The sequence below is a fragment of the Emydura macquarii genome, unplaced genomic scaffold (assembly GCF_026122565.2).
Source record: "Emydura macquarii macquarii isolate MOO-44397 ecotype Brisbane River unplaced genomic scaffold, CSIRO-AGI_Emac_v2 contig_1876, whole genome shotgun sequence".
NCBI classification, from domain to species: Eukaryota; Metazoa; Chordata; order Testudines; family Chelidae; genus Emydura; species Emydura macquarii.
Genome location: NW_027132013.1, coordinates 10,757,969 through 10,829,904, shown reverse-complemented (window position 1 = coordinate 10,829,904; position 71,936 = coordinate 10,757,969). Strand labels below are relative to the sequence as shown.

Here is a 71,936-nt window from a genome sequence, read left to right as displayed (position 1 = left end):
AAGCTTAACAGTATTTAGAAAAGGATTAAATATTTTAATGAGTAATAAAAACATTCATACTTACATTATTCTGGACAAATGATTTATAAAGGGGTTTACATTTTCCTGAGTCAGGGTATAAGCTGGTCACTGTTGATGGGAGCTAAGATCAAACTATCCATTATGGACTGTTATAGACAACATGACCATTACAAGGATCCTTGCACCTTCCTCTGAAGCATCTGGTAGTGGTCATGGTCAGAACCAGGATACTAGCCTAGATGACCCACTAGGTTAATGTGGTATGGCAAGTCCTATGTCTCTGGCATTGACACATCAGCACATAGGGTTTCCTTGGAGGTCTCCCATTCATGTATTGACCAGGGCTGACCCTGCTGAGATCACAGCTTGAGGTATTATGGCTCTAGACTCCGTTTACATGACCTTTGTTAAAACAAACTTGAGCTGCCTGGAATGAGTTAGAGAAATTGCAAAAGGAACTCGGACTCCTTCAGCAAGTGGCTTGTTCACTGCACAGGGATGGAAGAATAGCATCTCACAACAAAGAGAAGCAATGCCTTGGAGGCAACCAGAGAAAGGCAAAGGTGGAACTTACCAACGCCGGTTAGATGAGCTCAAGAAAATGATAGCGTTGGTCAAGGAACACGTTGCCCTGCCAAGGAGATATGTAAGGTTGTGGGGTCTTGGTATGACTATTGAGGACACCTGGTGGCCATAGCAGGGAAGTACACAGCCAAACAGGAAGTCGGGGCACCAAGATGGAGGAGCACAGAGTCATAAGGGCACTTGATAATGAAGCTGATGACTGAGGGTGGGATTTGTTTCAATAAACTAGCTTCATTTACAGGGTTTCTTGAGCATTTGTCCCTTTCCTGTTTTGTCTGTTCCCTGGGCTTTGTTCTGCTGCCGTTTCCTTCCCCAGGATGCATGTGGACTGCTAATGGAGAATATTAGGGAGCAACACCAGACTGCTCACTATGCATGTGGCTGCCAGCAGCCTGCATGATGATTGTTATCTCTGTTTGGTGTATGCTTTTGTTATCCTCAGCTACATGGGGCCTCCCCCACATGGAGGTCCTAGGGAGTTCTGAAAGGATGATATTTCCACACCAGAAGCGCCTCTGGCCAGCCACAAAGATACAGAGCTACACATCTGCTAAGGAGCTCCGGATGAAAGCCTGGCTTCTCTGCTCTTTAGCAGAGTGGCATCTGGGGTAGGGGGACATCTCAGCTCTGCTAGAGCAGGGATTCTGCTCTCCTTGGCTTAGGGGTACCAAAGGCAGGGGCCTTGCAGCCCTTAACTTTCACAGGAGAAGCGTTCCTTTTGTGACCTCAAATCCTCAGCTGGTTCAACAGAGCTACACTTACTTAAAGCAGCTAGGATCTGAATACAGTTGATCCACAGATCATTTAGGTGGTCTCTGACTCTAACCAGATATTTCCAAATTCTTTATAACATAAATAAATAAAAACAATTAGGAAATTCCATATAAAAATTACATTAAGCACTTAGGTTAGGAAATGCAAAAGTAAAGGGTGCATACACAACCTTGACTCTACCCCATTTGCTTCTGCATCACAGCAAGTGTCTTTAATTACATGACCACATGCTATTGCTCAAACAATGCCATATACAATCATACCGCTTTCTACAAAATAAAACATGGAAAGCAGCATTTTTTCAGAGAGGCATTCTGGCCTCCACTCACAATCAAGTTCCTTCCCATGTTCTGGTGTCCTTCCTATAGCTGGAAGGTGCTCACGTGCATGGTGGGCATCTCAGTAGTACTACTGCTAGCTCAGCTGAGACTGTAATAGCCGTGGCTATCTGGATCCAAACCTACCATATGACAAGAAAAATAACAGCTAGTCTGGGATCTGCTGGGATGAACGAAGTGGAACTATCATATTGCTAGTGACAAAGAGCACAGAAAAAGAAACACCCAGAAAATCCCTGTTTGAGGGCAGAACGGCAGCTCTTTAAATACTTGCACATTCTCTGCCAGAGTCTGCTGGGCGAGGAGAGATGGAAAATTCCCCTTCAGCAGCCATGCCACTTTAGCAAGCCTGTAATTGGAACACTGTGGCTGAATGCAGTGGGACTTTTTCCCATCTTAGACTAATAATAGTTACTGTTGGCAGTGGCTGCAAACTGGAATAATTCACAGAGTCTGAGCCAAAAGCAGGGTCTAGGGAACAGATTCTTCAAATCACACGTGTCAAACCATGGAGACAGACCAGGGACAGAGAGGGTGGGGTGAAAAAGCGAGTCCTCATAGCCCATCCCCCCCCCTACACCCATGCTCCAACCCCAATGTATTTTTACTGGAGTTCCTGCATGCAGGAAGCTCCAGAGCCCATGCAAGAGTTGAAACTTGAAAGAGAGTCAGCTAGGTCTACTTTGAGATCAACCAAGCTACAGGATGACAATGAGCAGTTCGAGTTTAACCCTTGAAAGGGTTGGCCTATTTAAAAGTGGATCCTAATTGGATTCGTTGAGCCTTAGAAAGAGTCCCTTCCTAGGCCATTCAGCTGTGGGGAAGTCAACACACAGGGAGCAGCCATTTTAGATCACTGAGCTCCATAGAGAATCCATAAGCAGAAAAGAAAACTCCTAAATAAGTTGAATCCAATGACAATTAAAGACTTTGGTAGGATGAGTTGTTTCTGGTGAGTAAATATTATGTTAAATCTTAGCCTAGGGAACTAAATATTAATTAGTGAAAGAGAAACTAAACTTAGGTAGACACCTATGACTACAGTACTCTTTATTGTTCATTTTATATTTTATGTGGCAGTTGCTATGAATGCCAATGTTTTGTAATATGCTTTAGGGGGAGAATTTAGGGAAATGATTTTATAGGAGTTGGAACATTTTGGTTTTTAGACAGGATGTACTATTTTTGAAAAAATATTGAAATAGTAAGGAAAAATGGGATTGGGAAAGAAAATCTATATGAAGAATGTACATGCTGACTGTGCGTTATTCAGCTGGTGCAAGTTGACTGGAAGGTCAGTGTTAAAGGAGATGGAGTAATTTGTATAAATACAATGTTGTATGAAATTATGTTTAGAAATAGATTTACTAGACAGCTGGTCTGGATGGGACAGGCTAGGGTTATTTTTGATACCCAAATGGGGTTGGAGCAGAAGGATAAAGAAAATATTGCTTAAGGATAGATCATCTACCAGCAACAGCCCCAAAGATGGGACTGAGACTAGATGGAAATCAGCAGTATAGCTGCCCCAGACCGACTGATCTACAACAGTGACAGTAGGTAGATAATACTGCCCCAATTTATTATTTTTATTATCGTAGCACCTAGCAACCCTGCTCATGGACTAAGATCCCATTCTACTATATCCGGGGTGGTAGAACTAGTTGGGCCTCCAATGTTTTTGCTTAGCAAAATCTTTTCTAAATAGAACATAGAATGTAACTGAACAAAGAAGCCTGTTGAATGGGCTGAATTCTGCATGGCTGTATTTGTTTTTATGTTTGTGTTCCCATTCACTTGGGAAAAAAAAAAAATCACAGTTTGGGCAACTGAGTGCATGAGCTGCCTCTTTATTAGTGTGAAACATTTATTGTTGTTAACTTGCCCCAGAAGAGATGAGGTGGGCACCCAGGAAAGAAGCTCTATCTTCCGGTGAATCTTAACGTTAGAGAGGGGAGAATAAGGTGGATTATATCTGCACAAAGGCTCAGGACCTAAGGGTGAAGGGAAGTAGCCAAATGCATTATTGCCTATAGACAGCCCATTTATACTAGACTCCTCCTAGTGGTCTAAGATTGTGCAGTGCAGTAGCTACTACAGCTGGCCAGAAAAACAGCTCCCCATCAAAAAATGCATTTCCCTCAGTACTAAACTATAGTGTAAAATCACATTGTTTGTCAAATTTTTATTTAGGAGGGAAAAAGGGAGAAAAAGTTTGACTCTCTCAAATATCTGATTCTTTGTTTCAACATGACATTTCAATTTTTAACAAAGTGTGTGTGTATAAATAAAAATATAAAATTTAAGAAGTCAAAGTCAAACTAATACATTTCAGTTGTGCTGAAATGAAATATTTCACAAATTCTGAAGTGAATATTTGTTCAGAATTTTCTTTTGGAGAATTTTGGGGATTTTGTTCCTAACCAGAATGAAAACAAAGTGCCTCCACAGAATGGAATTTCCATTCTCTGCAGAGCCCTAACAACCTCCTTACTAGGATGGGTCAAAACTGATTTTCTTCACAAAAAAAGCCTAATAAAAAGGGGGGAAAAGTTTCCTTTGAAAATTTTCAGTTTTACAATGAAAGGAAAACTGAAAAATAAATCAGGTTTTGGGGACTCTCCCCCCTTCAAAGGTGTGGGGGGAGAAGAGCCTGTCCCCATTTTTTTGGTTTCCAGTTTTTTGTTGATTGAAATTTTCTGTAAAAATTTGTGTTTCAGTCTAAAAGCTGCACACTAACACCATGATCGAGGCAGCGACTAAGAAAAATGAACATATGAGTGCGGTTGACTGAGGGTAGGAAAGGGCATGGCCCAGGCTATCTAAGGATAGGAGATAGAGAGCTTAGTGATGCAACTGAAGCAAAGCTGTGGCTCACTGCACAGGAAGAGCCATGAGGACAGGTCTGCAATAGCAATCCCTTGGGATGCCAAAATGAGGCTACTGGAGGACATGGTGTGAACAGCACCCACAAGAAGCAGCTGTCTCAAGAGAATACATGGCAGCACAGCAGTAGAAAGTTTTCTGCAGAGATGCAGCCCTCCTCATATCCATGCCAGCAGAGGGAGGTGGACAGAGGAAAATTATGTTTTCATCCACCTCTACTGCAGAAAACTCTCTAATGCTGTACAGCAGGATGGTTCCCTACTCTGGTCCCAGGGAGATATACTGGATGGTCAGCTTAGGCCTTCATCTTTATCTCCCAGGCAGGTTCTAGGAAAGGAAGGGCAGTTGGCCTACACCAGACAAATCAGCGTTGCCTCTGATCTGCTCCTGGCGAGGGACACTCTCCCTAAACCGAAGGCAGTGCTTGCTGACTGAAGCCGGCAGGCAGCATTCAATTTAGTGTGCTGCGTTTCCATAGGTAGGGCAGGGTTGGCCCTGTAGGAATCTTTCCCAGCTCCTTGTGTTTGGGTTGGAGCCGGTGAGTTGGAGGCTCCAGAGGGAGCAGGGATGTTTTTAGTTCAAGCTGAGCTATTAAAAGAGTTCATAAACCCTTTAATAGCAGGTGATGACAAGCAGCACTCGAGGGTGATGGGGGCTGGCAGCAGCTTTAGAGGAAGATTGCCTCCTTGGCAGCGCCTCTCTTTCCTTTCTTCCTCTCAACAAAATGACCCATGTGGAGCCCTTTGGAACATCGGCGCAATGATGTGACAGGGTGGTCGGCCCATAAGGCTGAGGAACTGGGTACAAGAAAGAGATCCCCATGGACATGGATCCCAGCATGTCCCTTTCATATCAAAGTAACTTCCTGAAAGAAAGGGGGCCTTTTCCTTTCCAAGGACTAATGCAATTAGAGACATTAAAGCGAGCAGCCGGCCAAAATATCCCACTGCCAGGATTTTTAGTAGAGATCAGTGACAAGGGCTCTTGCCTCATGTTCAACAGCATTTCAGGGTACTAACTACAATTAAATATGGGATTAAGTGGAGAGGAGAGAATCAGAACAGACGCAAAACTCCCTCCCCTGCCCCCAACTCAAGTCAGAAATTTACAAGAGGTTTGAAAAACAATCACTTTGTAAAAACCTCGTTTCAGCTCCATTTCTGTGCTTCCTGCTTTCAGTCACCCTTATTTAAAAAATACTAGAGTAAAGGCTTCAGGTACTGCAACACCATTGTTCTCTGCTGCAGTTCATTAGACTCAGACTGCTCTATCCATCCAAAATGTTACAGTATCACTCATGTAAAATGTGGGGCCACACTCATCCATAAGTTAACTCCTTAGAAATCAGTAAAGTTATACCCAGGCTGAATTCAGACCATAGTGTTCCAGACCATTACCAGATCATCCTGCAGTATTTTTTTAAATATAAAGTAGTATTTAGGAAAATGATTGTAGAATACAGTAGTACTCTCTTCAAGTAACAGCAGGATCAGAAGCAGCTGCATTGAAACACCCCCAACAACACTGATCATGCTAGATTTCCATGCAAAAGGTCTGATCAGCATGTGGTTAGGATGGACCCTCTTGAACCTGAAGAGCTTCATTTCGGGAATCTCCATAATATAACTCCCCTGTGCATGGCATGGGATTTACATAGTTGCACAGCAGGACTCTTCAGTAGTTTAAACAACAGATGTGAAACGTGTGGGTCCTCGGGAGCAACTGCAGATCTCAGGGTGTTCAGCTTAGCTTTTTGTCCTTCTGGAATAATTCCATATGATTTAGTGCAAGGCAAGAGGGGGGTTTTCAGGCACGACCTTTAAAATTAGACACCCCTGCAGAGAGGAATGTTAAGATCTCAAGAGGGATTTTTTCCCCCTGGTATCTGTGGCAAAGTTCTCCTCATTTGCTGCTGCCCCCTCTTCAAAACCAGCTGCATGCTTACAGCAACACTGAAATTCAAGTCCTGATCTTTAGCCATTACCCATACACTAGGACATCTTGCTTTATGAAGGCAGGATCGGTTTCCTAGTCAGTAAAGCTTTTTTAGGTTCCTTTGGGATAAAAGTTGCTAGAGGATTGGATGATATCATTAAAAAGTATCAAACAACATCAAAAGCCTGACAGCTGAAAGCAAAACAAAGTAAATTGCAGAGTGTCAACTCCCACAGCATCCTCAAAAGGGACAAAGGCCACATTACTTCCCCCCCATAAACTTGTATTTATATATAATAAATACCTCAGGCTTCAAACCCAGGGCTCGATAAATCTGGAATGCCCATGAGCTAGGCTGGGAGAGAATGAACGATAGGTGTGGAGGAGCTATTCCTCGAAATGCGTTGAGGGAAAACTAAACTCCAGTCCAGAATGCCTTTGCCACCCTTAAGCCTTTTGCGTAAGAAAAGGGCTTACGGAGGATTACACCAACAGACAGAGTCAACAGGCAGTTCCCACATTGTCTGATGAACCAGCGAGTAGATGTTCAGACCCAGGAAAACCTGAGGTAGATTCCACCTCAGCTGGCCTCTTCCCTATCAGTCTGCCTAAAGCCTTCCTAATGTGCCCAGCACTGCTGTATCTCGGTGTCCCTACAGAATTGAAGCAACGGAAAAAATAGTTGGATGCAGTTACCACTCATCAGAATTGACAGTCACATCTCTCTTTTCATGTCAAATGAGGCTTTTGCCTAACAGAGGACAATGTGACCCTGCTGCTGCATTGCCTGGGTAAGAGGGGCCTGGAGTTAATTGGCTTCCAATAGAGTGGTGCATGAAATTGCCAAATTTACACTCAGATGGCTGTGCTTGCTGATCTTCCCATCATATTAAACCAGCTAGGCTGTAACTAGCTTCTGTGCTAGTCTAGCTAGGTCCAACCCTTTCACTTAATCCCAGACTGATAGCCAAGGGAAAGCAGTTAGAGATAGTTCAAGAAAATAAGAACTAGCCTGAATGCAAACCCAGATCTCATTATGGATATCCCACGAGAACCAGAACTAAATTCTCCCCAGGACAGTATTCAGTCTCTGCAGAACAAGCTGTTGTCTGAACATTAGAAATAGGGACCCGAACCAGAAACTTTAACTCTGGAGCGAAAGCTTCCTGAATGTTTGGCTACCTTCAAAACCAAAAGAAGAAAACAGGAAGGTTTAAATTAAATTTAAAACTAGATGGTGCCAATGAGGTGAAGAGATTAAGGAAGCAGGTGATGCAGAAGGCAGAAGCTGTAGAGAAGGCTCTCACACCATCAGTGGTGTGACTATGTGATGGGGTAGAAAGGAGGCTAACACTTGGGGAGGGATAAGAAGAGAGACAAGATGGCACAATGCAGGTTTGAACTGGATCCTGAAACAGATGGGGAGTCAGTTTTTTTGAGGATAAGGGTGATGGGGATGAGATATCCTGCATATGCTAGAGTGGTCGTACTAGCGAAGACAAGAAGGGTAGATTTTAACCCTCTGCTGCAATTAGGTTATATCAAGTTCCACCAGAGTTGGTGCACTGGCGACCAACCACATCCTGTGTAAGATCCCTTCTCACATTCTCTCCTCTCTTGGTCCCTGTTCACTTTTTACCACACATTATACAGTTTCTCCTCTGTGTCTACACAAGAAAAAAATCATCTCACCCAAGCAGCCCGCCCCCCTAGAAAAATAGGAACCATGGCCTGTTCCAGCTCATTCCTGTCACCCAGGACCATGAGCTCATTGTCTGAGAACACCGACCTGACAACTTGGTGTCCCTAGAGGGACAAAGATCAAACTCCCCCCGCGCCCCCCTTTCAGACAGCTCACTGAAGAGTGTAGAAGGTACATCAGAGTGACATCAGTGAAACCAGATTTAATTAAATGTACTGCTCCCAACCTTCAGCATGGTGATGGCATGATAGGATGTTACCAGAAATGTGCCTAAGTCAGCAGGGGGAAAGAGCTATTAGTCTCTAGTTTGGACATCCTCTGGGCAGTGGCAATATATGTTGCCCTGTAAACTGCCCCCTGGGTGATGATGCAGAAGCGTAATTCATTCCAGCCCTGGAGGTGCTACTGAGATTCTCCTTAAAATAGACCCCACTGCCCCTCTGTGGTGGTTAGTACTCTTCTGCTCAGAGTTAACCTCAGACCCACCAGCACATTTCCCTCAGCTGCTGGAGATTTTGCTAGTCAGAAGCTATGGAATAGCTTTTGTATAGAGTCTACTTGACCTTTATGTTAAAGTGACTGCAGACACTAAGCAAAGTGCCTTCATTTAATCAACATAGGCATTCAGTAATGATTGCATTTGAAACACCTAAGAGATTTTCAATGTTCATCACCTATGCAGAAATTCAATGGGACCACAGAGACACAGCTTGGTAGAATCTGTATTAAAGATCAAGGTCATGCTCAATTTGGTAATTGGCTCCAGGAGGAGGAGGGACATGAACTGTTTTTTGTTCAGTGCTCTTTACTCTGAAGATTGTGGCATTAGTCCTGATTTTAAGTGGTTCTAGGCTAGCCCAGCCCCGCCCCACCTTCTGCCTCAGCAAAGGCTCTGGAGACATCATTGAACGTTGGGACTGGGGCTGAACACGCAACAATCACCTAAAATAAATTAATCCAATTTATGAGCACACGTCATCTCTGAAATAAATCAGAATTTGAAATCACTGATTCCTTAGGACTTAAAGAACTACTTGTCATATAGAAGTAGAAATCTGTTTTTGCACTCATGTACTGAAAACTACACGCAGGGCTCTGTTGAAAAGCTGAAACCAGACTTCCTTGTTAAATCCATCTTATATTTATATCTACATATAGAGAACACCCCTCCATGTATAATAATGTGTATGTAGGTTTAAGCCAAAAACACCCCTCTGCCAGTCCACAATTCTTGGGGAGGGAAGGGGAGGGGGGTTAGAGACAAGTTAGGATAGCTGTGGTGATGGTTTGTATTGAAGCTGTATTGCAGCCCCATTTAATGTTTGCAGTATTTCGTAATTCTATATATAGCAGTAACTTTTACATGCAAGGAGGGCAAAAAAATTAACATAGGTGTAGGAACAATAACTGATGCTGCTGCCTTTTGCGTATTTAAAATGGTGCATTCGCACAGATTTTTCCCTTAATTTCTTGGTAAAAGAAAGAACACTGATTGAACATTCAAACAAACACATGCAGTAGGCACATTTGAATGTAAAACGTGACATTGGGATAAACTGTCACCCATGCAAACAAACACAGCTGGGTTTCTTTCAGCAGGGGATTTTCTAGCTACATGAGTGTTTCTCTAGAGCACTGCACATTGGTGCATTATTAAAGTGAGCAGAACATCATGTATCATGCATATGCAGTATGGGATTTTTCAGATGATTATAACTTGATTTCTAGACTGAATGTCCAAATTACTCCTTTTTGAGGACATAACCCTTGGTAAAAATCTGAATTTTAAACTCAGGGAGAAATACTATTGTGGCAGTCATAATTCAGAAGTGAGCCAAGCTTTCCCATAGGATTCCTCTCTGGGATAAGAATAAACTAGAGAAGTTTCAGCTTCAAAGACTTTTTCAAGGAGTTAGAGGCATTTGAATACACAAGCTTACCACAGAGCGTGCCCCCCAGCCAGAGCACAAAGGGTAAATACCCCTCTATTAGGATCTCCTGTGATTTAATGACAGTTAGGTACAGCATCCTTCTGCAAGGGTGCAATGTGGACTCAGTCCTACAAAAATTAGTGTGCCAACATGTGATTAAAAGCTATACTGTAATGTACATGTACACACACAGCTACAGTTAAAGTACACAGACCCTTAGTGCTGGGATCCTGACCTCCATGTTTTTTAACCCTATTTTAATTGGTGATAGAATAGATAAAACCTTTTAAATGGAGAATGATTTTAGCCAATTTAGGTGGCTGCTAATTTAGGTATCACACACCCAGGATCAACTTTTATATTTGAATGAGAAAGTGAAAGACCTTCACTCTACACAGAGAGGCTTGGAAGAATTAGATTATCTGTAAATGTCAATGAATGTCACTTTCAACACAGGAAAAAAATATTTCCATCAACAACAAATTTAGAGATAGGCAAAGTTAGAAAAATGCTGCTTGAGAACTTTGAGATTGGTTTAAGGTTATTTACTTTGTCGTCAATATATGTAAAAATATACGATGTGTTTTAATGGTTATAGAGCTTTAATACTTTGAATCACATCTACTGTCATTAAATAACCGACTCCCCCACCCAAATTTTGCCCAACTATGATTTAAATCATCAGTTAAAATAAAAAATGCTTGAAAACAAAACATTGATATGTCAAAATTATAAAATATAGAATTCTGCCAAGCCTGAACATGGATGCCTTATTCATTTCTGCTACTTCAGATATTATCCTTACAAAGGATCTGCCTGAAGCACTCAGATTATAGGAATTTTAAATCACTGCCTCATTTGTCCTGTGAAGAAGCTGAAGCCCTAGAACTCACATGACTTTAGTACAGATAAGGGCTTTCTTTTGAACAGGGGTCCTTCCACAGGTGACCACAGGTGCAGCTTCCCCTCCTCCCCACAGCAGAAGGAGGTGCCTGCCTTCATGAGATTTATTGACAGAGCAGCTGCCTTGGAGGAGGTCAAGGGTCAGGGGCAAGAGGATAATCCATGCTTCTCATGGGCCCTGAAGCTACATAACATGAAAGAGACTTGCCATGGTCCACAGCACATCAAACAGAGCTCACGAGTACTGTGAGGCGCATGAGGGGCCACTCCCCCCACCAACTGCACCTGCCTCAGGAGAAACTCCTAGAGGCCGATCGCTAAAGACACTTGGATAGAGGCTGGCTAAATAGAGCATGATCAAGAAGTCATTCATAGGAGCACCCAGTTTACAGGCACTCCCACCAATTGCCTGTATTGCCAACCTCCTGGGAGGCAATAAGATGCCTGCACTGCTGTTGGAACACATTACCTCTGTTACAGCTGCATCCCCAATTCAACAGAGCCTGCCTTCTTTGAAAGGCCATGTTGAACAGATAACTGCAAAGGGTTATCAAAGCTCACATTTCAATGTACAAATTGATCACAGGGGAGGAGCAGGTGGCAGTTTTTACCCACCACCCCATGCGTGCAGCATTGTACCACTGGCCCTGGGCCTCAGGGATGAAGTTTTCACTTTTCTTTGGTGCCGGCCCCTTGAAGTTGCAGATTACGGTCATGTGAGCAGTGCTCTGGTGCACTTCAGTTCTTTCCCATGATCTTCTTAATCCAACTCCTGCAGGGAACACCTGCAGGGCTTAGTACTGAGCTACCCAAAGGGGCCTAGGTCCAGGCAGCTTTTGTGGGGGGAGGAAGGAGAGGAAGCTACCACCAGAGAAATGGAAACATTTGATTTTGAGGGCTGGATTTGCTCTTTGGGGTCACCTTCTAAAGGCATCACTGACCAGCACTCAATCACCCAGTGAAACCAAGAACAGTGGCAAGCAGCAAGCCCCTGCGAACCTGACTGATCAGCTCCCATGTGTCCTATCTCAGCTTCCTTTAGCTCTAGTGAGGAGGGTGGAAGGAGGGAGGGGGACAGAAAACAATTAGTGATGAAGAGCCGAGGAGGTTAAATGAAGCAATGCTGTCTGTGCCTGTCACTCCAGCTGCTTAAGTGATTCCAGGAGGCCAGGGCATCCTGACTTGGGGGAAAATACATCCCAGAACTTCTAGTGAGGGTCATTTGGGCTAGAGCCAGGAGGGCAAGCGAAGGCAGTGCAGGCAGCACTGAGCAGGGTTAGGGGAAGGCAGCAGTTGATGTTGTCTGGGTGCTGAGAAAGCTGGGAGATAATGAAAAGGTGCTTCTGATCCAAGTTGGATTAGCCATTTTGGGCCCAAGACTAGAAAGAGAGAATGACTTAAAGCTAGGCCCAGAAGACAGCAAAACCAGCTCTCGGGGCCTTAGGGGGGTCTAGAAGCACAGCACAGAGCAGCCACTTCCCTGCCTTGTGAAGAAGGGTGATAGCCAGGTCACAGCTGTAGAGCATTTAGAGGGTGAACCACCTGATCTCAAACTGCTAAGTTACTGTCACCACCAAACTGGAACTTGCCAGAGGAAAGGGAAGTGCACCGCATTTTCATCGCATAGGTGGTGCTACCTCTTGATTTAAGTAGGGACTTCTATGTTTCCTACTTATAGTCTATTTATAGAGGGCCCAGTTATCCAGGTGCCACATTAAACCAACATGACATGAAAGCTAAAGATTGTACAGAACTTACCTCACAGTAGCTAAAGCTGAATTTCCTCTTCAGAGTTACCATTGTACAGGGATTCAGCACTCCTCCCTCTCCCCTTCTGTTTCACAAAAGGGGAAGCTCAGCTGTCTAGAGCTGCTCTACACAGGCCCAGCCAAGGGTAGTCAAAGTCTAAGAGTGTGTCTACCTTAAAAAAATGTAGGGGCAGAGTTGTACCAGCATATTCCCCCAGTAGATACACATCTTGTGCCAACTTAAAAGAATCCTTGAGTATAGCTCATGCCACTTCCTTGAACCAAATAACTATACTGGCAAAAAAAAAAAAAAAAAGTCCTTTTGTTGGTACCCGTGTAGCTACACAAGAGTTTTTTGTCAGTTTACAAATGTCAAAAAAAGAATCACACCTTTAACAAATAGGATGCCAGCAAGTTCAGTGTAGATCTGGCCAAAGATTCCAATCAGAAATCCTGGCTAGATTGTGGTTCTTTCCCTGCAACAAAAGCCCAGTGGCAGAGCCAAAAGCCTTGAAGGCTAACAGGCATCCCGACCACAAGCAATGGAGGAGAGGTTTTCTGCTTGTGGGTTAGACATGACAGCTGCTGGCTGTGGGGAAAAAAAATGCATCTATAGGAAGCCCTTGGGTCCTTCTGGCTTCCTGGGCTTGGCCCAAAATGCTGCTGCTCTTCTTCCTCTTCTAGCCACCTCTCAAGCCAAGCCATGGAGTGACCTTATAACCTGCCCCTTCCAGTCCAACAGCCAGGGACAGAGTTCAGACATTATCATAAGTCCCTCCAATCCATCACTCAACTTGGTAACTGGTCTGGTTGCCAGTGGAAATTGCTTACAGGAATGGTTGTGCCAGTGAGCATGAGCTGGTATGAAGGGGGAAGCATTGTGTGACATTGGCTGGTGTCCCATTCTGTTCTGAAAGAGTTAATCACCCATGACATTCTCTGCTCCAATCCCATCAGTTGTCTAGTAAATGGAGACTTCTCATCCCAGGTCTGCCTAACCTGCAAGATAAAAATGTCCCCATGGGTCAATTATATCAGCTTGGAGGCCCTTGTGCCCCTGCCGATGAAGGTTTATTTACCAGCACCTGCCACAACAGTCCTTCCATTGCATAAAGCTATGGACACTGCTGAGACTTTCCTCTCTATTTAGGGCCTTCTGGGGTTATGGTAGTACTAATGCTACTTTCAGTTTGGGCATGGGCAGCTGTGTTGTGTTATATTATAGCAACCTGCAGGCACATGACACTGCTCAGAGATCCCAGCTACTATGTCCATGAAGAGAAGCAGCTAATACATAGAAATCTGCTTCAATCCCAGATACCCTTTAAGAATTTTTTGCTAGAGACCAGCTGGAGCAGCCTATGTGAGATATCATGCGTTGGCCAGGCCTCACAGCACCTAGCCAGGGTCCATTCCACCTCAGCTCCCCTTACCAGTTGACACGGATGGACAGGAAGGAACAGCACTAAGGAAGCCTTTGCCCTGCAGCTGGAAATGACTGACTGGAGGAGCAGCTCTCAAGAAGCTAATGTGTTCCTGCTTCCAGCAGCAACAACATGATGAAAATGCCCAAGGTTTGCTCTGGAGGAGAGCACATGCATCCCTGGAACAGCAGCAGGCTCTCTACAAGCTGCAGGAAGAGTGGTATTGTGCACACAGGAACTGAGGAATTCTCACTTGCTGATGAGAGTTTTCCTGGGAGCAACCCATCCACAACACTTCTCCTGCAATGAAATCAGTACCACACAAGGCTAGAGGGGAGAAGGAGATCAGTTCCCAGCAGCTTCGCAGAGCATTGAGGCAGCAGGGGAGTTTATAAGGGAAAACATCCATTTTCCCTACATAGCATCACCTCCATAAATTCAAGCAGGAGACCACAGCTGATGAGGTCCCTCTACAGCTTTATCTGCAGGGGTAGGGGGAGGAGGAAGAGAGGTCAAAGCAGGATAGGGGATGGAACATGCAAACAGGCAACGTCTGCTTGTGGGCTGCCTTCACTCTCAGACTGGGGCAGGCAGTCTAGGAATCCTCTCCAGTCTAAAGTTGACAGTGCAATAGAAGCAGTTTATTTTGAGACTGATTTGTGTATTAAGTATGCTTTAGCAGTTGCTGGGTCCTTTCCACTGCTAAAGAAACCGTCATCAACTCTCTCTCAAGGGACAAGCCAGTTCTGATCATAGGGCAGCAACAGGGACCACACTTGCTATAGGGAGGCACTACCCTCTAGTGGTCACATACTAGAAGTGGAGTGAAGAGCTTTCGGTTCACTCTGTGTAACCAGCCAACAGGGAGAAGATGGGAATGGGCCCCAAGAAGAGGCAGCCGCTTAGGCTCTCTCGAGAGCACAGACTAGTTTAGGGGATAAAATTAAGGCTTGGCCCTTGCCCAACTAAAGCAGCTTTCTTAGGCTTCAGTAATTTTATTTCTAAACAGTACATTGTGTTTTGTACCATACAGAGAAGGAAGGGGGCTAATTGGGAAGTGGGACTCCTGGCTTTCAGCTCCTAGCAGAGCTAGAGATCACAGCAGAAGCATGGGCAAGTCACTTGTGCTCCCTGGAGCACCATTTCTCCACCTGAGAAAGGGATGTCTTAGTATAGTTACTACATTCTCAATGAGGCATTAGCAGACCTGGGATTTGACAGTTTTGACATTGTTTCACCCATCTCAACTGTCCTCACCTGTAAAATGGGGTTAGTTCCACCAACCTACCTCACCAGGGGGTTGGCAATTAGTGAAGTTTGTGGCTGCAGTCTTTTGAACATGTGAAGTGCTCTAATACTTAGCATATATTAATTTTCCACATGGGAGGTGGCTATAGGGTTCTGTGAGGGCTCAGAAAGAACATATTAGTCCTGTGAAAGCAGTTGTGTGCAAGCACCTGTGCAATTAGTGACATGCTATGTCAGAGCCATACTACAGGCATACTTCGATTATACAGTTCTCTGAACTCTTGATTATCTAAGGTGGAGTGGTTTGCAGAGTCACTAGAGCAGGGGTGTCAAACATAGGGCCTGTGGGCCGCATCTGGCCTGTGAACCTTTTTGATCTGGCCCGCATGCTGCCCTTGAAAGTTTGACTTGAAGACATTTGTGTGTGTGTGGGATTTCCAATTTAAGAGATTTGTGGGCAGATGGCATTGCCACTTTAAGAGAGAGTCTTAAAAGCGGAAGACACCCTGAAATTTTCGGCAGCAGGTATTGCTCCTAGAAATCTCTCAAAGCAGCAATGCAGCTAGGACACAGAATTTTTCGGCAGAGGGTTTTCCATGGCCCCTGGGAAGGGGCGTGTATGCAAATTTGGCCCGTCACCAAGTTTGACACCCCTGCACTAGAGGGTTATTTCTCTAACTAGAACACTCATGCCAATTGCTGGGCTGATTGACTGTAGTCATGAGAATGCTCCAACCTGCCTACAACAAACATGGCTGCCTCAGCTTCTCACCCTCCACCTCACCTTGAGGTCTCACTTTAGTTAAAGATCTCACTCAAAGTGGGAGAAAGGACTCAGAAATCTGGATGAGAGGGGAGCGTTCAGGCAGCCATATTTGCTGTAGGCATAGGGTGATGAAGTCTTAAGGGTGGTAACCAAAAAGCACACATTCACTATAGGAATGCTAACTGATTCTGTTAGTCTGTAGTGCATTGTCCTAGGCTAAACAAAGTGGGGCTTACTGAAGTACCTCCAGCTGCAGAGCTTTTTTAGCCCTGGATACAATAATTGCCTTGAAAACAGAATTTGCTGCAAGATTTGTTGGTAGGGGGCAAGAGTAAAAAACCCACAAAAAAACAAAACCCCCAAATTCCTAGGGAACCCAGAGCACACTCAACCAAAAGTTCTAAACAGTGGGAGATGTTTCCACAATGCCACACCAGTAACATCTCATAGGCAGGCCTCTGGCGCCCTATTGAGATGTCAATACCAATGCTTCTTACCACACCACCCTCACAAGGAGATTCTTATACAAAGCAGAAAGGACAGAGCAAACATTGCAGTGCACAAGGGTGGGGTTGTGGGTTTTTTTTTTTTTTAAAGCAAATCTCTTTATTACAGAAATATCCTCTATGCTTTAGATCTGTACATGCATTTCTTCCAGTGGGAAGAGGTTCTAAAACAAACAAACAAAAAAACACAGAAGCTCAGCAGGGGCTCCACCTCCTTTCTGCTCAGCATTGGCATCTGGAGAACAAGAGTCATACACATAAAACTCCTTAGGGGACAAGCCTCTAGTTACTATAAGAGAAGGCGGAAATGCTGGCTTTACCTCAGAACAATAAAAAGGTGCCTCCCCCACAAGCATCAGGCTGCAAGGATTTGTACAGAGTAGGGTGTTCAGGACAGACTCACCCTAGGAATGGGATAGCAACCTTCCCCAATGCCAGCTGCCTACATAGCATTACCTGTCCCTGGAGGGATGGCATCTGGGGTGAAATGGTAGTACAGGCTCCATGGATCATTCAGTCCTTGGCTGCACTGCTGACAGTAGCAATCCCCTGGAGGCTTTTGCACTTCTTTATGCTCTGGCAAGGGAGGAGCTAGCCAACCACAGCCTGCTCCTTTAGTTTGAACTGGAGACTAGGCCTAGAGAGGCAGTGTACAGGGAGGGCTTCATGCTACCCTGATACACAGCACATGACTATTGAAGGCAGACCTGCCCACCAGGCACCTGTACTTAAGATCAGGTTTATGTTCCATAGCTAGAAGTGACTCCACAGTCCAAGTAGCCCCTACCTTCCCCTACAAGAGCAATGACTTGCATCCACCACAGCAGGAGGACCTCTCCCCCCAAGCTTCCTGCATCAATGAGACATTGGAAACTCCAGGACTGCTCCGTTTAGGAGGTGGGGAGAGAATTCTTCACCCATGGTACTTTGGAGCTGGCCCCTTGCTGCTGGCCAGTCAGCATAACCACTGCATCCATTTCCCTTAGTTCCAGAGATGCCAGCACATCTGAGGTTGGTAGGTGTCACTTGTCCCTTTATGATCCCACAAGCTGAGTTGCACACATGCTAGGAACATGAACACCCCACCCTCATTTAAGCTTCCAAGAGGATGGTAGGCAAGGGTCAGTAGGCAAGACCAGAGCCACACTCACAAGCTGGCAGTTTCAGGGGTTTCGAGGCAGGGCCCAAAGAGGGTGAATGTCTGAATATCATAAGCAGTAACGCCCCTTCTTCCCCAGGTCTCAGCCAGCAGTGACCTCATCACTACAGACGCAACCAGAAATCCAGGCACCAACCCATCCTATTTCCTCACCCAGAATGGAGCCAGCAATCCAATCAGCTGCTGCAGAGCCAGGTATTGGGATACCACTGTAGTGCCTCCCCTTAAAGCCCATGATCCAGATACCCATGACAGTGATTACAGGACCCGTGGCACTTAGTCAGCAATCCAAACACCCACAGAAGTGTCTCCTCCCTATACTGCATGACCAGTACTCCAGTGGCAGCAATGCCCCCATGGCCAGCAATCGAGACAGATGCTTTTGTTTTAACATCGTATTAAAAACATAAAGAGTTAACAATCAGATTTTATACTTGAAAAATAAAATCAGTCATCACCTCTATAAAAGTTGGCAACCCAAGAACATGCCCAACAGAGCCAGTATAGGCGGAGCCCGCAGACTCACCTGTGCTATTCAACAGTCTCTAAAGTGCCACTGAGCCAACCGGAGCCCGTGAAAAGGGAGGACTGGGGATGGAAGAGAGGGCTATGTAATTAGTGAAGCCCCAAAACCATCTGCACCCGTTCCAAGAACAGCTCAACAACGACATCACACACTACTGGATGGGCCACACTTGGAATGGGTGGACTTGGCTCCTTCCAGGAGGCTTCTATTGAGAATGGAAGGGGAGCTACATGGAAGACAGTATTTAGTTTACTCCAGAAATGGGAGGAATTATTTTTGGGGATTAGGGGGTGTCAGACTGAATCTGAGCACACAGTGTTCCAGATTGAGAGTTGGATGGGGGCTGGGCAGGGTGGGTAGGGAGAAGACAAAATGTCAGGCTAATTGGAAAGGAAGTATTTTTTCACCCATAATGGACCCAAGGGTGACCCATTGCCAGTAGGCCAAGTCCCGCGTCTTCTTGCTGGTCCATTGGATTCCCAGCTCACGTGGTGAAGAGAGGGAGTGGTGTGAGGAGAAGGATTATTCTATTGTAGGCCTCAGACTGGAAGGGACTGAAGTTGGGAAGGACACCATTAAAGCTGCATGCCCTCCCAGGTTGATCAAGACATTACAAATAAGTGGCCCACTTCAGAGTAGGAACTATCCAGAAGCAGAGGGGCAGCCCAAGGCCTTGGTCACCAGAAGATTTGTACGGTATTGCAGCTCCTATAGTTCCTTGGTATTCTGAGAGAAATGGGATATCACTGGAGTAAAAGTCAGTGTGATGGGACAGTCTGGGGTGGGAGGGGGACACACAGGGACGATGAGGCAGGAATGTTCTGTTTGCGCCTCTCTGGTGGGGTCACTCCACGTTCAGAAGACTCATTACTTGGGCACTTTGGTGTAGTCTTCTCTGTGTACATTCTTGCAGAGTGAAATGGCCAGCACCATCCCCAACAGCTGGAAACAGGGAGGGGGGGAAAAGAGTCAGTAAACAGGCAAGCTCAAAGGGAAAAGCAAGCACATTGTGGTAACTGGGGTGATCAGAGGGCAAGACAGGCAGACAGTTGGTCCTATCACCACAGTGGGCTGTCAGCAGCCAGCATGAGGACACAGCACTGTGCTGCAGAGAGAGGTCTTAAAATCTTCTCTACTCTGATCTAGCCTTTTATACAGGTATCACTAGCTGAGGCAGTTACCCACATTCTTCTTAGCTATGGACACAATGGACTCCCAGCTACCAGACACGCTGGCAAGAACCTGCAAGATCACGGACAAGAAAGACTCCCAGAACAGCAGCTAGTACTCCGTTACATTAACCTTCCAATCAGTAACCTACAGCCACTGAACATTCTGTTCATAAGGTGCGCTCGTTGTCCATTGGAGCTTTGAACCCATCCCACTGGGCACCGGAGCGGTGGTTCCAACCTGGCCAGGTCTCCAGAGCCTGAAGAAGTGGCCTAATGATTAGGCTAGAGAGCACAGGGAGTAGTGGCGACTCACCTCAATGACAGCAACGCCCACGCAGACTCCAAGAATGATGCCAAGATTGTCCTGTAACCAGCTCTGCACATTATCCTTGCAGCCCTGGAAGGGAAACAATTACATGGGGAAGGAGAAGTAGGGTAGGAGAGTCTACAAATATCTGAAGGGTGCAACAGTCAGATAAAAATGATTTGTTGGGGGAAGAGTCAACGCTTTAGTAAAGGAAGTAAGTCATGCCTCACCCTACTATTTGAGGGTGTCAACAAGTACGTTCACAAGGGTGATCCAGTTGACACAGTGTACTTGGATTTTCAGAAAAACCTTTGATAAGGTCCCTCAGAGGCTCTTAAAGAAACTAAATTTGGGACAGGAGGGAAAGGGCCTCATGGATCAGAAACTAGTTAAAATATAGGAAACAAATGGCAGGAATAAGTGGCCAGTTCTCACAATGGAGCGGTAAAGAGCAGGGTCCCACCCCTCCCCCCCAAGGATCTGTATTGGGACCTGTGCTGTTCGGCACATTCATTAAATGGTATGGAAAAGGGGGTGAGCAATGAAGTGGCAAAGTCTGAAGATGATAAAGTTATTCAAGATAGTTAAGTCCAAAGCTGACTGAAGAGAGAGTTAGGGGGAATCTCACAAAACTGGGTGACTGGGAAACAGATGAAATTCTACATGGGGATGAGTGCAAAATAATGCACATTGGAAAAAATCCCAGCTACACAACAATGGGTTCTAAATTAGCTCTCATCACTCAAGAATGATTTTAGGGTCACCATGGAGAGTTGTCTGAAAACTTCAGCTCAATGCATTGCAGTGGTCAAAAAGTTTGTAACATTGTTAGCCTATTAGGAAAGTGATAGAAGATGAGACAAAATATCAAATGGCACTATATTGAGGAGATGGTTCAGTCTAAAAGAGACAGCTAAGGGGGATATGATAGAGGTCTATAAAAACATGATAGAAAGAAAGTTATTTACCCCTTCACATAACAAGAACCAGGAGTCACCCAATAAAAATAGGCAGCAGGCTTAGTACAAACAAGAAGTAGTTCCCCCCCGCCCCACACACAAAGCAGTTTCTCTCTGGAACTCATTGACATGGGATGCTGTGATGGCCAAAAGTATAACTAGATAAATTCATGCAGGATATAGCCATTGGCTATTAGCCAAGATGGTCAGGAATGCAACCCCATGCTCAGGGCAACCCAAAACCTTTGACTACCAGAAGCTGGGAGGGGAAGACCGAGTGATCTATCCCCTAATTGGCCTGTTCTGTACACTCCCCCTGAAGCTCTGCTACTGGCTGCTTCCCGACAGGATACTGGGCTAGATGGATCACTGGTCTGACTCAGTACAGCAGTTATATCCTTAGTGAAAGGGAATTGCTTGTTTCTCCCTCTGAACAATGGGACATGGACTTTCCTGACAGTGGGATTTATCAGGCTGTCGAGCAGTCTCAGCAGAGAAGGGGTGGAAGCCCCATTGCTTAGGTCATTTCAGAGGTAACAGGACCAAGTCCTTGACAGTGTAGCCTAGAAGGGCTCTGCGGTGCCACCAGGGGACCAAGGACAAGGTAACCTCAATTGCAGTTTTCCCATCTCCAACTTCCCTTAGAATACCACCAGGGAGCTCACCGTGGACATTTCCCATGTAGGTCCCATGAGGCCCAAAGACTCACCTTTCTATAAACAGGCCAGTCAGCAACTGACACAGTCCCGTTAATAGCAGTGACATCACCACAGAAGCCACTCTTAGTCTGGAGGTCAGCTGAGCCATTGGAGTAGGAGCAGGAGCAGGGGTAGGAAGTCAGGGTTTTGTTCTTGAGGATCTGGTTTTCCTCCCAGTTCTTTGGCCCCGTCCAGCCACAGCAAAAGAGCTAAAAGCAAAGAAAATGCATTCCCATTTATTCTTTCAGATATTTTGGCTGGCACAAGAGAGGGAGGGGCTGACAGCAGATGGAGACAGGCCCTCTCCATGCAATATCTACTGCAGTAGGCAACAAAATGGGGAGCGCAAGGGGTGGATTTTGATTTCTCCCCAACAACATTAACATGCCTCTAGCATCCCAGCTCGTATCAGAAGTATATGTGCATGGGGTAACTATTTAGAACAGAGGCACCCATCCAAACTTTCATCTACCTGAGGGTCATTTTGGCAGCTAGCCATGAGTTGGAGGGCCACACCCGCTGGGCTCAAAGAGAGGAGAATGCAGCCTCTGTCTTTGACCTAGCATGTAGAGCAGCTAGTATGCTGGAGCATGTTAGTCTTCATGAGTCTCACCTCTGCAAGGAAGGCACAGGCAGACATCATTTAGAGCTCCATAACCCACATGAATGGCAGAGCAGGGCTCGAGTCCTGCCTTTACACACACGGGTAAGGCATTCTGGTACTGTCACTTTAGGAGTGGTAGTTTATCCCTGCCCAGAATCAAATCTGTAGACTATATGGGGGAGTGGGGTGGGGTGGGGAACAAGACAGTATTTTTACATGATTTTACTTGAGATTGTAAAGACTCTGAATATTTACTTGATCTTCTCCTTAAGTGTGCCATTTCCATAATATTAGATGCCTTGGGTACAAGAAACCAGAACGTTTTGGAGAACATGCAAAGTAGCAACTGTAAAGTTACCCAAGAAAAAAGTTAGGTTAATCAATTCAAGCTGATCCTCTTCTGCCCAGATCTTTAGTCCCCGAAATTTAAGTGTCACAGCAGTGGCTCTCAACCTTTCCAGACTACTGTACCCTTTTCAGAAGTCTGTTTTATCTTGCTTACCCTCAAGCTTCATTTCACTTAATCAGACAAATGCAAAATGGTCATAGCACACTATTACTGAAAAATTGCTTACTTTCTCATTTACCAGAGAATTATAAATCAATTGTGAGTACAAGATTTATATTCCATTTCAGTATGTAGTATAAACAAATCATTGTCTATGAAATTTTATTTTGTACTATTTTATAGAGAGTCTGTTGTAAAACAAGGCAAATATCTAGAGAGTTGATGTACCCCATGGAAGACCTCTATCTACCCCCAGAGTAGACAACCACTGTGCTACAGCAACAGCTGGCCACCACAAGATGGAGCTCTACTACCAGGTCTACCCAAAACTTCAGACCCACCTCTAGTCCTTGTTATAGCACAGACAACTGCTTCAAAGCAGAATGTGGGTGACTAAACTGGTGGTGAAAAGAGGAGTGCTTCTACCATAATAGCTGAACACAAGGTTGCCAGAAACTCACCAGGGTGAGACCTGGGATTCAGCTGCTTGGCTCACCAGCAAGTCCTCCTACTCAAATTGGATTTATTTATTAAGCAAGAAGACCATTTAATGATGTCGAGAGTCCTGAAAATGTCAGAGCTGCTGCTTGAACAATAAAAAGACTCCAATTTAGAGCCAGCATCTGACATTTCAGACTCAAAATGGAGCATTTAATTCCACTAAAATGGTCCCCAGGAAGGGCTAACTCCTGCAAGATTTGGCATCTGGACAGCATGAGCGAGCTGTGCGACGTGATATACCAGAGATGCTCCATGCTCAGTCCCCACTGTGCCACACCCTCCATCAGACTAGTGCTGATGAACAGCATTGGATCCCAGACACTGGACTCCTGTTTATCAACAGGACAGGCTTTGGGGATGCAAGCTCCCCTGCTGCTGAAATGGATTCTGAGGAGGAGAGGGGAGTCCAGTCCCCATAGCCAAGTCAATCCTCTGCTGAGGCTGTCAGCAAAGAGGCACAACTAGGATGGTAGGTTGTGGCCAGGATTTTTCCTTTAGCATCCAAAAGACGACCTAACACAATGCAATTCTCCATCACCACCTTCCCTTCAGTCATGCCCCATAGACCATGTGAAATGCTTTAAGTTGCTGGAGAACATCAATCCCCCATATTCAGGATGAAAACTGAAAAGTTAAGGCTGATTTAGACACATGGAGCCAGGAGTGACTTGCCTTCATGTTTTATGCTTTAATACACAACACTGCCCCATTTCAGGCTGCTGGGGGAGTCGGCACATTCAGATTCACTGCCCTCTTCTCAACATGGCTCTGCTCAATCTCACCCTTGGTTATGCTTACTCTCATCTCCTTCCCCTCTCTGACACTCTAGGCCTTGAACCTTCCCCCCCACCCCCACTTGGTCCAGTGATGCCTCCTCTCCCCCAGCATGCTCTTTCCAGAAAGCAGACATTGTAGTCTACTCCTCAAAGCCGCAAAGACACGGAAACAAACGAGAGCCAGGGCACTAGAGAGCCTCTTGTTTTTACTACATCCCTTCCTGCTCCTTGGCTGTGTTTAATCCTGGCACAAATTAAGCCCTAGTCCTTGGTTGGTTTTATCCTGGATCAATTGCAAGCTCTCCAAGGAAGGCTTGCTCTCTTATTTGCCTGCAAAGCTTCTAGCCCACTACTGGAGCTATACAAACCTAGACATTAGCTCTCCCAGCCAGCTGCTCAAGCAGTGATCTTGATGCCAAGAGCAGAACCCATGGGCCGCTGCATGGTTCCCAGCAATGCTGGGACCAGTAGATAAGACACTGCACCCTAGACAATAGGGCTACAGGTGCAGCTGGGTTGCCTGGCTTTAAGCCTTCAGTTCAGCTCACTACCAAGAAATTAACCTGAGCAAAAAAGGGGGCAGTGGAGGGTTAAGCCATAGTTTGGTGTGAGGGCACAAGGGTGCAAAGTAGCTGTGGGGGACAGGACTCTGGAGTGTAGGACAAAGGAGATTCGAGTCTTACTGATATATGCAGCACCTACTCTTCACCCTCTACTCCTTTGGGTCAGGCAGCAGATAAACTTGTTCTGCTAGCTAAGGTGTGCATGTGTGTTGCAGATCCTTGCCTCAGAACAGCAGCCAAGATGGTGTCTTAGCAGACAGGCACTCAAACCCTATACAGCTGGCTGTGCTGATTGGCCAAATGGCAGAGCCCAGTGCGCTCCCCTCCCCAGCAGGCACAGTTCTACCAACACTCATTAGAACAAGGAACAGTCCTTTCCAGTAACAGCTTCCTAGTGCTGGAGCCAAGCGGTGCAGCCAGAGACTGGCATGGTGAAAGCACTAGCAATGCCAGGCAAGAGCCACAGGGGCAGACTGGAAGAATTTTTTTTTTTTATAAAAACAGTGAGGGTAATTAGCCACTGGAACAATTTACCAGGGTCATGGGGGATTCCCCTTCATTGGCAATTTTTAGACTTAAGATTGGATGTTTCTCTAAAAGAAAAGAATCTAGGAATTATTTTGCAGAAGGTCTCTGGCCTGTGTTATACAGGAGGTCAGACTAGATCACCATGGGCTCTTCCAGACTTGGAAACAATGGAGAGAGATTCAATACAAAGGGCAACTGGCTAAGGCAGGGACTCCTGGAGTCCACTGGCATGGAGGCTGGAGGGCATAAGAGCTGCAGATCAGCACTGAAAGGGGGGGGGCACAGAACTCAAACAGTGGGGGCATAGGCGTGTGCACCCAGGGAATCTTCCTTAGGATGTGCACCCCAGGAATCTAACAGGGGTGTCAAACTCAATTCCGCCAGCGGGCAACATTTGAATTACCTGCCGGCGGAATTCTCGCCACGTCATAGTCTGTCGAGAAATGACGTGAGAGGGTATTTCAGCGGCAGATCCCTCTCGCAGCTCTGTCCACCGAAGGATCGCACACCCTCTGCTTCTTTTGGTGGCAGCTTTAAACACAGCAGGACGGCGCCGTGGGCCACGTCAAAAAATAATCACAGGCCGGATAAAAAAGGGATGTATGATAGCCCTGCATTAGGGTGACCCCGTGCGCATGCCTATGAGTGGGGGCCATCAGACAGCCTGAGACAGTCAAGGGAAGGAATTGCCAGAGTTTACCTAGCACGTGCCCCCACTCAGTCTCATTCTAACACTTTTGTACGACACCAGTGTTTGCCACCCCACCATCACGCACCACGTCATCTTTTCTTCTAGTCACCCTTCACTCAATGACTCACCTGTTCCTGCACATAGTCCCAGGCCTCCTGGATGTTCTTGTCGCTTTGTCTGTCAGGGTTGTAATCCCGAATGACACCCTGGACGATACTGGATACTTCTGTTTTCAGCTGGGAAAGGAAAAGACAAGGGCGTTAGACACAGATCAGTCAAGGTTGCTGCTCATGCTTTGAGATTTGCTCTTGCTTCTCCGAGGTGAAAGATGGGGGCTCTCAGCCTGGCTGTGAGACTCACTCTGCAGCCTTACGCAATGGCTTCCCCTCACTGCAGAGTGGGGCTGAACACGCGGACTTCCCTGGGGCTGAGAGGCAGGAGTGCCGGAATCTCGGTAGATGGGGGAGGGAGGGAGGCCACAAGGCCCTACCCCTCTGTGGCTTCTACCCCTGCTCTGCCCTCTTCCCTTAAGGCCCCACCCCCAGCCAAGCTGGGTCAGGAGAAGAGCCTCCTAGGGAGTCTGGGCCACTGTGGGGAGCCCTGGACTCTCCACCTGCCATGGGCAGGGGGGGCCCAAGAGCAGCTACCAACCCATGGACCCCCCCCTCCCCCACTTCCCAAAAAAGAGCCTCAGGTCTTCCTTAGCAGCAGCTGTGGAAAGGGGAAGGACCAGGTCAGAAGGGGCATGGGGAACTAGAAATCGCATTAGCTCAGGGGCAGAGTTGATGAACCCACTGTAAGTATTTGAAATCTCCTCCCCGCCCCCCATATACACATTACTACATACAAATGCTCAGTGGCATCCATTTTGTCACTCCCACTGATGTGGTACTGGAATCAGCATTTCCATGCCAACCCAAGGTTACTGTAACCTGCCTGGATCATCCATCCATTTCCTTTTTGGTATACAGTGACCCAGCCAGCTTCAGCAACAGTGTTCACTGTTGCAGCTGCACAGGCTTCCTCAGGGCAAAGTTAATCTCAAAGCCATGGCTGGTCATGACCCCCAGCACCAGATAGCGCTGTGTTCCTAGGGAATCTGCAGCTTGGCTTTCTGTGGGGACAGTCCGGTTCAGCCAGACAGATGGGAGTCACATGACCTCTCCTCTTCTCCCAGCTGTCTAACCCTCTTTCCCTGAATTCTTGGCAAACCATCTTCCCCTTTCCCTCCCCCACAACCCCAAGTCGAGTGGAACCATAGCAATTTGACCTGGTTCCTGCTAATGAGATTGGCTTCTGCTTCTTCAATAAGCTCTAAAGGTTACTGAACCTTTGGGCCTCCTTCCCTCTCCCCTTCCACACACACCTCTCTGTAAATGCAGAGGCAGGCAAAGAGCTGCTTTTCTACCCAGCCCCACTCAGGAAGTCAGCTGCCAGCCTGCACATTCAGTCAAGGCAAGGCCAGCTCAGCAAGAAGATCGAGCCCAGTTCAGGTGCTTCAGCTCCATTACTGCCCACACCAAAGCTGCTGACAGCATGATGTGGGCCTGAAGCAGAGCCCCAGATTGGAGCCCCTCAGCTCTGCTCACACCCAGATCTAGCCTGTTCTATTACTGTGCATATCACCTGAGAATGTGGTACCTGGGTGGATAAGGAAGAGTCTCAAGCAGTTCTAGTTTTAAGATTAGGGGTTTTGTACCACAGTTCCAAAGAACTGCAAACCACCACCAATAATTATTGGATATTTTCAGAAAACTCAGAGAGGGGGTTTAATCACACAGAAAATACAGTTCAGTTCTGGAGAGTGAATGCAGGGCAACCTGTTTTCAAGTCCAACTGGCAGAGCAAGCCAAGAAGGAATGCAGGCATCCGCAGTCAACACCTAGTCCCATGTCCCCAGGGCAACAGAGCAACAAGCCGGAAAAGCATGTTCAGCAATTGTCAGCACATTATTTTCAATGCCCACCCCCCAAAAAACCCCATTGCTGTGCATCACTGATGCTGTACACAGCTGGTACAGGACATGGCTCAAAGTTAGGAGATCTGCGTGAGGAGGCTGCTGCCCCCACAGATTTAACAATGGCCAATATCTCTTGTTCTTACTTTATGGAGGGAGTTGCCACTGGAATCCAAACACCAGTGAGTCAGCAGAATGCTGTGGCATGGGAATCTGGGTCACCATCTAGCCACCCAAACTACACAAGGAAGGTAATTTCCCAATTTCCCTTTTTGATTTGTGCAGCTTTCCACAGTCACCACTGCACTCGGAGAAATCTGGGGACATGTCTATGCTGCCATGTTATCAATTGAGTGGGTCTTTGTAACCCCACTCAGTTGATAGGAGAATGCTCCCATCGACTGAATTATTCCACTTCCTTGAAAGGTAGTGTTGAGAGGAGATGCTCTCCCTTTCATGTAGCATTGTGAAGATGCCACACTGCATAGATACACACGAGATACATAATGTAACTAGCATACCTGATGTCGACCCAGCGTACACCAGGCCTGAGTCTCTGACCCGCAAGATTACTCACTACATTGTTTATGCATCTAACTACAGAAGAGGTCCCATAGGTCATCCAATCCATCTCTCAAGGACCAACGCTAGATCGTTCTCCCTGGCACATTTAAGTTTTTGATCAGGTCTGGTTTTAAATGCTTACCAAGTGATGGGACTCCCATCCCCTCTCTTTGGGAGATTTCCAGATCAGTTCTGATCCTGCAACTGAGGTACACGTTACAGCCACTTAGCCAGAGCCAAGCCTCTGTCCACACCACAGAATTGACAACAGGTGGGGCATCACTCTCTCTCTCTCCTTTTCTTAAGGCATTTAGGGCTAAGCTACAGAAGTCCGACAGAATAGGAATCAGCCTGAACTAGGCTAAAGGAGACCTAATAGGGACTTTCTATGATCAGGGCAGTGGCTGACAAACAGGAATTTACCATTAAACAGCAACATGCAGCTTGGAGAGTAGAATGTAATTTTTCAAACACCTATTACTATTTTGGCTTCCAGTCTCCCACCCCTCCCAGCTGCAAACACTGCACTATTTCATTAACAAAAGGCAAACATAGGGAAGAAGGGGATGATGTGCTGACAGTTTTCCACCTAGGGTAGGGGCTACACTGCAAACAAAGGTGTGTTCTTAATTCAGGTAAGAAACAGCAAAGAGTTGCCAGTTCTGCTTTTCACTCAGGTTAAGCTGGGGGTTGACCTTGAGTTGTCATACAGTCACTGCTATTTTAACCCATGTTAAACCAATATATCAGTTAGATCACCCAAGTTAAGAACACTTTTTTGGAGGCACAGACATATCCATAGTGAAGACAGTGCGCCCCACCTGCCTCCCATTGACACTGGAAGCTACATGCTGTTAGAGGATCAGAAAGGCTAATTTGTGAAGGCTTGAGTGAGTCTATCTGTTGCTACGGTAACCCTGGGGCAATGAACATATGATCTTAGAATTACGATGTGATGGGCCAGAACTTTAGAACAAGGTAGATGGAAGGGACAGGAAGACAACATCCCCTTCACTCCAACACAAGGCCTGGAGAGAGGGCAAGGAGAGAAAATTTAAGAAACTTCTGAATTAACACTTTCATAGGGAGGCAGTGTGGCCTACTGGCTAAAGCAAAGGACTGGGGTTTGGGAGATCTGGATTCTATTCCCAGCTCAGTTGCTGGATGACCTTGGGTAAGTCTTCATCTCCCTCTGCCTCACTATCCCCCATCTGTAAAATGGGGATAATGAGGCTTATCTCCTTTGTAAAGCACTGTGAGATCAAGTGCTTGGTACGATTTACATTTGGACAAAGGGTACTGTCCTGTGAGCACCTGTGCCAGATGGGGTACAGCCAGCCCTACTGGGAAGCGTAGATACAGATGTGTCATATACACCACATTTCAGACCTGAAGTACCCTCTTCCTAAACACTACCAATTCTAACCCCTCACTGTCTTTCGCTGGAAGAAATTTCTAGCCAAGGTTCTTGAATCAAAAGAGAAAGTTATTGTGGAAAGTATCCTACATGCTAAGGGACTGGGTCTTGTGCAGATCTCAGCATGCTTTACAGTACTTTCTTTGGACTCCTCCAGGAGAACAGACACCCAATTCAAAGTGACATTCACAACACCACAAATGCAGTCAACATGATGCATGGCCTGCTATGTGTCAGAGGGGCAGGGGAAGTTCTGGCCAAGAACACTTGGGGAGGCTGCTCAGAAGATCTATGCAAGGTCCCCACAGAGCAAACAGCACCTCAGGTTTAAAGGCTCCAATGTAGTAATCCACCTGGACTTTAATTGCCTTGCATGGGAGCATCTGGAATCTCAGCTAAGGACCCCAATTGTCTCCTTTCACCTGCAGGAAGAATGACAGAATCCAAGTGGCTTTGCCACTAGATGCATACTGGCACCATGTTGCTGCAGGGGCCCTTATTGGATAGTCCCTGGCACCTTCCCATCCCCTCACACCACTGCCAATGTCACGACCACTTGCAAGAAATTCCAACTTAGACAAAACCTGGCAGTTTTAGGGCTAAAGTGTAGAATGGGGCAGGGAGGAAGGAGTGTTAAGGAGCGTGCTGGGGTGGGTGGCAAGGAAACCACACTTGTGTTGCAGAGCCAATAGTCACATCCAGACTAAAGTATTCATTTTCCCCCACCCCCACATTTGCATCAGAGCTGGGACTGTTCTAAGATGCAGCACATACAAATACATGTTCCTCTCCCCACACCAGCTGGTCACAGTTTCCATGTCTTCCCCCAGATGCAATCAATGATGCATCAGAGAGCAAGCAGGCTGTGTGCCCCGCAGCTGCTCTTGATCACCACAGCCCCACTGCAGGAAATTCAAGCTAGCTGAGTAGGAGCCTGGCAGCAAGTCTCAGAGCCCAGGTCTCCAAATGTGGGTTTGCAGGGTTCATGCTAGAGGTGCTAAAAACAGCTATGTAGATATTTGGGCTTGGGCTCTGAACCCACACTCCCTCCCCAGACTTCAGAGCCTGAACGTCTACACAGCTATTTTCAGCACTGCAGAGTGAGCAGAAGTCTGTAGACCTGGGCTTGGAGGCTTGCTGCTGTGGGTTTTAACACATAGTTTAGATATACCCTGTCAGGCAAGGAGCAGCACAGTTACAATTCACTACTAGCCACATGTTTTAGCCAAATGTGGCATGACTAGTCAGAGGCACAACGAGAAGCTGCCCTGGGGAAGGAACCTAAGGCTGGGACTGGATGTTGCAATGCACTGAAGTGGCTCAGAACTTTTGTCAGTGCTCCTTAGAGCTCTAGAAATGTAAACAATGCTTCACAGATGACAGGACGAGGGTGCCCAGCCACAAGGCCAGATGTGAGAAGGAGGAATGCAGTGCAGGTCTCTGCCTCAATACCATCCCTATAAGCCTTCAAGAGACATGACACTTACTGCATCTCGCTGGAAATAGATGAGCAGACCAGCAGCCACCTGAGCTAGGAGGAGCAGCAGCAGAAAGGTGATGTACTAGAAACAAACCAGAAGAGAAGGAGTTAGCACCTCAATAGGGCTCACAGCAATTGGCAAGAGTTTTATGTAGGATTTCATCTGCTGGAGTCATGAGGGAGAAGCTCCCAGTGCAGGGTCAGTTTGGCAAGCCCAAGGTCCCTTTCCCTGCAGACAAATCCTGACTATATAGGCCTTTCACACAGGAGAAAGTAGGAGTCAGACTGGAGATTCCTGGCTGATGATGAAAGTGAAGAGCTGACAAATAGCAGCACAATTCACTTCAGGCATGGCCTGCAGCTCTACCTCCACCCCCTTGGCTAGATGCTGGGCCTAAAAAAGGAGCACTCCACAGTGAGGGAGATGAGACAGTCTGATGGGAAGGGGAACCCCAATTACAGTGTCTGCATGTGACAAAACATGCTGAGGTGAGGACCACTCTCTTCCCTCCTCCCCCACCACATTCCACCCTGGGCTTTGAGGGCAGAAGTTGCTCTTGGCACCAGACTGAGTGGTGGCTATGTGGCACAGCCTTGGCCATTCTCCTCAGCACATGATCAGAATGAGCAGCAGCTCCTGGGATTTTGTTTAAGTCAGTTTTACCAATCCGTGGAATGAAGGAGTCTTAAATGGCTCATTGTAAACAGTCAGAGTAAGGAAGCAAGGAGAGAGAGTCCTAGTGGGACATCTTAAGCTTTCTGCATTCATCAGTCTTCAGCCCTGTGAGACACCAAGGCCCATTTGTGATTCACTATTCTGTGTCAGTAACTCTTGCCACTAACTACACCTCACACACTGGTGTCATGATATTTATTTGAAAGGTAACATGTAATATATGGTTTGAAGTCTACCACCACACTGATCATTAGTGTTACTGTGAAACGCTTGCACCCATTCTAAGTGGAATTATAGATATCCTCATATGTCCCAGAGACCATATATAGAAAAAGGTGACAAAAAGGGAAAAACTAAGGGGGCAGATGCCCTGTCCAGAAAGAAGGCTCTGAACTGCTGCCTCCAGCTCAGCTAGTGGCTAAGCTGCCCGCAGCTTTGTAAGAGGGGAGGTGTGACCCTAACAACCTACACACTAGTGTAATAATCTTTGTACAAAATATGCCTTGGGAGGGATCATTTGAAAACTAATAACACTGATCATTAATATTCTTGTACAGGGTATGTACATGGTGTGTATTAAGAGTTATGGATATATGCTAGAATTATGACTAAAGTGTGTTAAACCAGGCACGTTAGCGGGAGATGGTAAGTATGTCTGTCAGACAAAAGACTTGATTATCTGAGTAACCAGGTCTTCAAGCAGAGACATATTACATAAACAAATCTACTATACTAATACATGGTAGAAGAGTTCTCTTCACCACCTGCTCCATGTCACCCTCCTCACTGCTTGAATAAACTATAGTTTAAGGGGCAATCCTCAGAAGACTCCATTTCAAAGGTTTCCTGGTGTGTAAAGACAAGGGAAGAGAATCTCAGGTGATAAGCAATGACATTAATTCATTGTATACAATATTACTGTGTTATAAAAGTGTATATAGCTTTCAAAAGAGACCTCACTAATGACAGACTGATGATCAATATAATTTGAAATGTATGTATTAACACTGAGGAAATAGGGATACTTAATGACAACAACATCATGCTTTAAAGTCTGTTGCCAAACAGGAAGAAATAAGTGCTCTCCCAGACAGGAGAGAAGGCAGTTATTTACCTGTCTAGGTAAATTAATCATCGTGGAATCAAAACAATGGAAGTCCCATTTATATACAAGGGGCTTGGAAGGCCACAAGATTTTGGGGGAGGGAGAAGAAAACCCAGCAATAAGGTCATTCTGCTTCTTGAAACAAAAGTAATTGAACTTTGGACGATATAAGCAAAGACAAGCCATCTCTGGCATTTGTCATTAGACAGGCATAAGGGAACAAAGCTCTTGCAAGCTGAGAAAGAGGTCCTTCAGCCAAGCTGGGGTTGAATTCTGGGAACTGAATATAGGGGGAGAAAAATAATTTTGAACAAACTTTATCTAGAAAGGTATAAGCTATTAGACTTGGATGCATGTTTTCACTTTTATTTTCTTGTAACCCTTTCTGACTTTATTCCTTTTACTTAGCATCACTTCACCTATGTCCTACTGATAATACATTTGCTTTATTTTACTATAAACAAACTCAGTGCTGTGTTTGAGAGGAAGCATGTATTTACCCCAGTTAAGTTAAGCTGTGATATGCTGATGTGTCTTTAGCAGAACAAATGAACTTTATTTCTGAGCTGTCCAAGAGGGCTGGACATTGCACAGCACATTATTTTGGGAAAATTCAAGACTGGGAGTGTGTTGGGGGTCACCTTCCTGGTTGTAACCAAGGCCAGTAGAAACCAGCATGGGATTGTAGACAGGCTGCTCGGGTCAGAGTGCTGAACTAGAGCTGGCTGCATAGCACAGACACTAAGGGTGTGGCCTGCATGCTTGTAGGCTGGCTATGAGCATCCCAGGCTGGGAGCTACAGCAGCAAAGCATTATAAGGCACCCAGGGTTGCAAAGAAATGGAGACAACCCCTTACTAGACTGTATTGCACCCCACACCCAACACCACCTGCACTGTACCAGGAAGCAAGTTTCTCCTCCTCCCACCCACCCCCTTTACCCACTGATCCTGACACAATGTTGTTCTCAGGGCTGCAAGGAGAACAGAGGTACGGAAGGGTCCTTGATGACCTCTCTTTTGTATTTAATTGGTTATGGAGATTGGGGAAAGAATGTACACTGCGGAGAAGGTAGCAAAGATGACAAACAAAAGCCCCAACCAGTTGATGCCCTGCTGATGGTTCTAGTCCCCAGATACTGGCTCACTCCAGCACTCTCAGCAAGGAAATTACTAAGTGGGTCTAGGGCTGTAACCCAGTCAGGGAGAAGCAGAGGATGGGATATAACTAGAAGAGAAGTTAAGGAGGTGGTGTAAAGGCAGCAGCGATTCACTCACCAGACCCAAGAGGCATCGAACCTCATTGACAGCTCCAATACAACCCAGGAACCCCATCAGCATGGTGATGGCTCCAACTGCAACGAGGATGTATGCACCAACCTTTAACGAGGCAGATGAGGTCTCTGTGGGAGACAGGCAAGCGCTTACTGCCAAGTGTTTTGCAGACTGCCTGCACATCAAACATTAAAGGCCTATACCCATGGCTGTGGAAGGGTTGACAGAAGCACTAGACAGAAACCTGAACAGAAGAGTTAGTCTATGGGTAGAAAGATTGCCTTCTCTCCCCCAGAAATACTCTTAAACCTGCAGTTACTCATTCAGCCTGCTTGTAAGTCTCTGTAAAGGATGAGTCATCTCAGGAGGAGCTCAGGTAATTATAAATGAGGCAAGAAGCTGACTGCTGTCACTGGAGGATTGACCAGAGAGCAGATGTTTGTAGTCTTGGAGATGGGGCAGGAGCCCCCTCCATCACTGTTGACAGATTCCCAATTTGTTAATATTTAGTAACTTGATGTTGGATGAACATACAACCCAAGTACTCCCCCTTTCATCTGCCTTTTCACATTAGCTATCCGTCTTTATAAACACTTATCCAGTTTCCTCTCTTCAGTTTCTTCCTGTCCATTTGCAATTAGGAAAGGAGTATTATGAAGGACCAGATAACTAAATACTCCTTTTCCTTTGAGAGAGACACAGGGAGAAACTACAAGTTTGAGACCCCAACTGGCTAGCAGGCCAAGGTAGGCGGTATTCAAGTTACTTTGTTGAATATAAATCTAGAGCTCTGATGCCAGTGGCCAGGCAGCTGTATATAACAGAGTGCAAGGACAAGTTTTCAGATTTAATACAGATCATGCTTAATTGTAGCACCTCTTGTGCAATCCATTGGCAATCCTTGCACTTTACTGGTGACTTTATAGGGGGAAGAGATCAGCTGCCTTCCCCACCATCATTAAATAGTAACTATGGAGCCAGGCAGCCACAGAACAGAGACTTGCATTTATGCTAGTCATGGAAGGACTATTCCTTGCAGATGGCCCACCCCCTACAGAGAGGTGGGAGGGAGGCAGACACAGGAGAAGTAAAAAGCAGGTTTCACCAACTTATAAGGATCCTCACAGTGCCAGAGAGACATTTAGCAACACAGGAGTTTCACAACGCAGGGGAATTCTGGATGTTGAGTGACCTGAAAGGGAGGTTATATGACTTACAAAAGTGGGTGGTGCATCTTGCTAAGTTGGGAGTCCCAGAAAGAAAAAAAAAACAAAACACCCCACAAAAAACCCTACTTTGTGAAGCTCTCCTGGACCTAGCCTTGATTTTAGTTTCCCCTTCTCCTCCCTCCCCCCCAAACACAACTAACATGTACCCAACTGGCACTGGAAACATCCCACTAGAATGTTCTGGGAGGAAGGCAGGTAACCACCAAGGCTAGAGTCATTCATTGGAATAGCCTGATCCAGCTCTTAACCTTGCTTATGTCTGGACTGGGATCTCCACTGATCCCAATTTCTGACGGACAATCCCAGACGCTATATTATCCAGAACACTAGAGCACCCTGTGCCCTCCCTACCGACAAAAAAGGTCAACAACTTTGGGACTGATGTAACATCACATCTTGGCCTTGCAATGGGCATGACACGTTTACCTTGCAGGTAGTTATGGGGCCCTAACGCAAAGGTCCACTTGTGCCTGGGACTTAGTTAGAAAGCCACTTTAGCGATGCAGACATGATCAGGGCTTTTGAACATTTGCTGAACCTCTGTACTGCTCGGAGGAAATTGATGGGTTCTCCACATTTAAAAAAAGAATTTCCAACCCAACGGCCAAAGTCTTCAAAAGATCCCAGGCTCCTTGCTTGCAGCACATCTTGGCTCTCCAAGGAAGGCTCTGCACTCTGCTGGCAGGAGATTCCTGCTTTCCATTCCCCCTTGCTCCATGTCTTCCCCTGTTCTGGGCAGGCAGCCAAAGGAGAACAGACACGTAGGCCCCTTTGGCAGCATGCTGGAATGCCCTGCTGTGCAGAACTCCTTCCCAGTCTCTGTAGGGTTACTAAAGTAGAGAGGAGGAGGAAAGAAGTACAGGAAGGGGGCGGGGGGGAAGAAGGAGGATGACAGAGAAAGAGCTTAGCTTGGAAATCCCAAGGAAGGAAGCTTTGCACTGTCAGCAGAGATCGGGGTCAAATTAGGGGGAGGGGGAAATGGGACTGCAAGTATGAAGAGATACAATTCCATTCACAGCATCACTGCTGTAGCCTCCTTGTGATTCTTCCCCTTGTAAAGGCTGAAGTAGCAACCCAGTTGCTGCAATAAAATCACGCAAACGTCAGCATTTGGGGGCTGTTCTAGCATTTAATTTAGAATTCTACTCCCCTCCCTGCCAACAGGCCGCATTTTCCAGAAAGCCTCGTCATGGCAGCCAGACTGCATGGCTCTACAGATGCCCTGTGTGTGGCTGGGCAGCCAATGCCACCTGCAGCATCACTGGACAGGGAGTTGGAGGCAGCTTGGCAGCTACTGCCACTCTTCACTCCCTGGAACAGAGCTGAACCACGGGAGGTTGCATGCAAGTTTAGGCTCATGCAACACCCTCAATGCAAGTGGCTAGATCAACAATTCTGGAGCTGTGGAAAGCTCATGAAATCAAAATAGTGAAAATAACCAAAAAACCTTGAAATACAAGAAAGCCAGCAGAAAGTGGCCTCTGTTGAGAGAGACTCCACTACCCCGCTAATTACAAGCCCTTTAAATTCCACCCTGGTCCAGGTTCAGTTAAGCTAGTTCAATTTTTGGCTGTCACAGAATGCAGTGACCTCACTGAACAGGCCCAAGTCCCCCTCCCTGACTGGTTACTTGTGAGCAAGGAGGAGACTGTTAGCACACATGCAGGGGACTGTGGACTTGAGGCTAGAAGCTGGGCTTAAAACCAATGAGAGGAAAAGTTCCAATTAAGAATTAGATAAGGAGCCCCAGTTATTAACCTAAATTCATGCATGCATGTATAAACCCATTGCATTTTTGTAGATGGCTTGAGAATCAGCAGCTCCATTTGCTGTTCCAAAATCTATACCCTCTGCAGATTAAGTTTTCCAGGCAGAAGTGGTCTCACTGCACAGTTCTGGGCATGCTGAAAGTGATTCAATCAAAGTAAGAACACATTTGAACTGGGAGCCCAGCAGGTAGCAGTTGTCCAGCCACATGGTTTGTAATGTGTTTATCTGACACTTATGTCTGGGGAGAGACCTAAGATTTCTCAAGAGCTTTCATTTAAAAGTAGTTTCTCTTAATGGGGCACATCTTCAGATCACCATCCTTGGACTGATCCAGCAGCCTCCTCAAATCCAGCCAGAAGTCAGTCTTTGCTTAGAACTATGTTCTTGACTAGGCTGCTATGCATGTAGAAATCCCTCCCCATTTCTTTAGCTCTTTAAATGCAAACACAGAGGGACAGATCTGATTGCTATCCTGTGGGAGAAGACAAAAATGGGAGAATGAATCATGGCCTTACGCAGAACTGAAATGAAACTGCTTTTGTCGATTAAGATCCACAATCCAAATCCCAAGATCACAGCACCCAGGATCTGAAAGAGCAAGAAGAGTGAGTGAAAGTCACTAGCTAAAAAACAAAAGAAACAAAACAGGAAACAAACAAACACCCAGGAAGTGGGGGGAAATGGTGGCTAAGCACTAGACAGCGAGTGTTGCACTGTTTCCCACCCTTCCTCCCCACATCCCTTCCCCAAGAGCAAGCAAGATTAAAACAGTCACTCCTGGAAGTACTCCCAGACAACAGCACACAAATCCTAGGTTCTGCCATTTGGAGATTACATAGTGCTTTAGTTATACATGATGCTGCAAAGAAGGAAGGCAGACTGTCAAAAGGGTTGAAGTCTCCAAGCACAAGCTGTACAAGCACAAAACACTGCCTGCCTCTTGCTGCTCTGTCACACACAGGTAGAGCTCACAGAAGCTTCTGGACAGAGAAAGTGTAGCTGCTCAATCCAGGGTATTAGGGTTCTGCTTTCAGAGGGGAGGGGAACCAGCTACCTAGTCCTATGGGGCACCTTGCAAGGAAGCATCAGCTAGGTCAAGTGGACATGCCAGACCTGTCATTTGTGATTCAGGCCTATAAGTGCAAAACATTAAATGCAGAAAGGGAATCAGTGCTGCCATGACGCTGAGGCACCCATGAGTAATTAGCACAGCCAGAAGGTTCACCTCAAAAGAAAAAAAAAACCAAAGCTACAAGCCCTGGTGCATGCAGGTGGCAGCTGAGCCTCTGGCATGGGGCCAAGCTGTGACAGGAAAACTGAACAGAACAGCTCAACCAAAACCCGCAACACTCCACTAGCATCAGCCAGCTGGCAACCCATCTTGCCACCATCAGGGGATGGCACAGACCAGAAGTCACTGGTTGTTCTGCCACCACACAGCCTGCCTGGGGTGAGGATTAGCAGTAGCACATTCCTCTGGACACTCATCTGGGTGTTTCGGAGGAGAGGATGAAGAAGCACCAGATTGTGCATGTAACCCAGTCAGTCAGTTTCCTGGCCCTTCTACTGGAGACATTTTAGGTACCTACTTTGTATCACAGCATCTTTTACGCTGAGTTAATACTAACACCTAAATATGGCAATGCCCAGATACCCCATTCATGATCACAGTCCCACTGCACAAATGGAGACGCGAGTCCTTTTAAAAACTTCAGAGCAGCACACAAATCAGTCTCATCCATTCGCTTAACTGCAAGAGGCACATGTACGCCACAGCTCACTGCTGGAAACCTCTGAAGTGGGGAAGGAAACTCAGGCAGAAAGAGAGGCTGTTTCAGATGGCAGGAGCAGCTGAGAATGATCTCTTACCAGCAAGAAGACTGCAGGATGGGACTGAGGACAAGCCCACAGGGAGAGCTGCAGATTGTGGGCCAGCTGGAGCACATTCACAGCGGTTTGTAGAAAGAAGGGAAATGAGAGGCTAGCTCCTGAAGTGAGCTGGGGGCGGGAGGGGGAGGATGGAGGCAGGAGGGAAAGAGATACCATTCCCACACATTTTGAAGACTGCTGTAACTTTACAGTCCTTGCCAATGCCATAAAAACTTGCACCTCTGCTCATCAGACTGGGTGGTGTCCATTGAACTGGAGTGTAATCATATCCCACAATAAACCTACTTTCCATTTTCTTGCTTAGGGCACAGCAATGCATGGCTGGGAGGGGTGCTTGGTAGCTGTGCTGGGGACAGATGACCAAGAAGCCTCTAGGAAAGGATCAGAAACTCACCGACCAAGTTAAACCAGAGTTAAGTGGCAGATCAGTCACCCTTGTCTGCATGTAACTTAAGGAAACTGCATTTCAGTGGTGGAAAGCTTGCAAAGGCTACAATGTAACGGGCAGGAGGTTGGGATCCCATAGGGTGCTTTAGCTCCCAGCCTGGTCTTAAACTGGACTGCATTTTGCCCAGTGCTGTAAAAATGCCACATGGCATTGTTCTAATGGGCCTGAGCAGTTTGCAGTATCCCAGGGTGGGGCTGGGACAGCGGATCAAGACAGGGAATCAGCTAGAACACAAGATAGAGAAATGTAGGAGAACTCCAGCTAACATGGTAATCCTAGGGACTGCTGAATTTACAGACTGAGACACTGTCTCCTGCTTAACCCACAGTTTTGCAAAAGTATTCCAGGCAAATGTGTGATCTTGGCTGCATATTACTTTTCTTATGGAGCAGTGACCCTGGGGTGTCACCAATGTTCTGCTGTTGGACATAAAACACTTCTGCTGAGTTGTGTTCCTGGGAGGCTATTTGTTAAGAGGCCCTGGGACCATCCAGGGCAAAGCGAACACAGTGGCCCTTTCCTCTAGCCTGCAAATCTTGGGCTTGCCAGAAGCTACTGTAGACAGAAAAGTAAAGGGGAGGGGGAGGGAGGAGAAAGAAAAGTTGTCCTGGGGCTTCATTGCTGTTCTCTAACAGAGGATCTTAGATGTGCTCCATGTCTATACCAGTTCACTCAGCACCGCTACTAAAGCTGCTGCTTCCACTAGCTTGAGTTCAGCATCTTTCTTATTCTGTCTGCGGGTGGGAAGTGCCCAGCTCCCGTAGTGGGAACTGCATCCATTAACTGCAGTGGATTAAGCACTGTATCCCATAACTATCCCCTACAGGCAGGGAGAGGATTCTAGATAGAAGCTGGTACTCTGACAGGAGCTCCAACACCAATAAAATCCCCAAGACAGCAGGATGGTTTTCCCCCAAGTGCAGGACCAGGAACAGTGGGCTGGGAGATGGCCAGCATCTTTCAGAGCACAGACCCTTAAAATGGGGGCAGGAGCTGCAACAAGTTTTAAGCCAGTGACTTCTGGTCTGTCCTACCTCATTCCAGCCAGCAGGGCTTCTCCTGGCACCAATGTCAGCCTTGCCACCCAGCACCAAAAATAAACTTCACTTCAGTGACACGCCAAGTCGACTGGGAGGTGGCAATTATGGCCTCAAACCGTACTTCCTTCAGAAGGGATAATTATACGGCCCAGCTCAGTGCTATCTTGGGATGGCTGTGTTGCGCATCAAAATGCACTGCGGTCACGTTCTGCCTAACAGACCAACTAGTTAGAGGGTTGATTTTAACCTTGGGATTTTGTTCTAGGTGTCTTTCTGCCTCACTCACATGAGCACTGAGAGGAGGGTAGGGCAGAGATCTGTGTAGTGCTGAGGAAACACCTCCTCCACTCCCCACACACAGCTCCAGTCACCTCAGTCCTGCTACATCAGCTGATTCTTAAAGGTTCCCCATCATCATAGGGTCTATCACAGGCCTCCCCATGCAGAGGATTCTAATAAGACTGAAGTTATGGTCCTAGAAAATGGACTGCATGTCTGGACTAAGGATGGGGCCCCCTAGATTTAGTACACTTGAATCATGGTCTCCAAAGTGAAAGCAGCAGCACCACCTGCTTGCTTGGTTCAGAGATGAAGCTAGGTGGCTACAATAGGTGGTCTCCCCTTGAATGCAAGTCCACTCTTCCCCATTCACTGCCTGAAGAAAGTCATACCCAGAGAGCAACAGATGATATGCAAACTCTGGCATTGTGGGGCTTAGGTGGGGGAAGGCATCTCCACTCAGCCTTCGCTCTGAACCGCTCTAAGACATTTCTCTCCCACATCCACTGTAAGGAGAAGTAGAGAAAGCAGGAAGCATAGGTGAATCTCTTCTCTGTTCAAAGCAGCTTTGTGATCAGCCCTGGCTGATAAGGTCTCCAGGCCCCAACATATCCTTCCTGGTCTCCCGTGAGCTACTTCAGTTGCCTATGGCTCTATCATCTAGTACTGGCCAGGTGTCATTCCCATGACTAAGTAACAGCCAAAATGGCACGGGGATCCCCTAATGTTTTAGCCATCAGCTTCTGAGGGGACTGGAGAGTCCATTTCAGCCAGGCAAGGACTCCAAAGGTTAGAGACCTTGATGATGAAAACAGAAGAACTAAAATATTTCTTTAGTCCTTCCTAGATAGCTGTCAGCAAATGGGAGCTCAGAGCCCCAGGAACTGGAGACCTTCACCACCCAGTTAAAGCTCTACAGTGGTTCAGACCAATAACTAACTGTGCCCTCCCCCCAAATCACACTTCACAGGGGAAATCCAAGCACCCTGCAGATCCCTGGATTTGAGAGTAGTTTGGACATGTTCATAGCCCAGATTCCTTCCAGCCCTGGTCAACAGGATGGAGGTGCCAATCACAGGGCTGCAGCTGAGGGGTCAAATAGGACCACAAAAGTATATCATGAGCACAATTAACATTCAAGTTCTCTGCAGGGATGGGCATTTCCTGTTGCCAGTGCTGATCTGAGGAACCAAACCCAGCTCAGCACTTGACTTTCACCTCAGGTTGAGAGCAGTCACCGCTTATTCATTGGCATCAGCTGGACAGAGAACAGCTTCTTGGACTAAGAGCCCCTGCTACTCCCAGAAGCAGCACTCAGCAACTACACGGCACACACAACGTCAGGGAGGGCTGCCCGACACTGAAGAAAGCTGGGTCTATCCATTTGACCATTCACAGTGGATTGATCTCGCTGTGATACATGCTTTGCACATGGCATCTTCATCCAGTCCTTGAGTTACTCTAAAGAAAAAGCATCCAATTCTCAAGTGTTGTCTCATGGGCACCCTGAGTGTTAATGCAAGACCGTCTCCTTCTCACCAACATGAACCACAAAGCCATGGCAGCAGCTTCGATAGAAGTCTGCTCTGAATCCTCACGCTAAGGAGAGCATTACTCACAAAGGAGGCCACTTCTAAAGGGACACAGCAGCTTTGGGATGGGTTCTCACATCCTCCCTCTTCTCCTCCCATGGCCCCCCCATCTCCACTATGAGTGGAATAAGTGGAAGAGGATACCTCTTGGCTCTCCTGCTTCAGAGCTGACCCGCAGAGCAACTGCACTTCAAGACAGTGGAGCAATCCCTTTACTACTTACATGGAACCTACCTAGCCCAGGGAGGGATGTGCAGCCCTGACTTGGTGAGTACTCTTCCCAGCTCATTGCCCCTGGGACCTAGTTCAGCATTGCAGCCCAGCTCCCCACTGGAGAGAGGCCTGGGGCTAAGTCAAACAGCAGCCTTTGTTTGGAGCAAACGTCACATGAGAAGCAGCATCTAAAAGTTGCCCAGAGAACAGCTGCTTCCCATTGCCTGCAGTCAGCCAGAGGCAGCCCAAGATTCCTGATGCAGAATTCCAGCGTTAGCTGCTCCTCCCCCAGTGTCTTTCAACCTCTTTCCATGCAAAATGTGAGAAAATACTTTGCAGTTCAGACATGGATCAATTTGATGGAGCAGCTTGGCCCTACCCCTTTTCTTCTGCCCTCCCCCAGCCAACTCAGCTGTCCCATTAGGGCTCCCCAGGAACATGCTTGGTTCACTGGTTGGGGAGAGGGGGCAGTGTGTGGAATAAAGAGACTTTGCAATTGCCATTCAAACCCTGCAGCAACAAGAGGAAGATAAGCAGGGTTATTATAGGGCAAGACTGCACTGCAGGTCATTGCAAGACACATGCAGCCTCTCCTTCCTCTTCTGTTGGATTAGGTTTCCTGAAGAGAACCATCTCCATAGGGATGGTAAGCAGGACTCCTAGAGTACAGGCCATTTACAGCCAGGACTCCCACCACCTGGTTAACCCCATTCCCACAGCTCCCTCAAAGATGGACAAATAAGTGAGGAGAGAAAAGCAAGCCACATTAATCCTGTTCACCTTTATTTGAAAGGGTGTACACTGGACACAGAAAATCCCCTAGTCCCTGTAAACTAAATATAGTCCCAGGATACTTCTCACCACCTCACCCCATGATCTAAGGCACAGGTTCTCAACTCTCTTTCTGAGGTCCCTCACTACCTGCAACAGGCTATAAACACTCCACAGCCCACCTGTGCCACAACTGTTTTTCTGCATAAAAAGCCCAGGTTGGCATTAGGGGGTAACAAGCAGGGCAATTGCCCAGGACTCCACACCATGGGGGAGCCCATGAAGCTAAGTTGTTCAGGCTTTGGCTTCAACCCCAGATTGCAGGGCTCAGGGGCCCAGGCTTCAGCCCCATGTGGTGGGGCTTTAGCTTTCTGCTCTGGGCCCCAGCGAGTCTAACACTAGCCCTGCTCAGCAGACCCCTGAAAGCTGCTCGTGGGGCACCCCCATGGGCCCCAGACCCCTGGTTGAGAACCACTGATCAGGGGCTCTGTCCCCTCCCCAAATTGCTTTTCTTGGTGAAGGCCAAACCCGAAACTGCCGAAAAGTAGCTGAAAGTCAAACTCTTGGGTCCCTAGTTCACCACATCCATCCCCAGGGGAGCAGAGGGTTGTAAAGGGTAGGTTGTAATATCACATCGTAAACAAGGTAATATCTTGTGTCATGGGCAGGTAAGGGAGCAACAAAATCTTAACTCCCCCTTGAAACTGATGGGTAGTTACAGATAAGCCTGGGAACAAGTGTGCATGGCAGAAGGGCCAGATACAATCCTACAAGACTTCCCCTCGCTAACCTAAACTAAAACCAGTCCCCTCAAAGCTCGGATGGCCCTTTAAGACTCTCCTTCTGTACGCTAAGAACATCCATGACCTTTGGTCCCTAGCAGACATTAATTGGAATTCTGGCTACTCTGAGAGGGAAGCAAAAGAAACACATGGCAGGGAAAGAGCTAGCATAGCAAACTGAGAGAAACCAGATCCAGATGTGCTCCAGTTGCAACATCGAGGCCAGCACTCCAGCAGGCTACAGCCTAGCACAGCTTGAGAGATGACAGAGTGTGGGGTGGAGGAGTAAAGCCATACTCTGAGGAGGAGCGTGGAAAGCAAAGCTCTCATCTGACCAGGCTTCTCTGTCGTACATATGCAGTGTTTAGTGAGACAGTTTAACCTCACAGGAGAAGTGGGGAAATCTGGAGTCTGTGGCCAGGTCTACACTAAAGTTAAAATCAACCCAGCTATGTTGCTCAGGGATATGAAGAATCCCCACTCCTGAGCAACAGTAAGCCAACCTAATCACCAGTGTAGACAGCACTAGTTTGAAGGAAGTATTCTTCTGTCAATCCACCTCTCTAAGAGGCGATAGGTAGGTTAACTACAGTGATGGGAGACGCCTGAGGCTTCCCTGCCCCAGTGACACCACCTTGAGAGGGTCAGAGAATGACCCAGAGTGACTACTACAATTTAGATCAGCTTCTGGAAAGCCCTGAAGGAGCTATCCCAGCCACTAAAAACTAAACAGAGGAGATTTGTGGGGGAGGGTAGTGACTAAAGAGAAGTTGGGGCAGATACCCAGGAAGCAGCTCACTCTGGGTCTCCCTCCCAAATCCAATCCTCCTCACCCCACCAGGCAAGCCTGCACAAAGGCCCTCAAAAATTCCACTTCAAATGGAAGATCTGGAACAGATTCAGCTCATTCAAAAAATTAAAACTAGCCGCTGGGACTTGAAGTGAAATGACGACGGTTCTTTGAAGCCTGCCTGGCCTATTTAGAAGAGGATTGCAATTAACTTCAGGTTTTGTGGCTTCTTTAAGGAACCAAGTTACGCTGCTGTTCCAGATGCGGCAGAGAAAAATGCAGCAATGGCAAATTTCCAGGGAAGTAAACTAGGCCTGCCTTCCCATTGATGGAGGCAGCTTAGGCACCAGACGCTACAGGCAGTATATGTGGAATGGGACAATCTACCTACTTCAGGCAGAAAAAGGGGTGGAAGAGTCTATAACGGGAAGCCACAAGGGGTGTCGGGGTCAGTGATTTCCCCTACCGAAGAGTGGCCAGCATTTTGGAGTGGGCATCTATACTAAATATTAGTTTAGTCTGAAGTCTAAATGCCACTTCATGGTCCACATCTGAGGTTACAGTTCCTTGTGCCCACCCCTTAATTAAGGCCTCCCATCTACGTAAGCCCTCCAACACAAACAGATATACTTACAAAGAAGAGAAGGTTGAAAAGGAGGAGGAAATACTTGGTGACTTTCAAACAGCTGGACCCCATCTTCCTTCACTTACAGGATCTAAAGGGGGAAAAAAGCAAGATGACAATCCACATCAGTATATAGCCTCTAGACAACATTAAAGGGGCATTGGCAAAATGGTGGCACGGAGCAATCTTTAGTGATGACCAAAGAGGTAGTGGTACAGCTACATAACAGCTGGTTGTGTAGAGATCATGCTTGTGCGAACTGGATGAAGGGTTCCCCTTACTGTCCCAGAAGAGAGTGGACCAGACTGACCACTACTAAGTTTCCTGGATGGTGGCAGAGGGTGGACAACACTTACAATGCAATTCTGTCAGTCACAGAAGGGATTTTACCAGCTAGGAGCCTGGTAATTCCATCGCTATTTATATGTAGTCAGCTGAGGCTCCAACTCCATATCCAGAGGACACAGCTGAGCTTTGAAATGAAGCTTTTCCAACTCTTTCTGTAGGCCTATTCAACCTGCTCTAGGGAATAGGGACTCTTCCTTTCTCCCTGTGGGCCTGTAGACAGTCAAAAAAAGGGGTCAAGAGCATCATTTGAAAGCTCATGTCAAAGCCGTTTTTTCTAAGAGAACTTCTAGGAATTATTTTGGAGAAGCTCTATGGCCTGCACATTATACAGAGGTCAGACTAGATGATCAGTGGTCCCTTCTGGGCTTGGGATTCATGTCAAGCCAGCCATGTACAACCCAATCCTGTAGCCAGTTACCGGTGTGAATGAGAACCGGTAGTCATGCATGAGAATACAGACCACAAGCCGTACAATTCAGCGGTATACAAATCACGGACTTTGCTCAGTGGCCCTTAAGTGTGGCAAGGATGTGCCTATAAAACCAACCTTACGTTTTCAGTATAAGGTAATCACAAGCCTATGGATATGGGTACCAGTAGTACAGCCTCCAGTTTGATGATACAGGCCAGAGTAGCATGGACATTATGACACAAGAGGCATTTGAGGACCATACCACAACGTGTATAGTCTGGCCCCAGGGTTTTCAGAGGATCACAGAAAGAATGTTTGAGATTATGTTTGGGAAACACCAGCATGTTAAGAGAATCCTGCACAACATTTTCATTGTGTGTCCTGTGACACTGCAGCGCCTTAGTTTTGCCGCAAACCAATGCAGCTTCACTAAACCTGAAATAAGTTTTGGAATGTCTAACTTTGTCCAATTAACATGAACATGCAGCATGAGAGAGCAAAAAGAGACTAGTGCAATCTGCATGAGCATCACATAGTAGTGCAAGGAGAGGCTAGTCCACTCCAGTAAGTCTTTGGGGAGACTGAATACAATATTGCAGATCCAGTTCTAGGTACTACTCCCCACAGATGGGGATAAAGTGAAGGGAGTTCAGAAGATCCCTCCAGCTCTCGAGTTAGTTCTTATTTCATCCTAGCTTGGTTGAGTGATACTTAAAGGCAAAGGTTTTCACATCTCAGAGGTCAGTTCTCTTTCCAAAGAGTTTTTACACATTCCCCCAGGAATGTAGCAGCTTCTCATAGTATACGGTGCTTTTGAGTTGGTTGCTCAACAAGGAGTGATCTCTCTTAAAAAGGACAAATTCTTCCTGTGGGGTTATGAGATTAATTGGAGTGATGCTTCATCCCAATTAAATAGCCAACCCACAAAACCTAGGACAACATCAACAGAGAGTTCCTGGCATTGGGTTTGTTCAGCAAGGGTCACTGGAAGCTAGTGTTTTATTTTGTTTCAGTCCAAAGCTTTTGGTTAATCCTATTAAATATTTAGGTTAATTCTGGGCTAAACTGGAATGTAGGTTTCATTCTAATTGGCTAGTTTTCCCCACCAATCAGCAGGCACTTGTAGACTACAGGGAGGGAGCTCTGAACTCTAGCCATTGTGGAAGCAGGTACTACTCCACTGACCTCAAGGCAGACAGACACCAGGACTGGGTCCTAGTTTTGTATCTGGCCAGCAAGCAGTGGGTAGGAATTATTCTCATATGACTGGCAGGGAAGTGACAGTGTTAGTTTGTGGCAAAGCCCCTGCTCCTCATCACTCCCAAAATATAACAGCTTGGGATAGGTAACAAGCACAGTATGTAGCACATACATTCCTGGGTGGGAATGTTTACACTGCAAATAGACACCCTCAGCTGGCTGGCTCTTGCTGGTTGACAAGCTCCTGCTCAGGCTGCAGGGCTGTTTCATTGCAGTGCAGACTTCCAGGCTCAGGCTGGAGCCCAGACTGTAAAACCCTGCAAGACAGGAAGGTCCCAGACCTCAGGCTGCAGCCCAAGCCTGGAAGTCTACACAGCAAAGAAACAGCCTCACAGCCTGAGCTCTGGGAGCTGGAATCAGCTAGCAGGGGCCAGCTTCAGGTTTTTAATTACAGTGTAGCCATACCCTCTGTAGGTAGCTGAGTGGCCTCACTCACCATGGAGGTCCAAGCACCTCATAAATATGGATGGCTTTATTCTCATAACCCCTCTGAGGTGGCAAGTACTAACCTGATTTTACAGACTGGGCACTGAGGCACAGATGGATTAAGTGAATTGCCCAAGGTCACACAGGACACTTGTGGTAGAGCCTAGCCATGCTATATTAACCACGAAGATCATCCATCCTTTCCCTTTGAGAGAGATTAAGGCAAAAGACAACAGGACTGTCTAGGAAGCAATTAGTCACCCCAATACACAATGCCTGAAATTTTCTAGTATTTGAATTACCAACACACACACACACACACACACACACCCCCCCAAGGTGATAAATTAACAGCCTTGTGAGGGCATATTGCTAGTCAGCCTTATAGCACACAGCTTGTGTTCATCTCTGATCAGACCAGTGAAGTTCACCTAGTCCAGTATTGCATCTCCAGCAGTGGGCTGTACCACATGCTGTAGGCCTGTCTTTATACCTTCCTCTACAAGAGATGCCAATATCTGGAACACTGCCGCCACCGCCGCCCCCCCCAATACAAAGACATATGGAGCTCTAATTTCCTGCATTCCCTGGAACACCAGTCTGCATGATGCCAGGAACAGAAAGTGAGGCTCATTACTAATTTATGCAAAGGTAGGTTTTGCCCCATGGAAACACTGGCCACAGCAGGAAGTCTGTTTTACACCAAAGTCTCCACCATCTTAGGGCTAGTCTACACTAGCATCACTACAGCAGCGCTGCTGTTGCACTGCTAGTGCAGATGCTTTATGCCGAGAGCGCTCTCTTCAGGACTTCCTGCAGCAAATCCAGACAAATGCTCTCTTTTGGAATCTTGTTAGGTTTTTGGCCTCAAGAACAATGTGGCAGAGAGTTCCACAGTTCAGAACTTTTTGCATAGTGTCATTAATCATCTTTTAGTTTCCTTGAGTGACCCCTTGTTCTTGAATTATGAAGTTTGATTTACCTTCTCTACCATGTTATTTTATGTGTTTTATCATATTCCCTCTCTAATGTTAAGAGTTTCAGTCAACTGACCTTGAGTTTTACTGTGCCCCTAAATTCTCAACACCATTCTCTGAACCACCCCCTTCAGTTCTGCATTTTTGTTTGAAGAGGGATTGATCAGTACTAGACAAAATATTCTATAGAAGGCTGCATCATTGATTTAGGATATTCCCTCTCCCATCATATTGGCCTTATTCTTTAAATATCTTAACTGTTTGCTGTTCTGCATCATTGGTTTGTCCACAGTGATGCCCAGGTCCCTTTCCGGAGTAGTTTGGTCCAGGCTCACAGCCTACAGCCAGCCTGGGGTTTGGCTGGGGGGGGGAGGGGAGGGGAGGGGAGTGTAGTGAACGCTGAACACAGGAGAGTTCCACAGTTCAGAACAGGTAGATCTACAATCCCTGGGGTTCTGCTCACCAACTGGATCCCTGCCCCCGCAAAGGAGCACAGTGCAGCAGTCTGTACAGTTCAAGGATTAGGGCAGGGGCCACTTGCCTTATTCCCCTGGAGCCAGGAGTGGGGAGGAGGGGAAGCGCATGATTCTTCCATTGGAATAGTGCGCACAGGTATTAAAGGCTCTTGACGGCAGTGAAGCTAATACCTGGAGCACACAATCAGGGGAGGACAGCAGCTGAGGAAAGGAGAACAGAGTCCTTCTTTGTTAGGGGCTGGGCAAGGGGACTGGCATGACTCAGTGCTGCACTTCAGTTCTGTAACCTGAACCCAACCCACCGCCCCCTAGCCACAAAAGTGGCTGGAAAAGTAAGGCACAGGTGGCATTGGGAAGCTTTGGAGATTCCCCGCCCTGTAAATGGTGAGCTGTAAGGTGACACTGTGGGAACCAGGAGTCCTGAGGAAGTGGGATGATGAAAGAATAGTGTGCGCAATTCTCACACTATACAGAAAAGACAGAGGGATAGGGTGGCTACTTAAGGTTGGTGTTTTTTCTTTTTTCAATTAAATTGCAAGCTAGGCTCTTTTAAAGAGTTTTCTTCTTGACCCCACAAGCAGCTCATGGAAACTCCGTGAATTTTGTGGTCACTAAAGCATGGCTGATTACATTTGGCTCAAGTCACTGTGTAAAGCTCTCACTAGGCAGCTGTGACACCAGACCTCAGTGTGGACCTGCAGCACATTCTGCTATTGCAGTCTTGGATTCCCACATATGCAGCAGCTCTGCTGAGTCCCACCAGATTGCTCTATAGTGACCCTTCCAGTCAAAGGAGCAATTAAATTAAATTTGGGTTTAACACAACCCAAAGAAAGCACAGCTCGTGATTGGAAATAACTATCCCCTCTTGAAAAACAGCAGGTGCTGCTGGGGAAGTGCACAGCTCAAAGACAGCAAGAAATACTAAGACATACGGAACAAAAACAAACCACACACTGAGTGGGAAGCATCACCCCAGGACCAAGAAACAATTGTATTGAATCAAGATGCAAGAAGGGCTGCAGTGTGCTGTCGTCTCTCCCTAAGAGAAGAGTCACCCACCCAGAAGAGCTGCATGATGTTTGTGTGTTCATAGTCACAACCACCAATCCCCTGAAGCTAGGGATTTTAGAAGTAAGGCAGGGGCACAGGCTCAGGATGTGGACAATAGAGCGGAGGGCATGATATATAGTTAGCTAGCGTCAGGCCAGGGCGAAATCAAAGCAGCAGTACAAAAGACTGTCAGAAGCTTTCCCCCTCATTCCTTTTCACACTACCTTGGGATGGTTGAAGCCATCTGCCAGTTCTCTTCCCCTACCCTGTGTGTGTTTGGACTTCTCTAGAATTTAGGCCTATTTTTACAGCCTGAGGGCTCGCACCCATCAGGTGGAGAGCTTTGTTTTGCAATACATAGCTCCCCCAGTTATCCAACCCATTCGTTGCCTTCAGAGTGGGAGTTGGCCCCATGCAGTGAGCATTCCAAAGACCCCAGGAACTTTGGCTATGGCAGCACCTTTCCTCAGTAGAGAAAAGGTGAGTACCTGAGACCTGTCAGTTGTACTGGATTATTTGCTTCCATGTGCTATTCCCGGTCCTGAATTTAAGTCTCTGAAGTCTCCCATAACCTGCCCTCCTACCCTTCCCCTCTGTGCCATCCTAGTTACTGAGGTCATTTGAGGTCCACTGTGAGAATTCCCTTGGATTAGAATGCCCTTGGGAGAGGCAGCATTCTTGCTGGAAAGCCCTTGACTCTGGAATGGGTTCCCTCTCTGAACAACGGCAGACATTCAGGTCAGAGAACATGGGCTATTGGTTGACCATCCAGGGAAGTACAGTTAGTTTAGGTAGGGAACTTGCATGTTCTTGGCTCACAGTTCTAGAGCCATTAGATTTGAGACTGATGTGCCCAGAGGTTATGTTGATGGGCTGATCTTTTTAAGAACCAGTAGATACACACTTCCCCTGCCCTGGTGACCCTGCTTTGTGATCCAAAGCCATAGAGGCAGTTGCCCATTTTGTCTTCATCATGCAAGCCCTAAAGCAGGGAAACTGGAATCTCTGCCAAAGCACAGCTCCACAAAGTAAGGTCAAATGAGCTGGAGACCATCTGGAGTTCAGACATCAAGGAGATATTCCCACTGCAAGGCTGACAACTATGTGCATTAATAACCACTAATAGCTAAAGAAACTCAAAAACAGAGTTGCCTTTAACTCCAGGGGGGTGAGAAACCTTTCCAAAGGATGTGATGGGAGACCGAGGGTATGTCTATACTGATGGCAGCAAAGTCGCCGCCATCAGATCAACCTATCTTCACTGACTGCTCAATCGATCCAGAAGTAGACGCTGGTAAACCATGCCCTCAAGTGGTGTAGCACTGCGTTGACAGGAACACAGTTCCCATCAGTGCAATGCAGTGAAGACGCCGTGCAGAATGGAAGCACAGCAGTCAACAGGAGTTACGCAAGCTACTCTGTGTAGCTTGCATAACTCCTGTTGACTGCCGCCAAATCGCCAGGTAAGTGTAGACCAGGGAAGAGACTAAGAGGGCCTCAAAAGCATAAGCAACAGGGACACTAACTACTAGAAAAGTTTCATTTTAAAGCTTAGCTATGACACTATTGTATTTTGAGGGCTTAGGCATGGAAGTGTTTCCAGGGGCTGGGTTTTAAAGGGAAAAAAAAATCAGGATGGCTACTGATCAGCGAGACCTGAAGAAGGCTCTATGTAGACTGAAAGCTTCTCTAACAGACAGAAGTCGGTTCAATAAAACATTAATCCACTACCTTGTCTCTCTAATGAGGAAGTGGCAGTCTCCATGTCACCACCAGCTAATGACTAGTGATAGTAAACAAAAGGCTCATTAACTAACACAGTCACAGCACGGCCTTCCCCCTAAGGCCAACAACCTGCAAGGACTGGAGTTATCAAACAAAATCAGGTTAACAAGTGAGCAGAAAATACATGAGAAGCTCTGTACTGTTGACATTTACAATGGCCTTGGACTTTAAGTGCAGCTGGGAAGTGCCCAAAACAGTTTACTATACACAGAACCTGGCTGTAAACTCAGCTTTGATAGCAAACACCATGACAGCTTTTTAAAGAGGGACATTGGAGATTGCAAGGAAGATGCCCTACCACAAATTTAACCCCTTCCTTTAAAAGGCAGCAATGTCCCCTTTAAAAAAAAAAAAATGTTCAGCCTAATAGTGAAAAGAAAACAAAACGCTTAACTCTCCACTTCTAGGCTGGGTTACCTAACAAACTGAATGCAGATGGGTGTCTGTTACCCCATCATTTGATATGAATAAGATTTCTGCTCCCTGAGAGCAAGACTGAAGTCATTTAAAAAAAAAATAAATAAAAGGCTTCATTTTAAAATGTCTGTCATTGATCATATGATGCAAAAATATCACTGTTATTGAAGGGGGGAGGGGGAGAGAACATGCCTAGGAAACTGGTGGCTTTTATTGCCGCCTTTACAATACTGTTTGTTATCTTTAATAGGAGGCATAGAACTAACTCCCCTCTAGGCAAGATCAGAGGTTAAGAATGCTTACCATGAAGGGCAGAGTCCATAGTAAGGCTGAATTTCTGATAAGACACCAAATAAGGCAACCAGGCTAATTTAGCTAGAGTTGTTCCCACTTCATCTGCTGCTAAACAGTGAAAGCTTTTCTGGTTTGGGTCCTGTAGCTGAGGTATCATTAAGAGGTTCACTTATCAATATGCTGAGCAGACAGGCAGAGTAGGGGTGTCCAGTGAAATACCAGGCATTAGGGATAGCAGTCATTCCATTATTGCAGAGTTTTTGTTTTTAAATAAGCAAGCAATAAATGCAGCAGGAAGTAAAAAGTGCTTTAGAGCAGAGGTCCCCAAACTGTGGGGTACAGAGGAACATGGAAGGCATGGCAGGATCCAGGCCAGCCCAGGCCCATGGAGGGCTGGGGAGGGAGCACCAGCCAGCCCTGCTCTGCCCCACGATCTCTGCTCTGGCCCTGCCCCCCAACCACGACTTCACGCCTTGCCTTGGCCCCTGACCTGAACCATGGCCCTGTTCCTGACCCCAGCTGGGTGGTGAGGGGATGGGAGGGGCACAACTTAAAGTTTGGGGACCACTACACTCAGTGCCTGCCGGGGGTTATTAATCAGGAGTTATGACAAACTAGAATCCAGGTGTTATTGACAAAATTGTGCCATGAACCCTTCCAACCAGAAAGTAGGCTCTGGAATGTAGAGGAAACCTGATTGGCTATTCTGGGCATTTGGAATTTTTTATCTTAGTTGATTGCAACCTTTCAACAGCACACTTCTGTCTGAAAGTTGTTTGATTACTACTACAGGTACCAACTTAGAGTTACTTGTTATTTTAGGTTTGTGCACCTTGTATATTTGACAGCATTGCCTAGTCAGTTTCATTGTTTCCCTTGTGGAAATGAGGGGGAACTGACTCATGATACAGCATTTGTCAGAGGACTGGAACAGTTGCAACACATCAAGACTAGCCACAAAGTCTAGTTCACTGGAGTTCAAGAATGCTTTATCTAACCTGTTTTGTTTTCTGGTTTCCATGCACCAGTGTGATGATCCCAACACTAGGCAGAGGTGTAAATATGGAGATAGAAATGTTTGACACACACACTTAAACTGGCAACCTAAGTTAGGGGAGAAGGGGCTATGCCACTTGACCACACCATCTCTAATTCAGCCTTACTATGGACTCTAGCTTTGAAAAGAGACTGTTTTTAAAAGTCAGGATGCAGTTATCATTACTGGCTTTAATTTGTTAGCCAGCTCCCCTCCCCCATTCCATCCCTACCCTTCCTGTAGCAGGATCATGGAGAAGCTGGTACAATCCCACTGCCTTGAGGACAGATTCCTATTTAATATTTCACTTTGCTGGACAAATTAATATAGAACTTGTTCTGAGGAGCCCCACTTCCCTCTATGGAGAAGCGGGCTCCAGGAACCCACATACAGCATTAAAAGCCAGCCTAATGGCAGGCCTGTATCAGTAGAGTTCCTGAGGTCAGGATTTGAGGCTAGCAGGGACAGACCACACCTCACTCATCATGCTCATGTAAATCCCACCCGCCCTCCAACTGGCACTGGACAAACCAAAATTAACTTAAATATTTGTATCAGAATAGAGTCCCCACTGGGCTAGGTACTGTACAAGCACAAGCCCCCCCAAAACCTGCTTTATTAAAGAGAAGCCTTAGATTTCCACCTCAAACAAAACAGGACCCATTGGTAGGGTCCTTCCCTAAGTTAAGTGTCTCCCCCGCCACCACCCCAAAAAGCCCTCATCATTCAGCTGCTGCTGCAGTTCAGCTTGACACTTGCTTCCTTCCAGTCAACTCAAAGTAAGTCTGTGCAGTTCTATGTGGTTGTGGCTGTAAAGAGGCAACAGTTATGCAGTCTGAGTGGTGGTGGGGAGGAGGATGTTGCTTTGTCCCTCCCCCATGATGTCAAGACCTATCTTCCTCTGTTCTAGCCTCTGTGGAGATAAAGATGACAGAGAGGCAAGGAGGACTTTCCACTATTGGGTTCCTGTTCACAAATAAAAGTAAGTTTAACACCCCAGAAGAGGGAAGTCATCTGATGACAGACAGTGGAAACAACAAAAGTCAGGCACTAGCACATCTCAGAAGTTAAACCCTTGATAAACTATAGCCTTCTCAAGACTTCTAATCATCCATTCCAGAGATCTGTAAGGGCTGGGGGAGCAAACCTACTTTCTTACTCCCTAAAGGGGTGTAGAGAGAACACCCACCTTTTCCTTTGCCAGCCTTTCCTTGGCAATTTGAGTGAGGACTAAGCCATTAACTGCTGCAGAATCTGAACTATTAAACTGCCCATGAGATTCTAACTATATGGTTAGAAAGAAAAGCTTGACAAGGAGAGACTCCCCCTCCCCCACACCAACCCAGTACCACCTCTCCAAGTCTGCAAACAGGTCAGTTTCATGGCAGTGACCAAAAAGCCTGAGGGCAAAAAGAAAGCAGACCCAAATAATACTGGCATGAGGGGACCCTGCTATTAAAGAATCGATGTTGCAACTCGTGAGCCACCAGATGGCTACAACCAAGCCCAGTCTGCACCTGCCACCACCAGTTCCTTCCACCCACGAAGAAGTTTAGTTTCCAGCTGTAGGCTCAGAAGTGTCCCATGAGATCAAGTGCACCAGGATTCATTGCACCCAACCTGACTTCACAACCCTGTCACCAGCAAAGCAACCTGGCAGCAGTGAACATGAGCACAAGAGCAACGAGTCACGGAAACCGGGACAAACAGCATGTTTCATAATAGCCAGACTTTTGGGACACATGGGGACTGATGCAGCCAGCATTGGAAGGATATCAAATCAGTCAAAGGTAAAGTTTCTGCATGGAATAGAGACCCTGTCTACTTAAAGCACCCTGTCCTTTCTAAAGAATGGAAAATATAAAAAGACAGACAAAAGCTGTAAAGAGTGGATGTCTAAGACACTCCCCTTCCTCCAGCTCAAGAACTGGGATTTGCACCCCCACCCCAAAGCAACTGTCCCATTGTTGAGTGGCATAGTCTGTGGCAGTTCTGCTGCACATGATGCATTGGAGTCTAGCCAGCCCACCCAATGTGCTGAGTGTTCCTGGGTGCCTCAAAGTCATGGACAAAGCGACAGCATGTTTTAAATTGGGCATTTTAAAAGCCAGCCCTGTTGGAGGTTACTATGGAAGCTGCCTGAAGTATTAGGACCCTGTGCAAGATTAGCATTCTGCCATCACTGGAGGGGAAAGCAGTCTCTTCACTATGAGGCCTGAGCAACTCCAGAGCTGCTGCTGCAGGTGTTTGTTTAGCACTCCTCCTTGCTGTCGCTATAGAAGCGATTCAGTGAAGACTACAAAGGGAGTTACAGAAGCTGCAGTGAAAGTACTTGACTTGTAGCCAAAGCATTTGTTTAAAATGAAGTGTTGCAATAAGAAGTCTCATTAGACAAGGCCAATGCCAAACAATCCAGTCCCTTTACCATACAAAGCCAGCTAGGAGAGATTCTGACCTTGCAGGATGGTAGGAAGACTTCCAATTGCACCCAGCCTGGGACAGTCCCAGTGACACGACGTAAGTGACACGTGCAGACACTCTGCTGTCCCAGAGACTGCATGTGGTACCAACCAGGTGATTCTAGCAGCTTTAACTGGAGTGACATGAGAACATTAGTCAACTGAGCCCTGTCACCTATAGTTAGCATCACTCTATTCTGCAATCAAACAGCCCTGAGAAAGCCAGACATTCACTCTGACTGACAACTGCGTCAGTAGAGAGAACTTTTCCTCTTGGCCTGAAGCAGTCCTGTCAGACATATGGGATAAGTTCCCCAGGAATTTGGCAGTTGCAGCAGAGAGCAAGTTTTAAAAGCTGGCTCTGTTTCAGGGAGAAGGAAGGGCCTCTTTGGAGTCTCCAGATTTACACATACTGTGTTCTACTTAGGCTTTTGACAGTTTAGTAAATGGGTTAAGCTGAACCAGAAACAAGGCAGGCTGGGTGGCTTTTTCCAGTTGCTGAAGTGTCTTATGTTCTAAATTTGCACCACAGAGTTCACGGAAGAACACTAGTCTGAGAGGAGCCAGCAGGAGCATAGCCTGGAAAGCTGCAGTTTGGCCTCTTTAAAGCAGCTATGTTCAACACCTTTCATCCAAGGATCTCCAAGTGCCTTACAAATATTAACTAAGCCTCAGCACCTAAGCAAGTACATTTTAAAGAGAAGTTAGTCAAGGCAGGATAGTCCTGTGATTAACTCCATAGATTTTACAGGCGTGATGGGGTGCCTATTTTTAGCTCCACCACAGACTGATCTTGAGTTCTTTGCATCAGCTCCACATCCTCAAAAGAGTCACTAAACAGGAAAGCCACTTTCCTACTTCAGAGGGAACCCATGAAAGTAAGCTGAGTATCTGAAGCATTCAGACATTAAACTATGTAGGCACAGAAGTAGAGGGACTGACTTCTCACAGCACATTGGGGCAGTGCTGTGACAGAATCCAGAAGTTCAACTCCTAGTCCTGGCCTCTGGGGGTACGTAGAAGTCTTCTGGCAGTATATCAATTCATCTAGATATTTGCTAAACTTCACAACAGGCTACATAAAAAACTAAAATTTCATAGACAAAATGAGAAAGCAAGCAATTATCCCAGTAATAGTGTGCTGTGACACTTATTTTTTGGTCTGATTTTGTAAGCAAGTAGTTTAAGTGAGCTGAAACTTGGAGTACACAAGACAAACCAAATTCCTGAAGAGGTACAGTAGTCTGGAAAGGTTACGACACCCTCACCACCTTCAGCTGAAGGATGGGCCATTGCAGGAAACAGACAGTTGTGCCAAAGACAAAAAAGTGTACATTGCCCACTAGACAGCTCTGTATTGAACTCCCAGGCACAGAACGCAGCTAAAATGCAGGAATGTGTGACCTCTCCTTTAGTTGTCATTTATTACAATGCCAGGATACTGGCCAACAGGGAACTGATCCAGCTCCAAGTTTCACACCATGTAGGTGATTTCATTTTATGAACAAAGGCCTTATAGTGAAGTTATTCCATCTTCAATAGAAGCAAAGGGCAATTACTAAAGAAAATGCTGTTCCAGTTATACAGTCAGAACACTTAAGGCCTCCACTAGATTTAACAATTGGATGTATAATTGTGGACCTGATATTCTAGTTATACATGTTATAAAAAGCGAACGGAATCAAGGCCCCTTCAGGGTCCAAGAGAGTTACCAGATGGACCAGAAAGGTTCTCCTCCTTACCCATACACAGTACTGCACAGTGCATTAGGGAATTCTATTTTGCCTTTCACAGCTAGATCCATTCACCAGGAGGATACCAGATTAGGATCAATAGTCCCATCTACTTCACTCTGAAAGATCCACTTCAGAAGATCCAAGGCCATAAACTAGTTCCATTGTACAACACCTGGTGTCTTGAACGCATGAGTGACTAGACTTCAAAACCAGTGCCATCTCCAACAACACTGGGGTGGGTGTTAAGGTACCAATGACTGGTTTTTTCGCCCCCAAATACATCATGATCTTGATCTTTATGCCAGAAGAACCTGGTCATTCCCAGTATACCTCTTCTTCAAAATGGGAATTTTAGTGTTGTAATAAGCTGATTAAGTGAGGTGCTCACTTTCCAAAGCAGGAGTTCAGATGCAAGAAACAGGGCTAGGCATAGATGACCCATCCACTTCAACTCTAGGACCCAGAAATCTCAAATTCTCTTGAAGCCCCTCCTGCCTGCTCATAGGTAGTCCATGGTAGGAAGTCTCCCTAAGGAACTATGTGACCCCATGAAAATGCCTTCATTTAAAGAGAGAGTCCCATGTAATCACCAAGTGAGAGTAAGAACCCAGCATCTGCAAGTAATATAGTATAAACCCATCTAGATTCTGCAGCACTTTACATCTTCAGATCACAGCACAAATGTTAGCTAACCAAATCAAGACATTCAGGGACTGGGTCCCACTTTGTCCAATTAGAAATGGGGAAGAGCTGACAATGATGGCTAGATTAGGGTAAATGGTGTTTAAGACTCTTTAAAAAAAAAGGAGTTAGCCAACATGTTTTATAAACCTCATGTAAACAGGGCAAATCTTAAAATGTGTTTAAGCACACATTGAGGGAGCCAATAAACTAAATTGAAGTAAAATACGGTAATCTGCATCTGCACTAGGGAAAAGATTGTGTGAGAGAGAGAGAGATTTGAGGTGTTCTGTTCAACTATTGACTAGCATGTACTATAAGGCAAGCTAGTTAAAAGTAGTGTGCCTTATCATGTCCTAAAAATGGGTTATCTAAACCAGCTAACAGCCTTGTTTACACTAGGATTTTAACATGTTGGATTACACTTTTCCTACTGAAAACAAGGCTCTAGAGCAAGTTAGTGGCATGTTAGCCAACGTGCTACCATCATGCCTTGAAATTCTAGTCTAGACAAGGGCCCTAGATAGAAAGCAAAATCTTTCACTGTACATGTAGTACAGAGTGACTATAGGAGCAAAAATTCTAGTTAAAAGACTGCCAACTCACTCAAGTGAACACAACTTTTCAAATGCTAACCCAGACACTCCAAATGTGTTTCTTCTAGGTTTATTTTAAGATGAGCACTCTGGCAATTAACTAGTTAAAATGGGAGCAAGAACACTAGTTTAAACAGACCCGTGTGGGCCTTGAAAGAAAAAGGTTCTCATCCCTACCAAGAAGAGTTAGGACACAGACCAGCCCCTTCTCACCTTCCAGCCAGATGGCTGTCATCACATCCAGGGGCCACTCTTCAGGAACCAGGAACAGCTTCCATATATTCAAACCAAGATGCTCAGTTATTCCATTTTACTCTAATGCAGTGACACTCAGAGGCTCACAAGCAGCTCTTTGCATCACATGATTACAATTAAGACGGTCACTGGAATTTCTCATCATGGACAGGTTGCAAGCAATAAATAAAAATTAATGGAAGCCCACGACCTGTCTGGGGTTGAGGGGGCGGTGCGGGGCAGCGCGTGCACAACTGACAGTTGAAGCCCTGCTGTGGGAGGACTGAAGCCAAAGAAGGTTGCAGAATCCGTGACTTCCATGACAAAAATCGTATCATTACACATTAACTAAATTAGTGTTTTTATTAACCAATCTGGATGCTTGTACTATGTTATTAACCAATTGTAACTGAGAAAACACTTGGTCATTTTGCTGAGAGAATTTTTTTTATATACAATAAATAGTAAATGAAACAATAATCACACTACTGTGGCTTTTGGGGGTAATGTTGATCACTGAACCACTAAGGTCTGAGTATCACTGCTCTAATGCATTCAGAGTTCATTCATTCAGGTTTGTTCTTACAGTAATGCCCTTCCCCAGCACATACATCGGAGGTGGGGGTGGGGCGGGGGAAGAGGATGAGAATAGCTGGGGTCATTTGACTTTAGACCAGTTCCCCATATGGAGCAGGCAGCCAGCACATCTGATTCTGCATCACATCATGGGGGGGAAGGGGTGGGTGAAGGGGGAGGAGAGAGAAGAGGGTGGCAGTAGCTTTGTGAAGCCAAGAGGCAATGGAGGTTTGCTTTTGAGAGCAGTGTCTGATCCCCTCCCCCCAAGGCCCCAGCATCTCCTTGCTATGGTCTTTTTTCTTACCCATTCTGTGAGTGTCATGGCTCCAGACAGCCATTGTTCTTGCTACGCTCCCATTATTCCCCCAAGCACCTCCCTCAGATTCCCATTCAGCTCTCATCACAGGCATGTTCTCACTAGTAAGAGACAGAAGGAAATGCCAGAAAGGGTGTACATTTTAACAGCCCATAAAACTAGGTAACTAGGGTTTTTTCCTCCAGCTGTGGTCCATGGACCATTATTAGTTTTGCTCTCCCTCTGCTGCACAAGACCTTCAGTGAAACCAGTTCCTGTCTCAAAAAAAACCCACCAAGAGGCAGATAGGATACTGCACATCCCAGCAGGAGGAAAAACAGCATTCATAGTTTCAGGGATCGCTTTCAGAGAAAGTGTATTTAAGGTAGGACTTGAATGCAGGAAGAGTGTGGCAGCTTGACAGACTGATGGGGAGTGCATTATACACCTGGTGAACAACTTGGGAAGTTTGTTGGGGGTGGGGCAAAGAAGAGAACAGACAAATCAGAGATGCAAAGCGGAGCAGAGCTTTGAAGGCAAGAAGCATGACATTTAAGAAGTTTATTTGTATTGTTTTAGTACTGAGATCCTGCTCCCTTTGTGCTAATAACGACAGTCCCTTGCTCCAAATAGTTTACTTGTTTCTTCTATTTAAGAAGGTGGGAGGAGAGTAGAGGCTCAGAAAGGTGAAGTAACTTGCAAGTCAGTAGCCCCCTTTGTCCCACACAGCTATGCTGCCTTGTTGCAGTGGACAAAGGGAAGCCCGACTGAGGTGGAAGAAAAGGCTGATGTTTTGTCACATCCTTTCCAACTGGGAAGCTTGAATGGGTCCCACTTAGCCGACCAAAAACAAGCTTGCAACCCAACACAACTTGCAAACCAACATTCATATCCAGGTGGCCAGCGCTACAGAAGCTAAGGAGAGAAGGTCTTGGCTGTGGGGCAAGGTAAAGCACCAGCATCAACAAGCAAACCTTAGGAGACTCATTGCACAATTACCAAGGTGAGGCTAGGACTAGGCACATCACCAGGTTCACACCTAGATAATTCCAGACCTATCTGATTTATAAACAAGCAGGGAGGTAGTTTCATAATTACAGCAATTCAGGTGCATCTCCAGCTAGAGGCCTGGCCCAGCTAGGTTGAGAAATCAACAGTGAAACTGAAGAGAGACTAGATACCACATTGCTCCCTGGAAACTGGCATGTTTAGAACAGCGACACCACTGAGGAAAGAGCCTCTTAGTTCTTGGTTCACACATCTTGTGCAGAGTGTACTGGGTATCCACTGTGACGGGAGTTACAGAAGAGTCTAGCACTAGCTAAACCAGGAGATTCTCCATTTGCAGCACAATGGCCAACCAATTAGCAGGGTCTTCAGATCCAGCCTAGAGTCACCTCCTACATAAGCTCAGTAGGAGGGTAGAGCCAAAAAGCACACCATGCAGTTCAAAAGTGAATTAAAATCTGAAGTCAGAGACAAGCAAGTTTCTAGTCATCCATCAAAGATGAAGGCAGGCATTACGGCTGAGGAATATCTATGTAAACCTAAACCCTAATGCAGGTTAGCAGCCAAAATGAGTTAAAAATCAAAGTTTGGACATCCAGACCCAGCATACCCAGACCCATATGCAGTACAGGGTTGAACATAGGCTTATTTCTACCTGAGCAGAAAGAATGTGTCCTTATAAAAGAGGCTCAAATTTCTGAGCCAGGATTAGCTTCTCAGCTCCATGGGATTTGTGCTATGTGTCCGACTTGCCCTAGCATAAGGAATTTTCCCTCCAATCACTGCGCCACTCCACAGCATTTGACCAAACTGAAACTAGCGCCTGGCAGAAGCTGAATAATACGCTGAATCCCCATGAAACATTACATCAAGGTGGCTCATGTTGCTAAAGGTTTAAAATGGCCTTTGATGTTCCCATTCTCTCCTGCATGAGAGCTATGGCCTAGCTGAATGCCAGATGGACCCTGCAGCAGCACGAAGGAACAAGGTGCAGTTCAGGGAGTCAGTCATACCCGACCACTGGTAACAGGCTGTCTAGACAGGTCTCTTGAGAGAGAGAGAGAGAGAGAGGATGCAGTCCACAGCTGAGACAGCATAAGAAGTTTCTGCTCAGCAATGTGATTTACAGGAGATTTACCTCCTCCCCCTTCAGGGGGTTCACGAGCCAATCACTCAGGCTGCCAATTCACCCAGTATATTCCAACTGGGAAAGAGATGGCAAGCTGCTGCTCTGAAGTCACATATGCAAAGGGATAGGTCACTCCCTTCAGCCCCCGAACAGGAAAGTCTTTATCTCAATAGACTATGCTCCTCCTTTTATAGAATACCCGCAGCCCTGACACCCTTACATGCAGAGGCCCAGCCATAGCAGCCTCCAGTACTCAATCATGGGACCTAGTCACATGGGAACAAGTCAGTGGTCTACAGCAGTGTTTCTCAACCTTTTAAGTAGCAAGAACCCTCATAACTTCTGAAAGTTTTAATATGTACCCCAACACTCAATATTCCACAGGATTTTATATTTACAGATTAATGGGAGCCATATGTTGGAAGAAGGACTGAGTATATAAGGCTGTGATATGACATCTGTCAGATCTAGTGTGGGTAGGGTTACCACCTTTACACCAGGGGTGCACAACTCAAGTATGTACCTGGGCTAGAGGTGAGGTTGGCCAAAGCTAGGAGGCTTTGAGTGGCATGCCAATGCTGGGGAATATAAAGTACCGTGCCAAATTTTTTGCCATAGAGTTGAGAGGAGGAAGGGGTGACAGACAGGGAAGGAGGGCGAGAGACAGGGAAGGAGGGTAACTGGTAAAATCTGGTGCTGTCAGTTGTCAATTTCACTGCTCTAGCTGAGCAGTGAAATTGACAAGTTTTATGGGCACTGGCTTTGAGCCAGGGAGGGGGGCTGCCACCTGGGCAAGTTGCAGGCAGCTGCCAGCCCAGGAAGTGGGTGACTGCCACCCAATCTGAGCTGGGGCAGAGGAGGATTCCACACCAGCTGGGACCCAGGGATGTGAGCATGGGGCTGCTGCTCATCTTCAAGCTAGGGCGCTGGAGGCTGTCCCTTGGCTCGGAGCTGGGGCATGGGTGGCTGCCACCCAGCTGCGAGCCCAGCTCGCGAGATGCAGGAGGCTGCCACCAGACTCCCACCTGGGATCTGGGACCAGGCGGGAAGCAGGGGGCTGCCGCTCGCCTATGCCAGAAGCTGGGGGCTGCCGCTCACTTCCCAGCTGGAAAGTGGGTGGCTGCCATGGGCTTCCCCAGAAGTCGCCTGCCTCCCCTTCACTCTGTTTTTCCCCAGGTACCCCCTGCTTGTGTCTCACGTACTCCTGGACCACAGGTGGAGAAACTATGTCCTATATGAAGTGTTCACAAGTTTCTGCCACAGTGCTACTCAACCCATCTTCCATTGTATGTGGACCATCAGCACTAGCACAAGTGCCTGGGCACCTCCACCATTAACTTCTTGCCATGCTGAGAACTGCCTTTAATGCCTACCCTTCACTTCTTAACCCCTCATTTGTAAGATATTTACAAGCCACCTGATGAGCTGGAGGTTTAGATAATCTTTTGTCCTATATTTAAACAAATCCCCAAAGGGAAGAAGTTTCATATAACTATCCCTCCAAAAATCCATCCTTAATTACCTCCTGATGGAGGAGCCCTTGCTCCTGACTACCCTGAATGAAAGGTGTAGGCATTCACAGGGAGTTCCATTTTCCCAGTTTTGTCATCATGACTTATTACCCATTAAGACATGGAATTAGGTAGAGAAGCCAGTGGGCCATATTTATCCCCTATCTTTACATCTTTAATGAAGGCAGTGTGTCCTACAAAGACTACAGATCCCAGCATGGAGTGCTCCACCTCCTTTTGAGGGGCAAGCCAGTGTGGGGGTACGTGCCATTTAGAGGTGAATCTGCAGTCTGAGGAGATCCAAATGAGGAACTCTTTAGAGGTTGAGTGAGGTCAAGGGTCTATGATAAGAGATCTTGTAAGTTTCTTAAGCAGATCTTTAAGAATTTAAAAAGGAAGAAATGGGTTAGCTGAGAGAAAGCTGAGAGAGTCCATGCAAAGACTAAGACGTCTGTCCCACAAGTACATATTTAGAGATCTTTCCAACAGTGCTGCCTTCCATGGTGTGCTTCTTGCCTGGTCAATCAGTATTCAAACTAGGATGGAGAGAGAAACACTCTCCTCCCTCCCCACACTTAGTTCTCTCTTTTTTAAAAAGAGAAGAAAAAAGCTTCATACAGATGGACCCCATAGAAGCATAGGAAGTTAGCAGGGTATAAAACATCTGCCAAGTCTGAGATTGCTCTGAAGCAGGCCAGAACTTAGAGTTCCTCTGTGACACATGCCTCAAACTCTGTCCCCAATTCAGTCATCTTCACAGCCAGGAGAAGGAGAAAAGCCTTCCCCAGACAGTGGCAAGCTACAAATGCCACATTAAGTTCAGCCATACTGCATGAAGTCCTAAAACAAAAAGGCAGCGGCACCTGCAGAAGGGGTGTAAATGCAAGCAGCTGGATAGTGAGCCAGGAAGAGGCCCTGTTAGGGCATCCCCTTTGACAACCTACGTTGGTTATGTTAGGTTACCTTACATCTGTCTATGCTGAAAAACCTAAACAAAGCAGCATGCTAACAGGAATGAGGAAAGTCCAGATGAGCTGCATTATTAAAGCTGTGATGTCTGCCTGGAGTCTCCTCCCTTGTGAAATCAGGTAGGACTAGCCTTATGGAGAAAGCTCTCTCGCTCTGTCTCATGCACTGGTATGAAACTTAGTCAACACCCAAAGCCTCCGCCTAGCTACCATCACCCAATACAGAGAGAAGAGAGGTCCCCTACTCTCAACCCCAGTTTCACACTAAACTCAGACTCACAACACTGTGCACTCTCACACAGAAGCAGGAAGTGTTTAGAGACCCTGTGGTACACACAGCCCAGGTTGTTCTTCCCAGGACCTGCTGCTGGTCAGTACAATAGAGAAGACCAACCAACCAAAGTCAAGTTGGGTCCTGGACTAAACCAGCTTACTTAAGTGGAACTGTTCTAGTGCAAACAGATTTCTCCCCCATAGAGGTAATTAAGTATGTGATAACATAAGTAGCAAGACTGTAATTTCACAGAAACCACCCACCTCTGTGAAATTGGGAATGTCCCTGAATCTGAGTTTTGACTTGCAGAGTGACTAACCAGTGCCAAAAAAAATTTTTTCTCCCAGCACAGAGCTGTGACATCCTAATGTGAACAAGCATCAAGGCACCTCAGGAACACAACTGTCTCGTGGTTTTATGGAGTAGCTGGAACTCTTGCTCCAACAGACACTTGGTACCAGGCCCACAAATCAGTTTGTGCCTGAGCAGGGCTGGACATGCTGCTCCAGTCAGTTGTTCCAAGCAAAATCAGTGTCCTGTGCTTGGGACACCCATAGGAGTGACACCTGAAAGTGTCCAAGCATAACCAAGCCAATTTGCTTTCTTTCCCACAGATCCTTGTCCTGTTCGTGTCTACACATACAGTGCTTGTTCAGCATCCTATAAAACAGGAAGAATGTCACCTTTGCAACCAGTTTGCCATCAGATAATTATATACCAATATGTGCAATATCAGCTTATTACTGGGTCTGTGAAGATGTCTCTGAAACACTAGCCTCCTCTCCATAGTTCTTTGCAATACTGGTTCTGCTATAGAGGTTGTGGCATTAGAAGATAGTTTAATCTCACCAGATTGTAGGAGTCTAGCCACAAAATTTCTGACCTTCAGATCTGAGGCGGCATGTGATCATGAGCATTGCATACCAAATCAATCCCATTGCACCACCAGACTAGCATCAGAGATTGAAGAGAAGCATTTCTCCTCAGACATAAAAGCAGCCTGGGGAGAAGATGGTATCCCAAAGTGAGAGTGCTATGTAAAGAGAGGGAGCATCACATATCCCAAGAGTGTGAAACCTTTTGACCAGTCTCACATCTTCCCTTACACAGAATCCATTAGGGTAGCCAATCAGGCTGTGTTCTCATAAGCTATTCAGGGTTGGACCTGTTCAGTACTTGGGTTCTCTTGGACATCTCCCATCCATGATGTTTCACACCGAGCCACTTCTTGCTTCTGTAACGTAAGGGGTACTCTTGGATCCAAGTCACTACTGTGTAAGTGCCCCAGCGCTGCAGGCAAGGGCAGAGGCCCCAGCCACTAAAATCTCAAGCTCTGCCATCCAGTACAAGATGTAACTAAAGAGATTCAGTCTCTGATATTACAAAAGCCTGTATAAGCTGTCTCAAAAACTTGTCTATTTCATCGACAGAAGTTGATCCAATGAGACATTACCCCACCCACCTTGTCTCTGAAAGCCATGGGAACAGATTATGAAAGTGAATTTAGTGAGAATACACAGGGGCTGCTGTATTGACTATTCATTTCGATATCTATTCACTTCCAAACTGCCATTTGTTTAAATGAAACTGAGTGTCCAAAGTCCTGCAGAACCCAGGGGCCCTGCAGTAGGATTTAGGTGTAGCTTCCCATCAGTCCTTGCTCATAAGGAATCCTAGTGCAAAGTAGATAGTTCACAGGTAAGAACTGAACGTTGAGCTACAATGGATGCTCTCAGCCATACCTTTGGCAACAGCCTTTTTACATGCAACAGGCTGCACCATTTCTGGAATGCGTCATGTTCAGGACAAGTTCCTGAAGATCCTGTTATGACATCTAACAGGAACAGAATCCCATCATCACTAACAAAGGCTACCCAAATACCATTAATGCCCCTGAAAGACTCCAAGGCAAGGCAAATATATTGTAAAGGGTTAGGAATAACTATACTGAGCCAAGAAAAAAAAATGGCCTGTGGAGCTCACAGCTGGAGGACACTAAGGCAATTAAACAAAGCTCATCACACTTCCAGACAAAGAGAAAGATCAACCATTCATTTGAACAAAAGGTAGTATGTGCAGCAATACTAAACAGGATAACATACAGCTTCTTAGGCCTTAGGCTAATCACGAAAGCACGTGAAAAAACCTGTGAACTATTTAAGTTACCTAGCAATGGAAACCATGCAGGATCTGGGTACATAAATAGATAGTTATCACTGGGGGGGGGGGGGGGGGGGGGGGGGGGGCACGGCATAACCTAACAGCCTGAATGAACAGGTGACCCTTACACAATGCGCTCAGACTGCAAGACTAGGGTAAGTTTAATAAGCAGGCTTCTTCAAAAAAAATGCCCTGCCACTGGTCCTGGACAGCTGCAAAGCATCCTAACATTTTAACTGTTGTGACAGGACATACAGGAGTGTCACCTCCAAAAACAGAAGGGTCCCAGACTACTTAGTATCCTATAGTGCTGGATGCTTCAGAGGAAGGTAACTGATACTGTAAAAAAGACAGTTAAAAAAGCTTAGACAGTCACTTTAGACTGAAGCCACTGTGGTACATATTGTAGGGCACTCTGCAGGGCAGCAGAATGCAATAGCATCATTGATCAGCAAAGCAACTGTGCAACTTTATACAGCTCTAGCAAGACCACACCTGCATGTAGTATTCAGTCCTGGGCACCACATTATAAGATATTGACAGCAAAGAGCAATCAAGAGGCTGAAGGGAGTGACATATGGGGAACAATTAAGTGCGCTAAATACATTTAGCCTGGTAAGAAACCACCAACAAGACTGGCTGGTGGGAGAAACACCATGAAAATTACATGTTAAAAGAGGAGCAGACATCAAGAAGGGAGAGAAGTTATCATTGTTAGACACCTCTGTACCACAGGAAGATTTAGGCTGGATTATAACCACAGTGTCCACACCTACCACAGAGGTGGTAGACTGATGGGAGGAACCTCAGTTGATAGCTATATAGCAGACTGGACAAGGCACAATGAACTGTCAGGAACAATCCTGCACTGGTAGTAAAATGGGACTTTTCCAGCTCTAGTTTCCAGGATAAATGGCATAGCTGAATGAGATCTGAGCACCTGCCCCCTCTGCAGCTTAGTCCTAGCAACTTGGTAGCAGCTGCTACATTCCAGCAGGAGAAACCCTCCTGGAGCAGCTATACGTCCACTTCCATTCAGGGCAGTCCTTGTCCATTACAGTGCCATAGCTACCTCCAGCTTAAACCAACACCAGGAAACAACAGCTTTGAATGAAGCCAGCATGCCAAAGCAAAGGCAGCTCAGCAGATCTGGCCACGCCTCAGACAGAAGTGCTCCGAAGTAAGTAGCCTTCCTAAGGAAGGGGCCTCTGTGGCAGGTGAAATTAGCTCGATGTATTAAACGAGATCGTTTACGTTTACTAAATTGAGCTACTCTCACCTGCCTTAGAGGTCCCCTTCCTTAGCACGGCAATGGCAGCCGCTTGCCCCGAAAGGCAACAACTCTGTTAAAAGCAGATCTTTTAACGTTTGCCTCCAAGCCAGGCAGCTGAAGAGCCATAATCGCTGCTGTCTTGTCCCCCCCTCGCCTCGGACAGCTCAAGCCCCTCCAGGCTAGCATCGCTCTTTTCCTTCCCACTGGGAGCCCCCTAGTACCGTCTTGGGCCCTCGGGTCCTGCACTCCGTACCAGGGGCGCCAGAGAAGGAGACACTTCAGCCGAGGGAGTCCCGGAGCACCGGGCCGCTGCTCTCTCAGACACGAGGGCTGTACACGGGGCGGGGGGGGATTGATTCTGGAACGTTCACACGGACTTTCCCCACCACCCATCCCGTGAAAGCCCCCGACACGCTTCGCTCTGATCTCGCCCACTCGGAAAGTCCCCCGCGCTTAGAGTGGCAGGCGCAAGTGCAGTCGCAGACCCGCACAGGGGCTGTGCCAGGGAATCTCCCAAACTACCCGGGGGGGAGGGCGAAAAAAATCTCACCGAGCTGGTTTGCAACCCCAGTAACTCCTTCCCAGAAATGCCCATCGCGTTTGGCCCCAGTTCAAGAGAAAAACAAGCCAGCCCCGCTGCTCGCTGGGGGCCTCAGTTCCTCCACCCCACCTCCCCAACACCGCCACAGGAGGGAGCTAAACGCGGCTCAGGGGATCGGGGGGGGTCTCCTGGAGAATCAACTATCTCCCCCCCCCACACACACACACACACACCCCAAGCTGGGCCTTTCGGAGCCCCAGACCCAGCCAGATTGGTGGCAGCACAAACCAGGGAATTGCTGAGCCCGGCGGGGGGAGGCGGGGGGATAGAAGAGGCACGGGGCTCCCGCCCGGTTACGGGGCACGGACACCCCCACCTCATGCCCCTTAAGGACCCAGTAAGCTGATGGGGAGAGCTGGGAAAGCTACGCGCCCCGGGAGCGGGTATTCCCCCCCCCCCCCCTTACACAGCATCAGTCCCCGCGCCCCCCGCCTCCTCACTCCCCCGATCACTTTCCTGGCAACTTTCCAACGCGCAGCCCCTTTCCGCGGCCGGGCCCTGCGCTGAGAACGCCGCGCTCTCACCTGCACCAGGACTAAGCGACGCGCAACAAGCTCCCTCCCTCGCCGAGCCGAGTCAGTCGATGTGGCTTTATGGCTTAGCTGCCTTGCCCTGCCCCAGCTGCTTTCAGTTCTGCTCACCAGGAGGAGTCAGCTGCAGCAGCCAACCCCCGGGGGCAGCCCGGAGACGCCTCACACCCTTAACCCTTCCCAGCCCAGACTGGAGCCTCAGCCAACCAATCCTGTGGGGTTCCGGCAGCAGCTTTAACCCTTTCCTTGCCCAGCTGCTTTCAGGGCCGATCAGGGCAGGGCACAGCACAGCACACCCCAGCCAGCTCGGTCCAGTTCAGTCCTTTCCTGCCGTGACAAGCTGCGCCTGCAGAACGCGCAGCGCCTGTGGAGTTTGATCCCTAGTGCAAACAGCGTCTGCCTAGGACGGGCTGGGCAGTGGGGCTGGGCACTGATAGCATGTCCGTTTCCGTGGGAGATCGCTGCACAGCGTCAGCCTTCTGTCTGCTCTTCTGTCCTGTCCTGTCCTGCCGGCCTAGCATTGCCAGTCCCGAGCATTCACACCTCCCGAGTCAGGCCCCCAAGATTATGAAACTGGTTTAACAATTATGAGATGGTGTTTATAGGTGTACATAGTGAGGATTAGTTCCCTGCACTGGCTTCTGGTAGAAACCTTTTTTTGTTTTTAAAGGGGGAAGGGGGTGTGAAAGGAAACTGAGAATTTCACTGCATCATATGCCTCCAGGAGCTGGGCTTTAAGAAAAACACCAATCATTACAAGACTTGTGATAAAATCACAAGAATTGGCAACCCTTTTCTTTCTCTCTTTTTAGTGAAAGGTATTTTATCCTTTCTAATAATTACCAGAAATATCTTTCCACCCCTTGCCATTTATTCCAGAGCAGAAAACACCTCATCATCTCTCCTGTCACACTGATACCAGAGACATTCCTCTCTGGGTTTGCATGGTGTGTTGTCTCTCCTACTTTCCACCTCTCTAGTGGATTCTACAGCTATGTCTACACTACAGAGTTCTGCTGGCAGACTTCCCTTGGACAGGGGGTGGATGATCCCTGACACAGCTGTGCCTGCACAAGTCCCTAGTGTAGATGCAATACCAGTACAGCTTGTTTCACATGTGAGGGGTAAGTTCAATGTTTAACTGAACAGAGAGCAGCTTTGCGGGAATAAAAGTGCTTATATGTGTATGGATTATTTCTGTATGGGAAGGGCAATAAGTTTACCGTTATAAGGACTTGTCTACACTTCAAATGCTTCAGTGGAGCAGCTGTACCGCAGCTGTAGTGCTTCAGTGAAGATACTACCTACATCAACGGGAGGGGTTCTCCCAAATAGTTAATCCACTTCCCGCAGAAGCAGTGGCTAGATCAACAGAAGAATTCTCCCATCAGCCTAGCACTGTCTACACTGGGGGTTAGGTCAGTTTAACGGCATCGCTTAGGGATGTAGACTTTTCACACCCCTGCAACGTAGTTATACCAACCTAATTTCCTAGTGTTGACCAGACCTAAGGAGCCTTTATACTATTGGTATAACTGTCTCCACATGAGAGGTTGTATTCCTGTAACTATTTCAGTAAAAATTCACATCCCTGATAGAAATAGTGAAACTGGTATAAAAGCTTTGTAGACCAGGCTAAGAGTCTGCCTTAGTTTTGGACATTTCACTGGGTCACTAGGGTGCAGTTTTTGTATAGGGATCTATAGTAAGCTTGGTTTTGTTTGTTTTCCCCAGTGACTCCCCAGTGATGTTTATGCACTC

General features: G+C 46.7%; 1 protein-coding gene across 2 annotated transcripts; it reads right to left on the bottom strand.

Annotated features, from left to right (window-relative positions):
* Window positions 1-16,115: 16,115 nt before the first annotated feature.
* On the bottom strand, window positions 16,116-70,277 carry CD82 (CD82 molecule). 2 transcript variants are annotated; one of them, XM_067557596.1, is made up of 9 exons: window positions 70,170-70,277; window positions 45,670-45,751; window positions 37,746-37,818; window positions 34,235-34,359; window positions 31,185-31,259; window positions 25,888-25,995; window positions 21,600-21,797; window positions 19,938-20,021; window positions 16,116-19,394 (listed from the first exon to the last, which is right to left on the bottom strand). In XM_067557596.1, the coding sequence occupies exons 2-9, from the start codon at window positions 45,730-45,732 to the stop codon at window positions 19,320-19,322; spliced, it is 801 nt and encodes a 266-aa protein (XP_067413697.1). In that variant the 5' UTR covers window positions 45,733-45,751; window positions 70,170-70,277; the 3' UTR covers window positions 16,116-19,319. The 2 variants fall into 2 exon arrangements, with proteins under 2 accessions (XP_067413697.1, XP_067413698.1); XM_067557597.1 differs by lacking the exon at window positions 70,170-70,277 and adding an exon at window positions 46,017-46,167.
* Window positions 70,278-71,936: the final 1,659 nt, after the last annotated feature.

Coding starts and splice junctions, on each gene's coding strand:
- CD82 (XM_067557596.1), bottom strand. CDS start 45,732: ATGGGGTCCAGCTGTTTGAAAGTCACCAAGTATTTCCTCCTCCTTTTC. Junction 25,996..31,184: donor TCTATTTCCAGCGAGATGCA/GTAAGTGTCATG, acceptor TTCCTTTCCCAG/CTGAAAACAGAAGTATCCAG. Junction 21,798..25,887: donor GGGACTATGTGCAGGAACAG/GTGAGTCATTGA, acceptor CTTTGCTTTTAG/CTCTTTTGCTGTGGCTGGAC.